Consider the following 72,089-nt stretch of genomic DNA (forward strand, 5'->3'; position numbering starts at 1 on the left):
AAAGCTAATTGTATCAAATGAAAGTCAAACACATTAAAATAAAGATATTTGAATCAAATAAAAGTTAAACGCATTGAAACAAAATTATTTAAATCAAATGAAAGTGAAATGCAGTCTACAAAGCTAATTGAATCAAATGAAAGTTAAACCCTTTCAAACAAAGCTATTTGAATCAAATGAGAGTCAAATACATTCTACAAAGCTAATTGAATCAAATGAAAGTCAAACACATTCAAACAAAGCTAATTGAATCAAATGAAAGTCAAATACATTCAATAAAGCTAATAGAATCAAATGAAAGTCAAACACATTCAAACACAGCAAATAGAATCAAATGAAAGTCAAACACATTCAAACAAAGCAAATTGAATCAAATGAATGTCAAATATGTTCAACAAATCTAATTGTATCAAATGAAAGTCAAACACATTAAAATAAAGCTATTTGAATCAAATGAAAGTCAAACGCATTGAAACAAAGTTATTTAAATCAAATTAAAGTGAAATGCATTCTACAAAGCTAATTGAATCAAATGAAAGTTAAACGCATTCAAACAAAGCTATTTGAATCAAATGAGAGTCAAATACATTCTACAAAGCTAATTGAATCAAATAAAAGTCAAACACATTCAAACAAAGCTATTTGAATCAAATGAGAGTCAAATAAATTTAAACAAAGCTAATTAAATCAAATAAAAGTAAAATACATTCTACAAAGCTAATTGAATCAAATGAAAGTCAAATACATTCAAACAAAGCCTTTTAAATCAAATGAAAGTCAAACACATTCAAAAAAAGCTTTTTAATTTAAATGAAAGTCAAACACATTCAAAAAAGCTATATAAATCTAATGAAAGTGAAATGCATTCTACAAAGCAAATTGAATTAAATGAAATTTAAACACATTCAAACAAAGCTATTTGAATCAAATTACAGTCAAACACATTCTACAAAGCTAATTGAATCAATTGAAAGTCAAACACATACAAACAAAGCTATTTGAATCAGATGAAAGTCAAATACATTCTACAAAGCTAACTAAATCAAATGAAAGTCAAACACATTCAAACAAAGCTTATTGAATCAAATGAAAGTCAAACACATTCAAACAAAGCTATTTTAATTAAATGAATGTCAAATACATTCTACAAAGCGAATTGAATCAGATGAAAGTCAAACACGTTCAAACAAAGCTATTTGAAGAAAATGAAAGTCAAATACATTCTACAAAGCAAATTGAATCAAATGAAAGTCAAACACAGTCAAACAAAGTTATTTGATTCAAATGAAAGTCAAATACATTCTACAAAGCTTATTGAATCAAATGAAAGTCAAACACATTCAAACAAAGCTAATTAAATCAAATAAAAGTCAAATACATTCTACAAAGCAAATTGAATCATATAAAAGTCAAACACATTCAAACAAAAGCTAATTGAATCAAATGGAAGTCAAATACATTCTATAAAGCTAATTGAATTAAATAAGCTAATTCAAAATAAGCTAATCGAATTAAATTAAAGTCAAACACATTCAAAATAGCTAATATAATTAAATTAAAGTCAATCACATTCAAACAAAGCTTTCGAACCAAGTGAAAGTCAAATACATTCTACAAAGCTAATTGAATCAAATGAAAGTCAAATACATTCAAACAAAGCTAATTGAATCAATTGAAAGTCAAACACATTCAAACAAAGCTAATTGAATAAAATGAAAGTCAAATACATTCAACAAAGCTAATTGAATCAAATGAAAGTCAAACACATTCAAACAAAGCTAATTGAATCAAATGAAAGTCAAATACATTCAATAAAGCTAATAGAATCAAATGAAAGTCAAACACATTCAAACAAAGCAAATAGAATCAAATGAATGTCAAACACATTCAAACAAAGGAAATTGAATCAAATGAATGTCAAATGTGTTCAACAAAGCTAATTGTATCAAATGAAAGTCAAACACATTAAAATAAAGCTATTTGAATCAAATGAAAGTCAAACGCATTGAAACAAAGTTATTTAAATCAAATGAAAGTGAAATGCATTCTACAAAGCTAATTGAATCAAATGAAAGTTAAACGCATTCAAACAAAGCTATTTGAATCAAATGAGAGTCAAATACATTCTACAAAGCTAATTGAATCAAATGAAAGTCAAACTCATTCAAACAAAGCTAACTGAATCAAATGAAAGTCAAATACATTCTACAAAGCTAATTGAATCAAATGAAAGTCAAACACATTCAAATAAAGCTATTTGAATCAAATGAATGTCAAACACATTCAAACAAAGCTATTTTAATTAAATGAATGTCAAATACATTCTACAAAGCTAATTGAATCAAATGAAAGTCAAACACATTCAAATAAAGCTATTTGAATCAAATGAAAGTCAAATAAATTCTACAAAGCTAATTGAATCAAATGAAAGTCAAACACATTCAAACAAAGCTATTTGAATCAAATGAAAGTCAAATAAATTCAAACAAAGCTAATTAAATCAAATAAAAGTAAAATACATTCTACAAAGCTAATTGAATCAAATGAAAGTCAAACACATTCAAACAAAGCCTTTTAAATAAAATAAAAGTCAAACACATTCAAAAAAAGCTTTTTAATTTAAATGAAAGTCAAACACATTCAAACAAAGCTATATAAATCAAATGAAAGTGAAATGCAATCTACAAAGCAAATTGAATCAAATGAAATTCAATCACATTCAAACAAAGCTATTTGAATCAAATGAAAGTCAAATACATTCTACGAAGCTAATTGAATCAAATGAAACTGAAACACATTCAAACAAAGCTATTTGAATAAAATGAGAGTCAAACATATTCAAACAAAGCTAATTAAATCAAATAAAAGTCAAATACATTCTACAAAGCTTATTGAATCAAATGAAAGTTAAAAACATTCAAACAAAGCTATTTGAATCAAATGAAAGTCAAATACATTCTACTAAGCTAATTGGATCAAATGAAAGTCAAACACATTCAAACAAAGCTATTTGAATCAAATGAAAGTAAAATACGTTCTACAGAGCTAATTGAATCAAATAAAAGTGAAACACATTCAAACTAAGCTATTTGAATTAAATGAGAGTAAAAAACATTCAAACAAAGCTAATCAAATCAAATAAAAGTCGAATACATTCTACAAAGCTAATTGAATCAAATGAAAGTCAAACACATTCAAACAAAGCTAATTGAATCAAATGAAAGTCAAATACATTCAATAAAGCTAATAGAATCAAATGAAAGTCAAACACATTCAAACAAAGAAAATAGAATCAAATGAATGTCAAACACATTCAAACAAAGGAAATTGAATCAAATGAATGTCAAATATGTTCAACAAAGCTAATTGTATCAAACGAAAGTCAAACACATTAAAATAAAGCTATTTGAATCAAATGAAAGTCAAACGCATTGAAACAAAGTTATTTAAATCAAATGAAAGTGAAATGCATTCTACAAAGCTAATTGAATCAAATGAAAGTTAAACGCATTCAAACAAAGCTATTTGAATCAAATGAGAGTCAAATACATTCTACAAAGCTAATTGAATCAAATGAAAGTCAAACTCATTCAAACAAAGCTAATTGAATCAAATGAAAGTCAAATACATTCTACAAAGCTAATTGAATCAAATGAAAGTCAAACACATTCAAATAAAGCTATTTGAATCAAATGAATGTCAAACACATTCAAACAAAGCTATTTTAATTAAATGAATGTCAAATACATTTTACAAAGCTAATTGAATCAAATGAAAGTCAAACACATTCAAATAAAGCTATTTGAATCAAATGAAAGTCAAATACATTCTACAAAGCTAATTGAATCAAATGAAAGTCAAACACATTCAAACAAAGCTATTTGAATCAAATGAAAGTCAAATAAATTCAAACAAAGCTAATTAAATCAAATAAAAGTAAAATACATTCTACAAAGCTAATTGCATCAAATGAAAGTCAAACACATTATAACAAAGCTTTTTAAATCAAATGAAAGTCAAACACATTAAAAAAAGCTTTTTAATTTAAATGATAGTCAAACACATTTAAACAAAGCTATATAAATCAAATGAAAGTGAAATGCATTCTACAAAGCAAATTGAATCAAATGAAATTCAATCACATTCAAACAAAGTTATTTGAATCAAATGAAAGTCAAATACATTCTACAAAGCTAATTGAATCAAATGAAACTCAAACACATTCAAACAAAGCTATTTGAATAAAATGAGAGTCAAACATGTTCAAACAAAGCTAATTAAATCAAATAAAAGTCAAATACATTCTACAAAGCTAATTGAATCAAATGAAATTCAAAAACATTCAAACAAAGCTATTTGAATCAAATGAAATTCAAATACATTCTACTAAGCTAATTGGATCAAATGAAAGTCAAACATATTCAAACAAAGCTATTTGAATCAAATGAAAGTCAAATACGTTCTACAAAGCTAATTGAATCAAATAAAAGTGAAACACATTCAAACAAAGCTATTTGAATTAAATGAGAGTAAAAAACATTCAAACAAAGCTAATTAAATCAAATAAAAGTCAAATACATTCTACAAAGCTAATTGAATCAAATGAAAGTCAAACACATTCAAACAAAGCTAATTGAATCAAATGAAAGTCAAATACATTCAATAAAGCTAATAGAATCAAATGAAAGTCAAACACATTCAAACAAAGCAAATAGAATCAAATGAATGTCAAACACATTCAAACAAAGCAAATTGAATCAAATGAATGTCAAATATGTTCAACAAAGCTAATTGTATCAAATGAAAGTCAAACACATTAAAATAAAGCTATTTGAATCAAATGAAAGTCAAACGCATTGAAACAAATTTATTTAAATCAAATGAAAGTGAAATGCATTCTACAAAGCTAATTGAATCAAATGAAAGTTAAACGCATTCAAACAAAGCTATTTGAATCAAATGAGAGTCAAATACATTCTACAAAGCTAATTGAATCAAATGAAAGTCAAACTCATTCAAACAAAGCTAATTGAATCAAATGAAAGTCAAATACATTCTACAAAGCTAATTGAATCAAATGAAAGTCAAACACATTCAAATAAAGCTATTTGAATCAAATGAATGTCAAACACATTCAAACAAAGCTATTTTAATTAAATGAATGTCAAATACATTTTACAAAGCGAATTGAATCAAATGAAAGTAAAACACATTCAAATAAAGCTATTTGAATCAAATGAAAGTCAAATACATTCTACAAAGCTAATTGAATCAAATGAAAGTCAAACACATTCAAACAAAGCTATTTGAATCAAATGAAAGTCAAATAAATTCAAACAAAGCTAATTAAATCAAATAAAAGTAAAATACATTCTACAAAGCTAATTGCATCAAATGAAAGTCAAACACATTCAAACAAAGCTTTTTAAATCAAATGAAAGTCAAACACATTAAAAAAAGCTTTTTAATTTAAATGATAGTCAAACACATTTAAACAAAGCTATATAAATCAAATGAAAGTGAAATGCATTCTACAAAGCAAATTGAATCAAATGAAATTCAATCACATTCAAACAAAGTTATTTGAATCAAATGAAAGTCAAATACATTCTACAAAGCTAATTGAATCAAATGAAACTCAAACACATTCAAACAAAGCTATTTGAATAAAATGAGAGTCAAACATGTTCAAACAAAGCTAATTAAATCAAATAAAAGTCAAATACATTCAACAAAGCTAATTGAATCAAATGAAATTCAAAAACATTCAAACAAAGCTATTTAAATCAAATGAAAGTCAAATACATTCTACAAAGCTAATTGATTCAAATGAAAGTCAAACACATTCAAACAAAGCTATTTGAATCAAATGAAAGTCAAATACGTTCTACAAAGCTAATTGAATCAAATAAAAGTGAAACACATTCAAACAAAGCTATTTGAATTAAATGAGAATCAAAAACATTCAAACAAAGCTAATTAAATCAAATAAAAGTCAAATACATTCTACAAAGCTAATTGAATCAAATGAAAGTCAAACACATTCAAACAAAGCTAACTGAATCAAATGAAAGTCATATACATTCAATAAAGCTAATAGAATCAAATGAAAGTCAAACACATTCAAACAAAGCAAATAGAATCAAATGAAAGTCAAACACATTCATACAAAGCAAATTGAATCAAATGAATGTCAAATATGTTCAACAAATCTAATTGTATCAAATGAAAGTCAAACACATTAAAATAAAGCTATTTGAATCAAATGAAAGTCAAACGCATTGAAACAAAGTTATTTAAATCAAATGAAAGTGAAATGCATTCTACAAAGCTAATTGAATCAAATGAAAGTTAAACGCATTCAAACAAAGCTATTTAACAAATGAGAGTCAAATACATTCTACAAAGCTAATTGAATCAAATGAAAGTCAAACTCATTTAAACAAAGCTAATTGAATCAAATGAAAGTCAAATACATTCTACAAAGCTAATTGAATCAAATGAAAGTCAAACACATTCAAACAAAGCTATTTGAATCAAATGAAAGTCAAATAAATTCAAACAAAGCTAATTAAATCAAATAAAAGTAAAATACATTCTACAAAGCTAATTGCATCAAATGAAAGTCAAACACATTCAAACAAAGCTTTTTAAATCAAATGAAAGTCAAACACATTAAAAAAAAGCTTTTTAATTTAAATGATAGTCAAACACATTTAAACAAAGCTATATAAATCAAATGAAAGTGAAATGCATTCTACAAAGCAAATTGAATTAAATGAAATTCAAACACATTCAAACAAAGCTATTTGAATCAAATGACAGTCAAATACATTCTACAAAGCTAATTGAATCAAATGAAAGTCAAACACATTCAAACAAAGCTATTTGAATCAAATGAAAGTTAAATACATTCTACAAAGCTAATTGAATCAAATGAAAGTCAAACACATTCAAACAAAGCTAATTGAATCAAATGAAAGTCAAACACATTCAAACAAAGCTATTTTAATTAAATGAATGTCAAATACATTCTACAAAGCTAATTGAATCAAATAAAAGTCAAACACATTCAAACAAAGCTATTTTAAGAAAATGAAAGTCAAATACATTCTACAAAGCTAATTGTATCAAATGAAAGTCAAACGCAATCAAATAAAGCTATTTGAGTCAAATGAAAGTCAAACACATTCAAACAAAGTTGTTTAAATTAAATAAAAGTGAAATGTATTCTACAAAGCTAATTGAATCAAATGAAAGTTAAACGCATTCAAACAAAGCTATTTGAATCAAATGAAAGTGAAATGCAATCTACAAAGCAAATTGAATCAAATGAAATTCAATCACATTCAAACAAAGCTATTTGAATTAAATGAAAGTCAAATACATTCTACAAAGCTAATTGAATCAAATGAAACTCAAACACATTCAATCAAAGCTATTTGAATCAAATGAGAGTCAAACATGTTCAAACAAAGCTAATTAAATCAAATAAAAGTCAAATACATTTTACAAAGCTAATTGAATCAAATGAAAGTAAAAAACATTCAAACAAAGCTATTTGAATCAAATGAAAGTCAAATACATTCTACTAAGCTAATTGGATCAAATGAAAGTCAAACACATTCAAACAAAGCTATTTGAATCAAATGAAAGTCAAATACGTTCTACAAAGCTAATTGAATCAAATAAAAGTCAAATACATTCTACTAAGCTAATTGAATCAAATAAAAGTGAAACACATTCAAACAAAGATATTTGAATTAAATGAGAGTAAAAAACATTCAAACTAAGTTGTTTAAATTAAATAAAAGTGAAATGTATTCTACAAAGCTAATTGAATCAAATGAAAGTTAAACGCATTTAAACAAAGCTATTTGAATCAAATGAGAGTCAAATACATTCTACAAAGCTAATTGAATCAAATGAAAGTCAAACACATTCAAACAAAGCTAATTGAATCAAATGAAAGTCAAATACATTCAACAAAGCTAATTGAATCAAATGAAAGTCAAATACATTCAACAAAGCTAATTGAATCAAATGAAAGTCAAACACATTCAAACAAAGATAATTGAATCAAATGAAAGTCAAGCACATTCAAACAAAGCTATTTTAATCGAATGAAATTCAATTACATTCTACAAAGCTAATTGAATCAAATTAAAGTCAAACACATTCAAACAAAGCTATTTGAATCAAATGAAAGTCAAACACATTCAAACAAAGCTATTTGAATCATATGAGAGTCAAATACATTAAAACAAAGCTAATTAAATCAAATAAAAGTCTAATATATTCTACAAAGCTAATTGAATTAAATTAAAGTCAAACACATTCAAACAAAGTTAATTGAATCAAATGAAAGTCAAACACATTCAAACAAAGATTTCGAAACAAATAAAAATACATTCTACAAAGCTAATTGAATCAAATGAAAGTCAAACACATTCAAATAAAGCTATTTCAATCAAATGAAAGTCAAATAAATTCTACCAAGCTAATTGAATCAAATGAAAGTCAAACATATTCAAACAAAGCTATTTGAATCAAATGAGAGTCAAATACATTCAAACAAAGCTAATTAAATCAAATAAAAGTCTAATACATTCTACAAAGCTAATTGAGTTAAATTAAAGTCAAACACATTCAAACAAAGCTAATTAAATCAAATGAAAGTCAAACACATTCAAACAAAGATTTCGAATCAAATGAAAGTCAAATACATTCTACAAAGCTAATTGAATCAAATGAAAGTCAAACACATTCAAATAAAGCTATTTGAATCAAATGAAAGTCAAATACATTCTACAAAGCTAATTGAATCAAATGAAAGTCAAACACATTCAAACAAAGGTGTTTGAATCAAATGAGAGTCAAACAAATTCAAACAAAGCTAATTAAATAAAATAAAAGTAAAATACATTCTACAAAGCTAATTGAATCAAATGAAAGTCAAACACATTCAAACAAAGTCTTTTATATCAAATGAAAGTCAAACACATTCAAAAAAAGCTTTTTAATTTAAATGATAGTCAAACACATTCAAACAAAGCTATATAAATCAAATGAAAGTAAAATGCATTCTACAAAGCAAATTGAATTAAATGAAATTCAAACACATTCAAACAAAGCTATTTGAATCAAATGACAGTCAAATACATTCTACAAAGCTATTTGAATCAAATGAAAGTCAAATACATTCAAACAAAGCTATTTGAATCAAATGAAAGTCAAATACATTCTACAAAGCTAATTGAACCAAATGAAAGTCAAACACATTCAAACAAAGCTATTTGAATCAAATGAAAGTCAAACACATTCAAACAAAGCTATTTTAATTAAATGAATGTCAAATACATTCTACAAAGCTAATTGAATCAAATGAAAGTGAAACACATATAAACAAAGCTATTTGAAGAAAATGAAAGTCAAATACATTCTACAAAGCAAATTGAAACAAATGAAAGTCAAACACAGTCAAACAAAGTTATTTGACTCAAATGAAAGTCAAATACATTCTACAAAGCTAATTGAATCAAATGAAAGTCAAACACATTCAACAAAAGCTTTTTAATTTAAATGAAAGTCAAACACATTCAAACAAAGCTATATAAATCAAATGAAAGTGAAATGCATTCTACAAAGCAAATTGAATTAAATGAAATTCAAACACATTCAAACAAAGCTATTTGAATCAAATGACAGTAAAATACATTCTACAAAGCTAATTAAATCAATTGAAAGTCAAACACATTCAAACAAAGCTATTTGAATCAAATGAAAGTCAAATACATTCTAAAAAGCTAATTGAATCAAATGAAAGTCAAACACATTCAAACAAAGCTAATTGAATCAAATGAAAGTCAAACACATTCAAACAAAGCTATTTTAATTAAATGAATGTCAAATACATTCTACAAAGCTAATTGAATCAAATGAAAGTGAAACACATTCAAACAAAGCTATTTGAAGAAAATGAAAGTCAAATACATTCTACAAAGCAAATTGAAATAAATGAAAGTCAAACACAGTCAAACAAAGTTATTTGACTCAAATGAAAGTCAAATACATTCTACAAAGCTAATTGAATCAAATGAAAGTCAAACACATTCAAACAAAGCTATTTGAATCAAATGAAAGTCAAACACATTCAAACAAAGATTTTGAATCAAATGAAAGTCAAATACAATCTACAAAGCTAATTGAATCAAATGAAAGTCAAACACATTCAAACAAAGCTAATTGAATCAAATGAAAATCAAATACATTCAATAAAGCTAATAGAATCAAATGAAAGTCAAACACATTCAAACAAAGCAAATTGAATCAAATGAAAGTCAAACGCATTAAAATAAAGCTATTTTAATCAAATGAATGTCAAACGCATTGAAACAAAGTTATTTAAATCAAATGAAAGTGAAATGCATTCTACAAAGCTAATTGAATCAAATGAAAGTTAAACACATTCAAACAAAGCTATTTGAATCAATGAGAGTCAAATACATTCTACAAAGCTAATTGAATCAAATGAAAGTCAAACTCATTCAAACAAAGCTAATTGAATCAAATGAAAGTCAAATACATTCTACAAAGCTAATTGAATCAAATGAAAGTCAAACACATTCAAATAAAGCTATTTGAATCACATGAAAGTCAAACACATTCAAACAAAGCTATTTGAATCAAATGAAAGTCAAATACATTCTACAAAGCTAATTGAATTAAATGAAAGTCAAACACATTCAAACAAAGCTATTTGAATCAAATGAGAGTCAAATAAATTCAAACAAAGCTAATTAAATCAAATAAAAGTAAAATACATTCTACAAAGCTAATTGCATCAAATGAAAGTCAAACACATTCAAACAAATCCTTTAAAATCAACTCAAAGTGAAACACATTCAAAAAAAGTTTTTTAATTTAAATGATAGTCAAACACATTCAAACAAAGCTATATAAATCAAATGAAAGTGAAATGCATTCTACAAAGCAAATTGAATTAAATGAAATTCAAACACATTCAAACAAAGCTATTTGAATCAAATGACAGTCAAATACATTCTACAAAGGTATTTGAATCAAATGAAAGTCAAACACATTAAAATAAAGCTATTTGAATCAAATGAAAGTCAAACGCATTGAAACAAAGTTATTTAAATCAAATGAAAGTGAAATGCATTCTACAAAGCTAATTGAATCAAATGAAAGTTAAACGCATTCAAACAAAGCTATTTAAATCAAATGAGAGTCAAATACATTCTACAAAGCTAATTGAATCAAATGAAAGTCAAACTCATTTAAACAAAGCTAATTGAATCAAATGAAAGTCAAATACATTCTACAAAGCTAATTGAATCAAATGAAAGTCAAACACATTCAAACAAAGCTATTTGAATCAAATGAAAGTCAAATAAATTCAAACAAAGCTTATTAAATCAAATAAAAGTAAAATACATTCTACAAAGCTAATTGGATCAAATGAAAGTCAAACACATTCAAACAAAGCCTCTTAAATCAAATAAAAGTCAAACACATTCAAAAAAAGCTTTTTAATTTAAATGAAAGACAAACTCATTCAAACAAAGCTATAAAAATCAAATGAAAGTGAAATGCAATCTACAAAGCAAATTGAATCAAATGAAATTCAATCACATTCAAACAAAGCTATTTGAATCAAATGAGAGTCAAACATGTTCAAACAAAGCTAATTAAATCAAATAAAAGGCAAATACATTCTACAAAGCTAATTGAATCAAATGAAAGTAAAAAACATTCAAACAACGCTATTTGAATCAAATGAAAGTCAAATACATTCTACTAAGCTAATTGGATCAAATGAAAGTCAAACACATTCAAACAAAGCTATTTGAATCAAATGAAAGTCAAATACGTTCTACAAAGCTAATTGAATCAAATAAAAGTGAAACACTTTCAAACAAAGCTATTTGAATTAAATGAGAGTAAAAAACATTCAAACAAAGCTAATTAAATCAAATAAAAGTCAAATACGTTCTACAAAGCTAATTGAATCAAATGAAAGTCAAACACATTCAAACAAAGCTAATTGAATCAAATGAAAGTCAAATACATTCAACAAAGCTAATAGAATCAAATGAAAGTCAAACACATTCAAACAAAGCAAATTGAATCAAATGACAGTCAAACACATTCAAACAAAGCTATTTTAATCAAATGAATGTCAAATACGTTCAACAAAGCTAATTATATCAAATGAAAGTCAAACACATTAAAATAAAGCTATTTGAATCAAATGAAAGTCAAACGCATTGAAACAAAGTTATTTAAATCAAATGAAAGTGAAATGCATTCTACAAAGCTAATTGAATCAAATGAAAGTTAAACGCATTCAAACAAAGCTATTTGAATCAAATGAGAGTCAAATACATTCTACAAAGCTAATTGAATCAAATGAAAGTCAAACTCATTCAAACAAAGCTAATTGAATCAAATGAAAGTCAAATACATTCTACAAAGCTAATTGAATCAAATGAAAGTCAAACACATTCAAATAAAGCTATTTGAATCAAATGAAAGTCAAACACATTCAAACAAAGCTATTTTAATTAAATGAATGTCAAATACATTCTACAAAGCTAATTGAATCAAATGAAAGTCAAACACATTCAAATAAAGATATTTGAATCAAATGAAAGTCAAATACATTCTACAAAGCTAATTGAATCAAATGAAAGTCAAACACATTTAAACAAAGCTATTTGAATCAAATGAGAGTCAAATAAATTCAAACAAAGCTAATTAAATCAAATAAAAGTAAAATACATTCTACAAAGCTAATTGCATCAAATGAAAGTCAAACACATTCAAACAAAGCCTTTTAAATCAAATGAAAGTCAAACACATTCAAAAAAAGCTTTTTAATTTAAATGATAGTCAAACACATTCAAACAAAGCTATATAAATCAAATGAAGGTGAAATGCATTCTACAAAGCAAATTGAATTAAAAGAAATTCAAACACATTCAAACAAAGCTATTTGAATCAAATGACAGTCAAATACATTCAACAAAGCTAATAGAATCAAATGAAAGTCAAACACATTCAAACAAAGCAAATTGAATCAAATGAAAGTCAAACACATTTAAACAAAGCTATTTTAATCAAATAAATGTCAAATATGTTCAACAAAGCTAATTGTATCAAATGAAAGTCAAACACATTAAAATAAAGCTATTTGAATCAAATGAAAGTCAAACGCATTGAAACAAAGTTATTTAAATCAAATGAAAGTCAAATACATTCTACAAAGCTAATTGAATCAAATGAAAGTCAAACTCATTCAAACAAAGCTAATTGAATCAAATGAAAGTCAAATACATTCTACAAAGCTAATTGAATCAAATGAAAGTCAAACACATTCAAATAAAGCTATTTGAATCAAATGAAAGTCAAACACATTCAAATAAAGCTATTTGAATCAAATGAAAGTCAAATACATTCTACAAAGCTAATTGAATCAAATGAAAGTCAAACACATTCAAACAAAGCTATTTGAATCAAATGAGAGTCAAATAAATTCAAACAAAGCTAATTAAATCAAATAAAAGTAAAATACATTCTACAAAGCTAATTGCATCAAATGAAAGTCAAACACATTCAAACAAATCCTTTTAAATCAAATGAAAGTCAAACACATGCAAAAAAAGCTTTTTAATTTAAATGATAGTCAAACACATTCAAACAAAGCTATATAAATCAAATGAAAGTGAAATGCATTCTACAAAGCAAATTGAATTAAATGAAATTCAAACACATTCAAACAAAGCTATTTGAATCAAATGACAGTCAAATACATTCTGCAAAGCTATTTGAATCAAATGAAAGTCAAACACATTCAAAAAAAGCTATTTGAATCAAATGAAAGTCAAATACATTCTACAAAGCTAATTGAATCAAATGAAAGTCAAACACATTCAAACAAAGCTATTTGAATCAAATGAAAGTCAAACACATTCAAACAAAGATTTTGAATCAAATGAAAGTCAAATACATTCTACAAAGCTAATTGAGTCAAATGAAAGTCAAACACATTCAAATAAAGCTATTTGAATCAAATGAAAGTCAAATACATTCTACAAAGCTAATTGAATCAAATGAAAGTCAAACACATTCAAACAAAGCTATTTGAATCAAAGTAGAGTCAAATAAATTCAAACAAAGCTAATTAAATCAAATAAAAGTAAAATACATTTTACAAAGCTAATTGGATCAAATGACAGTCAAACACATTCAAACAAAGCCTTTTAAATCAAATAAAAGTCAAACACATTCAAAACAAGCTTTTTAATTTAAATGAAAGTCCAACACATTCAAACAAAGCTATAAAAATCAAATGAAAGTGAAATGCAATCTACAAAGAAAATTGAATCAAATGAAATTCAATCACATTCAAACAAAGCTATTTGAATCAAATGAGAGTCAAACATGTTCAAACAAAGCTAATTAAATCAAATAAAAGTCAAATACATTCTACAAAGCTAATTGAATCAAATGAAAGTCAAAAACATTCAAACAAAGCTATTTGAATCAAATGAAAGTCAAATACATTCTACTAAGCTAATTGGATCAAATGAAAGTCAAACACATTCAAACAAAGCTATTTGAATCAAATGAAAGTCAAATACGTTCTACAAAGCTAATTAAATCAAATAAAAGTGAAACACATTCAAACAAACCTATTTGAATTAAATGAGAGTAAAAAACATTCAAACAAAGCTAATTAAATCAAATAAAAGTCAAATACGTTCTACAAAGCTAATTGAATCAAATGAAAGTCAAACACATTCAAACAAAGCTAATTGAATCAAATGAAAGTCAAATACATTCAACAAAGCTAATAGAATCAAATGAAAGTCAAACACATTCAAACAAAGCAAATTGAATCAAATGACAGTCAAACACATTCAAACAAAGCTATTTTAATCAAATGAATGTCAAATACGTTCAACAAAGCTAATTATATCAAATGAAAGTCAAACACATTAAAATAAAGCTATTTGAATCAAATGAAAGTCAAACGCATTGAAACAAAGTTATTTAAATCAAATGAAAGTGAAATACATTCTACAAAGCTAATTGAATCAAATGAAAGTTAAACGCATTCAAACAAAGCTATTTGAATCAAATGAGAGTCAAATACATTCTACAAAGCTAATTGAATCAAATGAAAGTCAAACTCATTCAAACAAAGCTAATTGAATCAAATGAAAGTTGATTAGGGGATTTTCATCCACCAATCACCGTCTGACAAGTGGACCAACCAGGTTCCGCCACGTGTCCATCACGAAGGCCAACAGGAGCCTGCCACGTGTCAATCACAGATACGTCCTCTACGGACCAATTTAGACACGCCACGTGTCCACCCATGGCAAATGGGAAAACCGGCCATCAAGGCCCAATCCAGTCTAGAGGCCCGATCAGCCCTAGGTTTACCTTAAACCTAGAGAGTGGCACGCTTCTCAAGGCTATAAATACTTAATTAATCCTCATTAGTTAGGAGATCAGAGAATCAAGAGATCAAGCAGAGAAGAACAGAAATATTACGGAACACCAACAACCGGCTAATCTCGCTAACGACGCAGATTACCAACACTAAGCACTCTCACCTAGAGAGATCTTATTACTTTAATTTCCGTATTAATTACTCCTTAATCAGGTACTAACTTGACCGTTGGAGGCGGAGCTCTCAGGAGTCTCCGTTATTTTGCAGGTACAGGCGTCCGGTTCCAGTCTCAGAATTGTAACTCTCCCGCAGGACATTAGAAAACCCCGAAACATTTGGCGCCGTCTGTGGGGAGAGTACTTCAGAGATGGCATCCAAGTCTGTACCGACTCCAGAAGAGAGGCGTCCCCTAGACGACCCTCAAGTTCAGTCGGACCATGATACCGAAAGTGAATTTGAAGTTGAAACTCATACAGCTCCAGACGGGACCCTAAGGGGCCGACGTACCCGTCATACCGAAAGGAGGGAACGGGAGCATCTTCAAACAGGAAGCGAGCCAGCAGGCGCACCGCTTGCTCGGCAACAGCCGACTGATGGGTCTGCTCCCATCACAAGGAACGAACTCATGACCTTCATGAGGGACTTCAAGGGAGAGATTCAGGAGTTGATCAACAAAAAACCGCCTGCTTCAGTCAAAGAGCAGTCGGCCAAGAAACCTTCCACTTCACTGAAGAGGAAGCCAGTTCAAGGGCGAGAGGCGACTCCCCATCCAAAATCCAAGAAGCGGGAGCCACCTGCTCTTGATTTCACAAAACTCCGTTATCCTACGGGAAATAGGAAACCGGTTCGTCATATTCAGGCGGACGGGTCAAAGCAAACGTTCACAGATGCTCGGCACCTGCTAGAGCAGAAGAAGAGTGACCGATTATCAGAGTCGGCTTCTACTTCAAATTTTCAGGACAGTTTGCGAAATGCCTCGATGAGGCATACTCAGTCGTACCATGAGAGTCAGTCAGGCGGCACCTCCCGTCAGTCCGGCTTTCATAGTACCCAGGCGGTACCAAACTTACCATTTGTGCCGCAACAACAGTATTTTATGCAGCCACCTCCATTTGGTGGACCTGCAGCAAAAAACGTCCAACCTATGGACTGGCAGCTACGGCTGCTTAGACTTGGTGAACAGCCGTCGGCCTTCTCCAAGGAAATTACTGAAGCCGCTCAGCCGGCCAAAGTAAAAAATGTTCTAGTAGGCGCCTATGACGGCACTACTAACCCAGAAGACCATCTGATGGCATTCAACAACCTGATGTACCTTCAAGGGTTGGATGATCCCACTTGGTGCAAGTGTTTCCCAGCGACTCTCAAGGGAATTGCACAGCAATGGTTCGGCAACCTGCCGACTGGTTGTGTAAACAGCTTCAGGACGCTTGCTTACTTATTTGCCTCCAACTTCGCTATGAACATCCCTGCGAAGAAAACGACCCTTGATTTGGGAACAATTCAGCAGGGCGAGAAGGAGGGGCTTCGTTCTTACATCAGGCGGTTCAACCTGATGAGAATACAGATTCAAGGGTTACCGGATGAGGTAGCTTATACTGACTTTTTTAGAGGTCTCAAAGACGGGTCTACCTTCAAATTTGATTTAGTTCGAAAAAGGGTGGTGACTCTTCAAGAGGCCTTGATTGAAGCAGAAGCCTATATACAGGCGACTGATCTGTGTACGATAAAACAGTCGGACGGGAAGAGGTTCGACAAAAGAGAGGGACGACAGAAACAGTCGTCCAACAAAGATGAGAAAAGAAAAGAAGTCTGGGCGGCTGATTCCTCTAAACAGCCGGCTCAGAAAAAGAAAAAAGAATTCAAACCATACTCCCCAAAGTATGTGTTTAACAAGGATAACCAGTTTATCCTAAAAGAAATAAGGGGACGGTTCTCAATTGAGAAGCCGCTCCCCATGAAGGGTTCCGCAAGCAACCGGAACCAAGACAAAATCTGTGCTTATCATGATGACGTTGGTCATCACACCAATGACTGCATCAGTCTCATGCGGTACCTAGACCACTTGGCTGAGCAAGGTGATCTTGACACTTATGTCAAGAAATCTTCGGGGAACACTTCCTCAAAAAAGCAGTCGGCCAAAAAGAATCAGCAGGCCGACAGTTCTGATACAGATGATGCAGTCGTCTACACCATTGCAGGCGGCTTCTCAGGAGGCGGCCCCACTATTAGGGGCAACAAAGATAATATAAGGCGGTTAGATGTAAATTCCGTTCACCAAGAACGACCGTCCAAATATACATTTCCTGAGATTGTCATCACTGAAGAGGATCTAGGAGGAATAAGGGGGCCGCATGACGACCCTCTCGTTATTGAATGTAAAGTGGCCAACCAGAGAGTTGGCCGAATCCTCATAGATACCGGGAGCTCCTCAGATCTCATCAGCAGCAAATGTCTGTCAAAACTGAAATATCAGACGGACTGCATACATCCGGCCTCCCACCCTTTAATAGGGTTTGGAGGAGGAGTCGTCCACCCACTGGGACGAGTAGATCTACCCATTCGCCTGGGCGAAAAAGGGGAAGGACGACACATGGTAGTCCGGTTCCTAGTAGTAGAGGAACTCTCGGCCTACAACATGATTCTGGGTCGACTAACCCTGAATAATTCCAAGGCTGTTATAATCCCGTCTCTTATGCTGCTTAAGTTTGAGAGGGATAATGGAACAGTCGGCTCCCTAAGGGGAGATCAGAGGATGGCCCGAGAGTGTTATCTCTCGGATGTCAAGCCCACTGTTATGGCCACTGGGTCAAGTGGGGAAAAAACAGACCTTGACAATGTCAAGGAGAGTGCGCCTGTTCAAGAAACAGGCGACAAAAAGAGAAAGGCGTCCCAGACAGAGTCCGCAAGAAAAGCAAGAAAATAGCAATCATTGGCAGAGGAGCGGCCGGATGAGTTCCGCCCTCAGCCGGCTGGTGAGCATGCGGACCTGATATTAGACGACTCACGTCCTGACCGAACAGTCAAAGTTGGGACGACTGCTCTGAGAAACCTTGGTGACGACTTCCACAATCTGTTAAAAGAATACAAGGACATTTTTGCATTTGAAGTCCATGAAATGCCAGGCATTAGTCCTGATCTGGCAGTACATAAACTCGCTGTGGATCCGAAAAAGAAGCCGGTACGGCAAAAGAAGCGGAACCATGGTGAAGAAAGAGGTCAGGCGGCAGCCGCCGAAGTCAAAAAATTACTTGATGCAGGGTTCATTCGGCAATGTTACTTCCCAGATTGGGTTGCAAATGTGGTGCTTGTTAAAAAGCCGAATGGCACCTGGCGAATGTGTGTAGACTACACAGACTTGAACAAGGCGTGCCCCAAAGACAGTTACCCTCTGCCTAAAATTGATAACCTGGTCGACTCAACAGCCGGCCATGCCTTGATGAGTTTTATGGACGCTTATTCTGGTTTCCATCAAATTCCTTTATGGAAGAAAGATCAGGAGAAGACGGCCTTCGTCACTGATCAGGGATTGTACTGTTACACGGTCATGCCGTTTGGTCTTAAGAATGCCCCGGCTACCTTCCAACGAATGATAAACACAGTGTTCTTTGATCAGATTGGGAGAAATGTCGAGGCATATATTGATGATATGATTGTCAAAGACTAAACTTCAGAAAGATCATCTGACGGACCTCCGAGAAACTTTCGCCACACTCAGGCGGCACCATGTCATGCTCAATCCCAAGAAATGTGTATTTGGAGTTGAGTCTGGGAAATTTCTCGGATTCCTTATCAATCAGAGAGGAATAGAGGCGAACCCGGAGAAGGTACAGGCGGTCATTGACATGCAGTCGCCTCGTACCGTCCGAGAGGTTCAGAAGTTAACAGGTTGTCTGGCGGCCTTGGGGAGATTCCTAAGCCGATCAGGCGACAAATGCCTATACTTTTTCCAGGCAATTAAGAAAAAGGCAAGGTTTGAATGGGGGCCGGATGCTGAGGCCGCCTTCCAGAAATTAAAAGTTCACTTGCATTCCTTGCCGAGGCTGGTCAGCCCTTTGCCCAAAGAAGATCTCTACATGTACCTGGCCGTCTCTGATCATGCGTTAAGCGCTGTGCTCCTTGCTGAAAGGGACGGCTGTCAGCTCCCGGTCTACTTTGTCAGTCACGTACTGAAAAATGCCGAGTTGAGGTATCCCTTAGTGGAGAAATTTGGTCTTGCACTCTTCATGGCTGTTAAAAAATTGAAGCCCTACTTTTTGGCACATGCAGTCGTCGTGTATACTGACCAACCAATCAAGCGGCCCCTTACCATCATGGAGTAGTCAGGACGAATGATCAAATGGGCCATAGAAATACAGAGCCTCGAAGTTACTTTCGAGCCTAGAAAAGCAGTGAAGGGGCAAGCCTTTGCTGACTTTATTGTAGAGATGACTCGTCCTCCCGACTCTCAAGTTCCAGACCAAGTCTGGAAGGTATATGTGGACGGAAGCTCTACTTCAAATGGTTGTGGAGCAGGCGTCGTATGTCAATCTCCAGAGGGCGACAGGTTCGAGTATGCTCTACGCTTCAGTTTTCAGGCTTCAAACAACGAGGCAGAATATGAAGCTTTACTAGCCGGGATCCGCATGTGCAAGGCGGCAGGGGCAAGAAAAATAGACGCCTGTTCTGATTCACAATTGATAGTGAGTCAGTACAATGGCGAATACGAAGCAACCCATCCGGCCATGATCAAGTATTTACAGGCGGTCCGACAAGCAGTCGGCTCCCTTGAGGATTTCCATCTGATCCAAGTGCCGAGATCAGAAAACAACCAGGCAGATGCACTTTCGAAATTAGCATCATCCGCCCCCTCCGATACTCCTCGAACTGTTTTTTGGGAAGTAATGGAGAAGAGAAGCATCGAGGAAAACCCTATTGGAATCCTAGACAGAAGCTCAACCTGGATGGATTCAATCAGGGCATATCTGACAAACGGTACACTGCCGGATGATCCTCAACAGGCGGCAGCACTGAAAAAACGAGCCTCCTGTTTTGAAATGATACAGGGAGAACTTCACAAGAGGGGGTACCTTCAACCCTTCTTAAAGTGTGTTACTCCTGAAAAGGGACGAGAGATACTAGATGATCTTCACTCTGGTTTCTGTGCTTCCCATATAGGTGGTAGGATGCTTGCTCAAAGGGCAAGGCGGCAGGGCTACTTTTGGCCTACTTTGGAAGCAGATGCAATGGAGATGGTGAAAAAATGTGACAAGTGCCAAAGGTTTGGCAAATTAATTCACCGTCTGGCTACTGACCTCACTGCTATTCACAGCCCACTACCGTTTGCTAAGTGGGGCATGGACATTCTGGGTCCATATACGCCTGCTACAGGCGGCAGAAGGTATATACTTGTTGCCGTTGACTACTTCACTAAATGGGTAGAGGCGGAGGCTGTAAAGGGAATCAAGACGAAAGATGTAATTTCATTCATTTGGAAAAACGTCATCACTCGGTTCGGGGTTCCCATGTCTATGGTTTTTGATAATGGTCCCCAATTTGAGACGCCTGTTCTCAAAAGCTGGTTGGGAGACCAAGGAATTGCACACTACTTTGCATCTGTCGGCCGTCCACAAGCAAACGGCCAGGTAGAAGCCTTTAATAAAATCATCTCAGACGGTCTCAAGAAAAAGATTGAACGAGCAGGCGGCCTATGGGCTGATGAACTACCACATGTTCTCTGGGCCATTAGGACGACTGAAAAAGGGGCGACTGGAGAAACTCCATTCCTCCTAACTTATGGTGCGGAAGCTGTTCTTCCAATAGAACACTACGAGCCGACTCTTCGAGTAATGCTATATGACGAAGAGGCAAACTGGGAAGCCATGCGCCTGGCATTAGACTCACTTCCTGAAAAGAGGGGCAATGCTGCCTTGCGCCATGAGATCTATCGCCTGAGAATGACTAGATCATACAACAAAAAAGTACACAGGCGTCCACTCAAGGTAGGGGACTTTGTATTTAGAAAAATGGAAGCAGTTGGTAGGGCTAATGAGTCTGGCAAACTAACTCCCAACTGGGAAGGACCCTACCGAATCTATGCGGAAGTCAGGGACGGCACCTACCGTCTGGAAACACCAGACGGACAACCGTTGCCTCGAACTTGGAATGTAGATAACCTTAAAAAATATTTCTTCTGAAAGATGTAAAGTAAAGAGCTACTTAATAAAGTTTGCACTTACTATTCAATTTTTGTATTACGAGGGGCATGCCGTCTGTACCTTTACAGTCGGCTACTCTCCATTGAGTTTTTTCACTCTATCTTCAGAAGGGCATGCCGTCTGTACCTTTACAGTCGGCTACTCTCCATTGAGTTTTTCACTCAATCTTCAGAGGGGCATGCCGTCTGTTCCTTTACAGTCGGCTACTCTCCATTGAGTATTTTACTCACAATACTTAGCTAAAAAGATTAGGGCCTGGCCGACCCTGTGCCTAACAGGCGGCTACCCTTCTTTTACTTAGCACCTACGTTCACCAAGAACTTACCAAGGCCACCGGCCGATTGATCAGACCAGGCGCCAAGCCACCTGATCAAATCTACAAAACTAATACGACCTGTCCCAACATCATAGCAGGCGTCCGACGGCATCCCTCCGGATGAAATTCGTCGCAGAGAGCAGCTCCCTTTTGGGTGGAACATTGTTCTATAAACTAATTACACGGCACCTATACGACTGTCCCCAAGGGCAACCACGTAGCCGTTTTTGAGACAAGGATAACTCTATCACTAACCAAACCAGTGGTAGCAGTTGACATCTGAGTCAGATGACCGCCTGTATTACTTGGGATAAATGCAGGGGGTACCCTTGAGTTAATAGCCAACAAACATTGGCAAATCAAGGGGTCTAGCCGGCCTACGCCGCCTGGTACCTCTACTTCTCAAACAAAAGTGACGGCGACTGAGTAACTCCAAAGTTAACTCATAGTCACTCCTTCAAATTTGGTATGGAATCTAAAAAGTTGAGTCGTCCGCCTGTTTTAAACAAACAAGGGCACTCGAACCCCTATTCCTACTAGATAACCTATTGAGTTAATAGCCAACAAACATTGGCGAATCAAGGGGTCTAGCCGGCCTACGCCGCCTGGTACCTCTACTACTCAATCTAGATTGTGACGAAGACTAAGTATCTCCTAAGTTAACAGTCACTCAAACTTAGTATGGAGCCTAAAAGGTATGAGTCGTCCACTTGTTTTTAATAAACCAGGGCTCTCAACCAATACTCTTGCTAGGTTAACAAATTACGAGTTAAAAGCCAACATTGGCAATAAAGGGAAACAGCCGGCACCCGCCGCTTGTTATCCTACTTAATTCCTTGGCAACTAGGAAATACTATTTACTTGGTCAGACAAATTGAATAAAGAGTTCGAATACCGATTGAATAAATGGCCGACTGATTATCTATCCTGGAAACAGACAACCAGTCGTCCAGGGGCATAGGCGGCATACTTACTATTTGTACCTGTCTTAACGTTCGGCCATACACAACAGTCGGTCTAGTGAACAAATTAAAAATACTTAGACAAATTTGAACCAAAACAAAAATTTGATTAAAAATGAGCCGGCCATTAAAGACCAGCAGAATATTCAAAACCCCGGCCCCCTGGCCGGGTAATTACAAAGCAAACGGCACGCAGGCCGTGAAAAGAAAAAAATACTTAAAGCTTAAGAAGGGGGCAGTTCAGTATCAGCAGCTGCCGCCTGGTCAGCACTCTTCTTGCTGGACTCGGCCTTAGCTGCACCCTCTTTTGATGCCTTACCCCCAAGTGGCACAAGCGCCACAACCGGCTCTTCCTCCTCCAACGCACCGTCCAACGCCTCTTCTTCAGCAGCCGCCAGGATCTGTTGATTATATATTTCCGAACACTGGCGGTACGTTCTTTCCCATGAGGCAAAGTCGGCACTGGGGAACAGTCGTTCCCAGGTCATGCGCTGGATTTGAGCGGAGTCTTCCACCATCTCCCGGACGAGCTCTTGTTTCTCTTGCTCGGCCTTATCCGAGAGCTCTTGGGTAAGACTCTTCTCTTGGTTCACCAGGCGTTCTTTTACGTTGGCCAAAGATTTCTCCATGGCTTCGTAAGAGTGCATTTTTTGGCGAAGAGGTTTCAGCTCGGCCTTAAGGTTGGTGACGGTCGCCTCCAGCTCGTCAACCTTCTTTTGGGCCGCCTCTAACTGAGCCCGAACAGCGGCGGTAGCCTGCGCCTGATAATAAAGAAGATCAATGGTCAGTACTTCATTTTGGGCAATTTGAAACATTGCCTTATCACAGCTGGAGGCGGCCATAGCTTTTGCGGCCTTTACCTCTTTGTTTTTCCGATCAATCGGCTTGCGAAGGCTGTTGACTCGGAGCAGGGCCTAAGTACAAAGAAAAACAGGCGTCAGTTTCCAAACAAAAAAGTTAACAGGCGTCCTGGAACTCAAAAGCTCAAAAATATGCTAAGTATACCTCAGCTAGGACCCCTGAAATCCCATCAAGGTCAAGGGTGCCGGCACCCCTGACCGCCTCCCTGTCAGATGGAGGAACTACTTTAACCATAGACTTGGCTACCTCAACCAAGTCAAGTCCCTGGGGGCCGGCTGCATTAAGTGAAAAAAAAAAAAAAAAAAAACAAGTTAGACCTAGTCAAGAAGGAAGCAAGGGTGAGTTTTTACAAGTGAGTGACCATACATCTAGGCGGCCCCGCCTGGGTTTTTGAAGAAGTGGCCGGCTGCTTCTCAGCCGCCACTGTTTTCCTGGAAGACCCAGGAGAGCTTGCAACAGTCGTCCTCCGGGCCTTGGGGTCCGGCTGTTGCGAGGAAGAAGCCCTTGGAGTGCCAGACTGAAAACAAAAAGAGTTAGTATATGCATAAGACAACGAAAAGAGGAAGAGTTTTCGAGGCTTACCAAGGGTGCCTCCTTGTTGGGGGAGTCGGCATACGACTGTTTCATGAGCGAGGCCCGCAACATGGCCGCCGCAGTCTTGGATGCTGTTATTTTACTCATAGCGTCAGCTGCAAGAAATAAACAGCAAAGTTAGTAAAAATCCCAAGTAAACAAGGCGTGAAAAAACAGAGTATTTGTCAGGCCGGCTACCTCTAGAGCACCGACTGCCGAGGCCACAGGCGGCCAAAAAGTACTCGTCATAGAGCCACTTGAAGCTCGGGACGCAGTTTAGGGGTACTTGTTCTCGTACCCCTGAAGTAGAGTTCACCCTAGTCTCTACTTTGAAGAGTCCTTTGTCTAGGATCTCTCTTTTAGCCTTTGGGGGAACAGGCGGCATGCTGCGGCCGCCTGCGAGAAGAGGCGGATCCCTATTCCACTTGTTAAAGCGTTTGTTCAGCTCCGTGTCTGAACCCTCGATAATAAGGAAGGTGTTCCGCCAATCCTTCCATTTGTTCGCCTTACCTCTCGTCATGAGGTAACCCCTATGGCTTGTTAATTGGTACCAGCCGGTACCTCCCGACTTAGGGGTCCGGCTGAGATAGTTCATGTGGGCGAAAGCCTCAAAGCTTGGCTCCACCCCGTACATTTCGCACCCGGCCACATAGCCGAGTACGTTTACCCAAGAGTTGGGGCTAACTGCCATAACCCCAAATCATACCCATCTAAAATCCGCTGAACAACCGGATGTAATGGGAAGCGCAGTCCAGCTTTGATGGCTGCCACATAGCAGCCAAAGCAGCCGTCACCATAGCTGGTACCAGCCGGCCAGACGACAGTGTCTTCTGGATCCGGCACGAACAGTAAAAATTCCGGGCCCATTTTGTGGTTAGCAATAAAGCTCGCCACGTTGTCTTGCATGGTTGCGATCCGGCCCCGGGGTACCATGCAGTAGTAGGGGGCGTTTTCCTCTCTGTAAGAGGCGGACGGCTCCGCCCAATTGTCCCCCTTCTCAACTGCATGAGAAAGTCTCGCCTCTTGTAGGCGGCTATGTTTTTCTTCTGAGCCAGGAGAACTGTGGCCAGAAGAGCTGGACTCTGACGAGTCCGAAGAGGACGACTCCTCCCCTCTCCCAGAGGGGCCCGCCTCCTCTCCCTTAGAAGGAGCAGGAGGAAAATTAGACATGTCAACGGTAAGATGGGAAGGGAACACCTTGGCCCCTCTCTCAGAACTGTCGGCTTGACAGTCGCCTCGTTCTACATCTGGCGCCTGGTCAGATGTTTCACTAAGGAGCACCCTTTGGGAGGAGCCGTCTGAGTTTGATATCATAGCAGTCTGCTTCGTTCTGGCCATCACGTTCTGCATAGACACAGATACAGTCGGACTTTGTATAAAGGGCAAAGATGGGTCCAGAAAAGGGCAGGCGGCACTCCTAGTCCTAGATTCAGCCGTCCCCGGTGACCGGCTGATCACTAACTTAGGTCGTGTCGTGTGCTTCCGTGGTGCCATTTCAAAAAATAAAAAGAAAATTAAGAGTAAGAGAACTGAGTTACCTGAACGAGTGACGGTTGATGAAGTCCTGGAAGTCCTGGTCAGTCAGCTTGTCAGAACAGGCGGTAGACAGAAAAGGTCCGAAATGTCAGAGCAAGTTCAGGGGTCCGAATGTTCTTGCAAAGTTCTCAAATGTGAAAATGACCGAAGTCAGCACTTCCTTATATAGGCAAGGTGAGAAGGCGAAAGGTCGCTTCCAAATTCAAAATTTGGGCGGGAAAATCTCTCGGCCGTTTGCAAGGTGACACCTGTAGCAGGTCGTCGCCTGTCACCGTGCGACACCTGTCACAGGCGACACGTGACCAGTCACGTGCCACCTGTGAGGGGCAAATGATTAGGGGATTTTCATCCACCAATCACCGTCTGACAAGTGGACCAACCAGGTTCCGCCACGTGTCCATCACGAAGGCCAACAGGAGCCTGCCACGTGTCAATCACATATACGTCCTCTACGGACCAATTTAGACACGCCACGTGTCCACCCATGCCAAATGGGAAAACCGGCCATCAAGGCCCAATCCAGTCTAGAGGCCCGATCAGCCCTAGGTTTACCTTAAACCTAGAGAGTGGCACGCTTCTCAAGGCTATAAATACTTAATTAATCCTCATTAGTTAGGAGATCAGAGAATCAAGAGATCAAGCAGAGAAGAACAGAAATATTACGGAACACCAACAACCGGCTAATCTCGCTAACGACGCAGATTACCAACACTAAGCACTCTCACCTAGAGAGATCTTATTACTTTAATTTCCGTATTAATTACTCCTTAATCAGGTACTAACTTGACCGTTGGAGGCGGAGCTCTCAGGAGTCTCCGTTATTTTGCAGGTACAGGCGTCCGGTTCCAGTCTCAGAATTGTAACTCTCCCGCAGGACATCAGAAAACCCCGAAACAAAAGTCAAATACATTCTACAAAGCTAATTGAATCAAATGAAAGTCAAACACATTCAAATAAAGCTATTTGAATCAAATGAAAGTCAAACACATTCAAACAAAGCTATTTTAATTAAATGAATGTCAAATACATTCTACAAAGCTAATTGAATCAAATGAAAGTCAAACACATTCAAATAAAGCTATTTGAATCAAATGAAAGTCAAATACATTCTACAAAGCTAATTGAATCAAATGAAAGTCAAACACATTCAAACAAAGCTATTTGAATCAAATGAGAGTCAAATAAATTCAAACAAAGCTAATTAAATCAAATAAAAGTAAAATACATTCTACAAAGCTAATTGCATCAAATGAAAGTCAAACACATTCAAGCAAAGCCTTTTAAATCAAATGAAAGTCAAACACATTCAAAAAAAGCTTTTTAATTTAAATGATAGTCAAACACATTCAAACAAAGCTATATAAATCAAATGAAGGTGAAATGCATTCTACAAAGCAAATTGAATTAAATGAAATTCAAACACATTCAAACAAAGCTATTTGAATCAAATGGCAGTCAAATACATTCAACAAAGCTAATAGAATCAAATGAAAGTCAAACACATTCAAACAAAGCAAATTGAATCAAATGAAAGTCAAACACATTCAAACAAAGCTATTTTAATCAAATGAATGTCAAATATGTTCAACAAAGCTAATTGTATCAAATGAAAGTTAAACACATTAAAATAAAGCTATTTGAATCAAATGAAAGTCAAACGCATTGAAACAAAGTTATTTAAATCAAATGAAAGTGAAATGCATTCTACAAGGCTAATTGAATCAAATTAAAGTTAAACGCATTCAAACAAAGCTATTTGAATCAAATGAGAGTCAAATACATTCTACAAAGCTAATTGAATCAAATGAAAGTCAAACTCATTCTAACAAAGCTAATTGAATCAAATGAAAGTCAAATACATTCTACAAAGCTAATTGAACCAAATGAAAGTCAAACACATTCAAATAAAACTATTTGAATCAAATGAAAGTCAAACACATTCAAACAAAGCTATTTTAATTAAATGAATGTCAAATACATTCTACAAAGCTAATTGAATCAAATGAAAGTAAAACACATCCAAATAAAGCTATTTTAATCAAATGAAAGTCAAATACATTCTACAAAGCTAATTGAATCAAATGAAAGTCAAACACATTCAAACAAAGCTATTTGAATCAAATGAGAGTCAAATAAATTCAAACAAAGCTAATTAAATCAAATAAAATTAAAATACATTCTACAAAGCTAATTGCATCAAATGAAAGTCAAACACATTCAAACAAAGCCTTTTAAATCAAATGAAAGTCAAACACATTCAAAAAAAGCTTTTTAATTTAAATGATAGTCAAACACATTCAAACAAAGCTATATAAATCAAATGAAGGTGAAATGCATTCTACAAAGCAAATTGAATTAAATGAAATTCAAACACATTCAAACAAAGCTATTTGAATCAAATGACAGTCAAATACATTCTACAAAGCTAATTGAATCAAATGAAAGTCAAACACATTCAAACAAAGCTATTTGAATCAAATGAAAGTCAAATACATTCTACAAAGCTAATTGAATCAAATGAAAGTCAAACACATTCAAACAAAGCTATTTGAATCTAATGAAAGTCAAACACATTCAAACAAAGATTTTGAATCAAATGAAAGTAAAATACATTCTACAAAGCTAATTGAATCATATGAAAGTCAAACACATTCAAATAAAGCTATTTGAATCAAATGAAAGTCAAATACATTCTACACAGCTAATTGAATCAAATGAAAGTCAAACACATTCAAACAAAGCTATTTCAATCAAAGGAGAATCAAATAAATCCAAACAAAGCTAATTAAATCAAATAAAAGTAAAATACATTCTACAAAGCTAATTGAATCAAATGAAAGTCAAACACATTCAAACAAAGCTTTTTAAATCAAATAAAAGTCAAACACATTCAAAAAAAAGCTTTTTAATTTAAATGAAAGTCAAACACATTCAAACAAAGCTATATAAATCAAATGAAAGTGAAATGCAATCTACAAAGCAAATTGAATCAAATGAAATTCAATCACATTCAAACAAAGCTATTTGAATCAAATGAAACTCAAACACATTCAAACAAAGCTATTTGAAAAAAATGAGAGTCAAACATGTTCAAACAAAGCTAATTAATTCAAATAAAAGTCAAATACGTTCTACAAAGCTAATTGAATCAAATGAAAGTAAAAAAGATTCAAACAAAGCTATTTGAATCAAATGAAAGTCAAATACATTCTACTAAGCCAATTGGATCAAATGAAAGTCAAACACATTCAAACAAAGCTATTTGAATCAAATGAAAGTCAAATACGTTCTACAAAGCTAATTGAATCAAATAAAAGTGAAACACATTCAAACAAAGCTATTTGAATTAAATGAGAGTCGAAAACGTTCAAACAAAGCTAATTAAATCAAATAAAAGTCAAATACATTCTACAAAGCTAATTGAATCAAATGAAAGTCAAACACATTCAAACAAAGCTAATTGAATCAAATGAAAGTCAAATACATTCAACAAAGCTAATAGAATCAAATGAAAGTCAAACACATTCAAACAAAGCAAATTGAATCAAATGAAAGTCAAACACATTCAAACAAAGCTATTTTAATCAAATGAATGTCAAATACGTTCAACAAAGCTAATTGTATCAAATGAAAGTCAAACACATTCAAATAAAGCAATTTGAATCAAATGAAAGTTAAACGCATTGAAACAAAGTTATTTAAATCAAATGAAAGTGAAATGCATTCTACAAAGCTAATTGAATCAAATGAAAGTTAAACGCATTCAAACAAAGCTATTTGAATCAAATGAGAGTCAAATACATTCTACAAAGCTAATTGAATCAAATGAAAGTCAAACTCATTCAAACAAAGCTAATTGAATCAAATGAAAGTCAAATACATTCTACAAAGCTAATTGAATCAAATGAAAGTCAAACACATTCAAATAAAGCTAGTTGAATCAAATGAAAGTCAAACACATTCAAACAAAGCTATTTTAATTAAATGAATGTCAAATACATTCTACAAAGCTAATTGAATCAAATGAAAGTTAAACACATTCAAATAAAGCTATTTGAATCAAATGAAAGTCAAATACATTCTACAAAGCTAATTGAATCAAATGAAAGTCAAACACATTTAAACAAAGCTATTTGAATCAAATGAGAGTCAAATAAATTCAAACAAAGCTAATTAAATCAAATAAAAGTAAAATACATTCTACAAAGCTAATTGAATTAAATTAAATTCAAACACATTCAAACAAAGCTAATTGAATCAAATGAAAGTCAAACACATTCAAACAAAGATTTCGAATCAAATGAAAGTCAAATACATTCTACAAAGCTAATTGAATCAAATGAAAGTCAAATACATTCAAACAAAGCTATTTGAATCAAATGAAAGTCAAATACGTTCTACAAAGCTAATTGAATCAAATAAAAGTGAAACATATTCAAACAAAGTTATTTGAATTAAATGAGAGTCAAAAACATTCAAACAAAGCCTTTTAAATCAAATAAAAGTCAAACACATTCAAAAAAAGCTTTTTAATTTAAATGAAAGTCAAACACATTCAAACAAAGCTATAAAAATCAAATGAAAGTGAAATGCAATCTACAAAGAAAATTAAATCAAATGAAATTCAATCACATTCAAACAAAGCTATTTGAATCAAATGAGAGTCAAACATGTTCAAACAAAGCTAATTAAATCAAATAAAAGTCAAATACATTCTACAAAGCTAATTGAATCAAATGAAAGTCAAAAACATTCAAACAAAGCTATTTGAATCAAATGAAAGTCAAATACATTCTACTAAGCTAATTGGATCAAATGAAAGTCAAACACATTCAAACAAAGCTATTTGAATCAAATGAAAGTCAAATACGTTCTACAAAGCTAATTGAATCAAATAAAAGTGAAACACATTTAAACAAAGCTATTTGAATTAAATGAGAGTAAAAAACATTCAAACAAAGCTAATTAAATCAAATAAAAGTCAAATACGTTCTACAAAGCTAATTGAATCAAATGAAAGTCAAACACATTCAAACAAAGCTAATTGAATCAAATGAAAGTCAAATACATTCAACAAAGCTAATAGAATCAAATGAAAGTCAAACTCATTCAAACAAAGCTAATTGAATCAAATGAAAGTCAAATACATTCTACAAAGCTAATTGAATCAAATGAAAGTCAAACACATTCAAATAAAGCTATTTGAATCAAATGAAAGTCAAACACATTCAAACAAAGCTATTTTAATTAAATGAATGTCAAATACATTCTACAAAGCTAATTGAATCAAATGAAAGTCAAACACATTCAAATAAAGCTATTTGAATCAAATGAAAGTCAAATACATTCTACAAAGCTAATTGAATCAAATGAAAGTCAAACACATTCAAACAAAGCTATTTGAATCAAATGAGAGTCAAATAAATTCAAACAAAGCTAATTAAATCAAATAAAAGTAAAATACATTCTACAAAGCTAATTGCATCAAATGAAAGTCAAACACATTCAAACAAAGCATTTTAAATCAAATGAAAGTCAAACACATTCAAAAAAAGCTTTTTAATTTAAATGATAGTCGAACACATTCAAACAAAGCTATATAAATCAAATGAAGGTGAAATGCATTCTACAAAGCAAATTGAATTAAATGAAATTAAAACACATTCAAACAAAGCTATTTGAATCAAATGACAGTCAAATACATTCAACAAAGCTAATAGAATCAAATGAAAGTCAAACACATTCAAACAAAGCAAATTGAATCAAATGAAAGTCAAACACATTCAAACAAAGCTATTTGAATCTAATGAAAGTCAAATACGTTCTACAAAGCTACTTGAATCAAATAAAAGTGAAACACATTCAAACAAAGCTATTTGAATTAAATGAGAGTAAAAAACATTCAAACAAAGCTAATTAAATCAAATAAAAGTCAAATACGTTCTACAAAGCTAATTGAATCAAATGAAAGTCAAACACATTCAAACAAAGCTAATTGAATCAAATGAAAGTCAAATACATTCAACAAAGCTAATAGAATCAAATGAAAGTCAAACACATTCAAACAAAGCAAATTGAATCAAATGACAGTCAAACACATTCAAACAAAGCTATTTTAATCAAATGAATGTCAAATACGTTCAACAAAGCTAATTATATCAAATGAAAGTCAAACACATTAAAATAAAGCTATTTGAATCAAATGAAAGTCAAACGCATTGAAACAAAGTTATTTAAATCAAATGAAAGTGAAATACATTCTACAAAGCTAATTGAATCAAATGAAAGTTAAACGCATTCAAACAAAGCTATTTGAATCAAATGAGAGTCAAATACATTCTACAAAGCTAATTGAATCAAATGAAAGTCAAACTCATTCAAACAAAGCTAATTGAATCAAATGAAAGTCAAATACATTCTACAAAGCTAATTGAATCAAATGAAAGTCAAACACATTCAAATAAAGCTATTTGAATCAAATGAAAGTCAAACACATTCAAACAAAGCTATTTTAATTAAATGAATGTCAAATACATTCTACAAAGCTAATTGAATCAAATGAAAGTCAAACACATTCAAATAAAGCTATTTGAATCAAATGAAAGTCAAATACATTCTACAAAGCTAATTGAATCAAATGAAAGTCAAACACATTCAAACAAAGCTATTTGAATCAAATGAGAGTCAAATAAATTCAAACAAAGCTAATTAAATCAAATAAAAGTAAAATACATTCTACAAAGCTAATTGCATCAAATGAAAGTCAAACACATTCAAGCAAAGCCTTTTAAATCAAATGAAAGTCAAACACATTCAAAAAAAAGCTTTTTAATTTAAATGATAGTCAAACACATTCAAACAAAGCTATATAAATCAAATGAAGGTGAAATGCATTCTACAAAGCAAATTGAATTAAATGAAATTCAAACACATTCAAACAAAGCTATTTGAATCAAATGACAGTCAAATACATTCAACAAAGCTAATAGAATCAAATGAAAGTCAAACACATTCAAACAAAGCAAATTGAATCAAATGAAAGTCAAACACATTCAAACAAAGCTATTTTAATCAAATAAATGTCAAATATGTTCAACAAAGCTAATTGTATCAAATGAAAGTCAAACACATTAAAGTAAAGCTATTTGAATCAAATGAAAGTCAAACACATTGAAACAAAGTTATTTAAATCAAATGAAAGTGAAATGCATTCTACAAAGCTAATTGAATCAAATGAAAGTTAAACGCATTCAAACAAAGCTATTTGAATCAATGAGAGTCAAATACATTCTACAAAGCTAATTGAATCAAATGAAAGTCAAACTCATTCAAACAAAGCTAATTGAATCAAATGAAAGTCAAATACATTCTACAAAGCTAATTGAATCAAATGAAAGTCAAACACATTCAAATAAAGCTATTTGAATCAAATGAAAGTCAAACACATTCAAATAAAGCTATTTGAATCAAATGAAAGTCAAATACATTCTACAAAGCTAATTGAATCAAATGAAAGTCAAACACATTCAAACAAAGCTATTTGAATTAAATGAGAGTCAAATAAATTCAAACAAAGCTAATTAAATCAAATAAAAGTAAAATACATTCTACAAAGCTAATTGCATCAAATGAAAGTCAAACACATTCAAACAAATCCTTTTAAATCAAATAAAAGTCAAACACATGCAAAAAAAGCTTTTTAATTTAAATGATAGTCAAACACATTCAAACAAAGCTATATAAATCAAATGAAAGTGAAATGCATTCTACAAAGCAAATTGAATTAAATGAAATTCAAACACATTCAAACAAAGCTATTTGAATCAAATGACAGTCAAATACATTCTACAAAGCTATTTGAATCAAATGAAGGTCAAACACATTCAAAAAAAGCTATTTGAATCAAATGAAAGTCAAATACATTCTACAAAGCTAATTGAATCAAATGAAAGTCAAACACATTCAAACAAATATTTGAATCAAATGAAAGTCAAACACATTCAAACAAAGATTTTGAATCAAATGAAAGTCAAATACATTCTACAAAGCTAATTGAGTCAAATGAAAGTCAAACACATTCAAATAAAGCTATTTGAAACAAATGAAAGTCAAATACATTCTACAAAGCTAATTGAATCAAATGAAAGTCAAACACATTCAAACAAAGCTATTTGAATCAAAGGAGAGTCAAATAAATTCAAACAAAGCTAATTAAATCAAATAAAAGTAAAATACATTTTACAAAGCTAATTGGATCAAATGAAAGTCAAACACATTCAAACAAAGCCTTTTAAATCAAATAAAAGTCAAACACATTCAAAAAAAGCTTTTTAATTTAAATGAAAGTCAAACTCATTAAAACAAAGCTATAAAAATCAAATGAAAGTGAAATGCAATCTACAAAGCAAATTGAATCAAATGAAATTCAATCACATTCAAACAAAGCTATTTGAATCAAATGAGAGTCAAACATGTTCAAACAAAGCTAATTAAATCAAATAAAAGTCAAATACATTCTACAAAGCTAATTGAATCAAATGAAAGTAAAAAACATTCAAACAAAGCTATTTGAATCAAATGAAAGTCAAATACATTCTACTAAGCTAATTGTATCAAATGAAAGTCAAACACATTCAAACAAAGCTATTTGAATCAAATGAAAGTCAAATACGTTCTACAAAGCTAATTGAATCAAATAAAAGTGAAACACATTCAAACAAAGCTATTTGAATTAAATGAGAGTAAAAAACATTCAAACAAAGCTAATTAAATCAAATAAAAGTCAAATACGTTCTACAAAGCTAATTGAATCAAATGAAAGTCAAACACATTCAAACAAAGCTAATTGAATAAAATGACAGTCAAATACATTCAACAAAGCTAATAGAATCAAATGAAAGTCAAACACATTCAAACAAAGCAAATTGAATCAAATGACAGTCAAACACATTCAAACAAAGCTATTTTAATCAAATGAATGTCAAATACGTTCAACAAAGCTAATTATATCAAATGAAAGTCAAACACATTAAAATAAAGCTATTTGAATCAAATGAAAGTCAAACGCATTGAAACAAAGTTATTTAAATCAAATGAGAGTGAAATGCATTCTACAAAGCTAATTGAATCAAATGAAAGTTAAACGCATTCAAACAAAGCTATTTGAATCAAATGAGAGTCAAATACATTCTACAAAGCTAATTGAATCAAATGAAAGTCAAACTCATTCAAACAAAGCTAATTGAATCAAATGAAAGTCAAATACATTCTACAAAGCTAATTGAATCAAATGAAAGTCAAACACATTCAAATAAAGCTATTTGAATCAAATGAAAGTCAAACACATTCAAACAAAGCTATTTTAATTAAATGAATGTCAAATACATTCTACAAAGCTAATTGAATCAAATGAAAGTCAAACACATTCAAATAAAGCTATTTGAATCAAATGAAAGTCAAATACATTCTACAAAGCTAATTGAATCAAATGAAAGTCAAACACATTCAAACAAAGCTATTTGAATCAAATGAGAGTCAAATAAATTCAAACAAAGCTAATTAAATCAAATAAAAGTAAAATACATTCTACAAAGCTAATTGCATCAAATGAAAGTCAAACACATTCAAACAAAGCATTTTAAATCAAATGAAAGTCAAACACATTCAAAAAAAGCTTTTTAATTTAAATGATAGTCAAACACATTCAAACAAAGCTATATAAATCAAATGAAGGTGAAATGCATTCTACAAAGCAAATTGAATTAAATGAAATTCAAACACATTCAAACAAAGCTATTTGAATCAAATGACAGTCAAATACATTCAACAAAGCTTATAGAATCAAATGAAAGTCAAACACATTCAAACAAAGCAAATTGAATCAAATGAAAGTCAAACACATTCAAACAAAGCTATTTTAATCAAATGAATGTCAAATATGTTCAACAAAGCTAATTGTATCAAATGAAAGTCAAACACATTAAAGTAAAGCTATTTGAGTCAAATGAAAGTCAAACGCATTGAAACAAAGTTATTTAAATCAAATGAAAGTGAAATGCATTCTACAAAGCTAATTGAATCAAATGAAAGTTAAACGCATTCAAACAAAGCTATTTGAATCAATGAGAGTCAAATACATTCTACAAAGCTAATTGAATCAAATGAAAGTCAAACTCATTCAAACAAAGCTAATTGAAGCAAATGAAAGTCAAATACATTCTACAAAGCTAATTGAATCAAATGAAAGTCAAACACATTCAAATAAAGCTATTTGAATCAAATGAAAGTCAAACACATTCAAATAAAGCTATTTGAATCAAATGAAAGTCAAATACATTCTACAAAGCTAATTGAATCAAATGAAAGTCAAACACATTCAAACAAAGCTATTTGAATTAAATGAGAGTCAAATAAATTCAAACAAAGCTAATTAAATCAAATAAAAGTAAAATACATTCTACAAAGCTAATTGCATCAAATGAAAGTCAAACACATTCAAACAAATCCTTTTAAATCAAATAAAAGTCAAACACATGCAAAAAAAGCTTTTTAATTTAAATGATAGTCAAACACATTCAAACAAAGCTATATAAATCAAATGAAAGTGAAATGCATTCTACAAAGCAAATTGAATTAAATGAAATTCAAACACATTCAAACAAAGCTATTTGAATCAAATGACAGTCAAATACATTCTACAAAGCTATTTGAATCAAATGAAGGTCAAACACATTCAAAAAAAGCTATTTGAATCAAATGAAAGTCAAATACATTCTACAAAGCTAATTGAATCAAATGAAAGTCAAACACATTCAAACAAATATTTGAATCAAATGAAAGTCAAACACATTCAAACAAAGATTTTGAATCAAATGAAAGTCAAATACATTCTACAAAGCTAATTGAGTCAAATGAAAGTCAAACACATTCAAATAAAGCTATTTGAAACAAATGAAAGTCAAATACATTCTACAAAGCTAATTGAATCAAATGAAAGTCAAACACATTCAAACAAAGCTATTTGAATCAAAGGAGAGTCAAATAAATTCAAACAAAGCTAATTAAATCAAATAAAAGTAAAATACATTTACAAAGCTAATTGGATCAAATGAAAGTCAAACACATTCAAACAAAGCCTTTTAAATCAAATAAAAGTCAAACACATTCAAAAAAAGCTTTTTAATTTAAATGAAAGTCAAACTCATTCAAACAAAGCTATAAAAATCAAATGAAAGTGAAATGCAATCTACAAAGCAAATTGAATCAAATGAAATTCAATCACATTCAAACAAAGCTATTTGAATCAAATGAGAGTCAAACATGTTCAAACAAAGCTAATTAAATCAAATAAAAGTCAAATACATTCTACAAAGCTAATTGAATCAAATGAAAGTAAAAAACATTCAAACAAAGCTATTTGAATCAAATGAAAGTCAAATACATTCTACTAAGCTAATTGTATCAAATGAAAGTCAAACACATTCAAACAAAGCTATTTGAATCAAATGAAAGTCAAATACGTTCTACAAAGCTAATTGAATCAAATAAAAGTGAAACACATTCAAACAAAGCTATTTGAATTAAATGAGAGTAAAAAACATTCAAACAAAGCTAATTAAATCAAATAAAAGTCAAATACGTTCTACAAAGCTAATTGAATCAAATGAAAGTCAAACACATTCAAACAAAGCTAATTGAATAAAATGACAGTCAAATACATTCAACAAAGCTAATAGAATCAAATGAAAGTCAAACACATTCAAACAAAGCAAATTGAATCAAATGACAGTCAAACACATTCAAACAAAGCTATTTTAATCAAATGAATGTCAAATACGTTCAACAAAGCTAATTATATCAAATGAAAGTCAAACACATTAAAATAAAGCTATTTGAATCAAATGAAAGTCAAACGCATTGAAACAAAGTTATTTAAATCAAATGAGAGTGAAATACATTCTACAAAGCTAATTGAATCAAATGAAAGTTAAACGCATTCAAACAAAGCTATTTGAATCAAATGAGAGTCAAATACATTCTACAAAGCTAATTGAATCAAATGAAAGTCAAACTCATTCAAACAAAGCTAAATGAATCAAATGAAAGTCAAATACATTCTACAAAGCTAATTGAATCAAATGAAAGTCAAACACATTCAAATAAAGCTATTTGAATCAAATGAAAGTCAAACACATTCAAACAAAGCTATTTTAATTAAATGAATGTCAAATACATTCTACAAAGCTAATTGAATCAAATGAAAGTCAAACACATTCAAATAAAGCTATTTGAATCAAATGAAAGTCAAATACATTCTACAAAGCTAATTGAATCAAATGAAAGTCAAACACATTCAAACAAAGCTATTTGAATCAAATGAGAGTCAAATAAATTCAAACAAAGCTAATTAAATCAAATAAAATTAAAATACATTCTACAAAGCTAATTGCATCAAATGAAAGTCAAACACATTCAAACAAAGCATTTTAAATCAAATGAAAGTCAAACACATTCAAAAAAAGCTTTTTAATTTAAATGATAGTCAAACACATTCAAACAAAGCTATATAAATCAAATGAAGGTGAAATGCATTCTACAAAGAAAATTGAATTAAATGAAATTCAAACACATTCAAACAAAGCTATTTGAATCAAATGACAGTCAAATACATTCAACAAAGCTTATAGAATCAAATGAAAGTCAAACACATTCAAACAAAGCAAATTGAATCAAATGAAAGTCAAACACATTCAAACAAAGCTATTTTAATCAAATGAATGTCAAATATGTTCAACAAAGCTAATTGTATCAAATGAAAGTCAAACACATTAAAGTAAAGCTATTTGAGTCAAATGAAAGTCAAACGCATTGAAACAAAGTTATTTAAATCAAATGAAAGTGAAATGCATTCTACAAAGCTAATTGAATCAAATGAAAGTTAAACGCATTCAAACAAAGCTATTTGAATCAATGAGAGTCAAATACATTCTACAAAGCTAATTGAATCAAATGAAAGTCAAACTCATTCAAACAAAGCTAATTGAATCAAATGAAAGTCAAATACATTCTACAAAGCTAATTGAATCAAATGAAAGTCAAACACATTCAAATAAAGCTATTTGAATCAAATGAAAGTCAAACACATTCAAATAAAGCTATTTGAATCAAATGAAAGTCAAATACATTCTACAAAGCTAATTGAATCAAATGAAAGTCAAACACATTCAAACAAAGCTATTTGAATTAAATGAGAGTCAAATAAATTCAAACAAAGCTAATTAAATCAAATAAAAGTAAAATACATTCTACAAAGCTAATTGCATCAAATGAAAGTCAAACACATTCAAACAAATCCTTTTAAATCAAATAAAAGTCAAACACATGCAAAAAAAGCTTTTTAATTTAAATGATAGTCAAACACATTCAAACAAAGCTATATAAATCAAATGAAAGTGAAATGCATTCTACAAAGCAAATTGAATTAAATGAAATTCAAACACATTCAAACAAAGCTATTTGAATCAAATGACAGTCAAATACATTCTACAAAGCTATTTGAATCAAATGAAGGTCAAACACATTCAAAAAAAGCTATTTGAATCAAATGAAAGTCAAATACATTCTACAAAGCTAATTGAATCAAATGAAAGTCAAACACATTCAAACAAATATTTGAATCAAATGAAAGTCAAACACATTCAAACAAAGATTTTGAATCAAATGAAAGTCAAATACATTCTACAAAGCTAATTGAGTCAAATGAAAGTCAAACACATTCAAATAAAGCTATTTGAAACAAATGAAAGTCAAATACATTCTACAAAGCTAATTGAATCAAATGAAAGTCAAACACATTCAAACAAAGCTATTTGAATCAAAGGAGAGTCAAATAAATTCAAACAAAGCTAATTAAATCAAATAAAAGTAAAATACATTTTACAAAGCTAATTGGATCAAATGAAAGTCAAACACATTCAAACAAAGCCTTTTAAATCAAATAAAAGTCAAACACATTCAAAAAAAGCTTTTTAATTTAAATGAAAGTCAAACTCATTCAAACAAAGCTATAAAAATCAAATGAAAGTGAAATGCAATCTACAAAGCAAATTGAATCAAATGAAATTCAATCACATTCAAACAAAGCTATTTGAATCAAATGAGAGTCAAACATGTTCAAACAAAGCTAATTAAATCAAATAAAAGTCAAATACATTCTACAAAGCTAATTGAATCAAATGAAAGTAAAAAACATTCAAACAAAGCTATTTGAATCAAATGAAAGTCAAATACATTCTACTAAGCTAATTGTATCAAATGAAAGTCAAACACATTCAAACAAAGCTATTTGAATCAAATGAAAGTCAAATACGTTCTACAAAGCTAATTGAATCAAATAAAAGTGAAACACATTCAAACAAAGCTATTTGAATTAAATGAGAGTAAAAAACATTCAAACAAAGCTAATTAAATCAAATAAAAGTCAAATACGTTCTACAAAGCTAATTGAATCAAATGAAAGTCAAACACATTCAAACAAAGCTAATTGAATAAAATGACAGTCAAATACATTCAACAAAGCTAATAGAATCAAATGAAAGTCAAACACATTCAAACAAAGCAAATTGAATCAAATGACAGTCAAACACATTCAAACAAAGCTATTTTAATCAAATGAATGTCAAATACGTTCAACAAAGCTAATTATATCAAATGAAAGTCAAACACATTAAAATAAAGCTATTTGAATCAAATGAAAGTCAAACGCATTGAAACAAAGTTATTTAAATCAAATGAGAGTGAAATGCATTCTACAAAGCTAATTGAATCAAATGAAAGTTAAACGCATTCAAACAAAGCTATTTGAATCAAATGAGAGTCAAATACATTCTACAAAGCTAATTGAATCAAATGAAAGTCAAACTCATTCAAACAAAGCTAATTGAATCAAATGAAAGTCAAATACATTCTACAAAGCTAATTGAATCAAATGAAAGTCAAACACATTCAAATAAAGCTATTTGAATCAAATGAAAGTCAAACACATTCAAACAAAGCTATTTTAATTAAATGAATGTCAAATACATTCTACAAAGCTAATTGAATCAAATGAAAGTCAAACACATTCAAATAAAGCTATTTGAATCAAATGAAAGTCAAATACATTCTACAAAGCTAATTGAATCAAATGAAAGTCAAACACATTCAAACAAAGCTATTTGAATCAAATGAGAGTCAAATAAATTCAAACAAAGCTAATTAAATCAAATAAAAGTAAAATACATTCTACAAAGCTAATTGCATCAAATGAAAGTCAAACACATTCAAACAAAGCATTTTAAATCAAATGAAAGTCAAACACATTCAAAAAAAGCTTTTTAATTTAAATGATAGTCAAACACATTCAAACAAAGCTATATAAATCAAATGAAGGTGAAATGCATTCTACAAAGCAAATTGAATTAAATGAAATTCAAACACATTCAAACAAAGCTATTTGAATCAAATGACAGTCAAATACATTCAACAAAGCTTATAGAATCAAATGAAAGTCAAACACATTCAAACAAAGCAAATTGAATCAAATGAAAGTCAAACACATTCAAACAAAGCTATTTTAATCAAATGAATGTCAAATATGTTCAACAAAGCTAATTGTATCAAATGAAAGTCAAACACATTAAAGTAAAGCTATTTGAGTCAAATGAAAGTCAAACGCATTGAAACAAAGTTATTTAAATCAAATGAAAGTGAAATGCATTCTACAAAGCTAATTGAATCAAATGAAAGTTAAACGCATTCAAACAAAGCTATTTGAATCAATGAGAGTCAAATACATTCTACAAAGCTAATTGAATCAAATGAAAGTCAAACTCATTCAAACAAAGCTAATTGAATCAAATGAAAGTCAAATACATTCTACAAAGCTAATTGAATCAAATGAAAGTCAAACACATTCAAATAAAGCTATTTGAATCAAATGAAAGTCAAACACATTCAAATAAAGCTATTTGAATCAAATGAAAGTCAAATACATTCTACAAAGCTAATTGAATCAAATGAAAGTCAAACACATTCAAACAAAGCTATTTGAATTAAATGAGAGTCAAATAAATTCAAACAAAGCTAATTAAATCAAATAAAAGTAAAATACATTCTACAAAGCTAATTGCATCAAATGAAAGTCAAACACATTCAAACAAATCCTTTTAAATCAAATAAAAGTCAAACACATGCAAAAAAAGCTTTTTAATTTAAATGATAGTCAAACACATTCAAACAAAGCTATATAAATCAAATGAAAGTGAAATGCATTCTACAAAGCAAATTGAATTAAATGAAATTCAAACACATTCAAACAAAGCTATTTGAATCAAATGACAGTCAAATACATTCTACAAAGCTATTTGAATCAAATGAAGGTCAAACACATTCAAAAAAAGCTATTTGAATCAAATGAAAGTCAAATACATTCTACAAAGCTAATTGAATCAAATGAAAGTCAAACACATTCAAACAAATATTTGAATCAAATGAAAGTCAAACACATTCAAACAAAGATTTTGAATCAAATGAAAGTCAAATACATTCTACAAAGCTAATTGAGTCAAATGAAAGTCAAACACATTCAAATAAAGCTATTTGAAACAAATGAAAGTCAAATACATTCTACAAAGCTAATTGAATCAAATGAAAGTCAAACACATTCAAACAAAGCTATTTGAATCAAAGGAGAGTCAAATAAATTCAAACAAAGCTAATTAAATCAAATAAAAGTAAAATACATTTTACAAAGCTAATTGGATCAAATGAAAGTCAAACACATTCAAACAAAGCCTTTTAAATCAAATAAAAGTCAAACACATTCAAAAAAAGCTTTTTAATTTAAATGAAAGTCAAACTCATTCAAACAAAGCTATAAAAATCAAATGAAAGTGAAATGCAATCTACAAAGCAAATTGAATCAAATGAAATTCAATCACATTCAAACAAAGCTATTTGAATCAAATGAGAGTCAAACATGTTCAAACAAAGCTAATTAAATCAAATAAAAGTCAAATACATTCTACAAAGCTAATTGAATCAAATGAAAGTAAAAAACATTCAAACAAAGCTATTTGAATCAAATGAAAGTCAAATACATTCTACTAAGCTAATTGTATCAAATGAAAGTCAAACACATTCAAACAAAGCTATTTGAATCAAATGAAAGTCAAATACGTTCTACAAAGCTAATTGAATCAAATAAAAGTGAAACACATTCAAACAAAGCTATTTGAATTAAATGAGAGTAAAAAACATTCAAACAAAGCTAATTAAATCAAATAAAAGTCAAATACGTTCTACAAAGCTAATTGAATCAAATGAAAGTCAAACACATTCAAACAAAGCTAATTGAATAAAATGACAGTCAAATACATTCAACAAAGCTAATAGAATCAAATGAAAGTCAAACACATTCAAACCAAGCAAATTGAATCAAATGACAGTCAAACACATTCAAACAAAGCTATTTTAATCAAATGAATGTCAAATACGTTCAACAAAGCTAATTATATCAAATGAAAGTCAAACACATTAAAATAAAGCTATTTGAATCAAATGAAAGTCAAACGCATTGAAACAAAGTTATTTAAATCAAATGAGAGTGAAATGCATTCTACAAAGCTAATTGAATCAAATGAAAGTTAAACGCATTCAAACAAAGCTATTTGAATCAAATGAGAGTCAAATACATTCTACAAAGCTAATTGAATCAAATGAAAGTCAAACTCATTCAAACAAAGCTAATTGAATCAAATGAAAGTCAAATACATTCTACAAAGCTAATTGAATCAAATGAAAGTCAAACACATTCAAATAAAGCTATTTGAATCAAATGAAAGTCAAACACATTCAAACAAAGCTATTTTAATTAAATGAATGTCAAATACATTCTACAAAGCTAATTGAATCAAATGAAAGTCAAACACATTCAAATAAAGCTATTTGAATCAAATGAAAGTCAAATACATTCTACAAAGCTAATTGAATCAAATGAAAGTCAAACACATTCAAACAAAGCTATTTGAATCAAATGAGAGTCAAATAAATTCAAACAAAGCTAATTAAATCAAATAAAAGTAAAATACATTCTACAAAGCTAATTGCATCAAATGAAAGTCAAACACATTCAAACAAAGCATTTTAAATCAAATGAAAGTCAAACACATTCAAAAAAAGCTTTTTAATTTAAATGATAGTCAAACACATTCAAACAAAGCTATATAAATCAAATGAAGGTGAAATGCATTCTACAAAGCAAATTGAATTAAATGAAATTCAAACACATTCAAACAAAGCTATTTGAATCAAATGACAGTCAAATACATTCAACAAAGCTTATAGAATCAAATGAAAGTCAAACACATTCAAACAAAGCAAATTGAATCAAATGAAAGTCAAACACATTCAAACAAAGCTATTTTAATCAAATGAATGTCAAATATGTTCAACAAAGCTAATTGTATCAAATGAAAGTCAAACACATTAAAGTAAAGCTATTTGAGTCAAATGAAAGTCAAACGCATTGAAACAAAGTTATTTAAATCAAATGAAAGTGAAATGCATTCTACAAAGCTAATTGAATCAAATGAAAGTTAAACGCATTCAAATAAAGCTATTTGAATCAAATGAGAGTCAAATACATTCTACAAAGCTAATTGAATCAAATGAAAGTCAAACACATTCAAACAAAGCTAATTGAATCAAATGAAAGTCAAATACATTCTACAAAGCTAATTGAATCAAATGAAAGTCAAAAACATTCAAATAAAGCTATTTGAATCAAATGAAAGTCAAACACATTCAAATAAAGCTATTTGAATCAAATGAAAGTCAAATACATTCTACAAAGCTAATTGAATCAAATGAAAGTCAAACACATTCAAACAAAGCTATTTGAATCAAATGAGAGTCAAATAAATTCAAACAAAGCTAATTAAATCAAATAAAAGTAAAATACATTCTACAAAGCTAATTGCATCAAATGAAAGTCAAACACATTCAAACAAATCCTTTTAAATCAAATGAAAGTCAAACACATTCAAAAAAAAACTTTTTAATTTAAATGATAGTCAAACACATTCAAACAAAGCTATATAAATCAAATGAAAGTGAAATGCATTCTACAAAGCAAATTGAATTAAATGAAATTCAAACACATTCAAACAAAGCTATTTGAATCAAATGACAGTCAAATACATTCTACAAAGCTATTTGAATCAAATGAAAGTCAAACACATTCAAAAAAAGCTATTTGAATCAAATGAATGTCAAATACATTCTACAAAGCTAATTGAATCAAATGAAAGTCAAACACATTCAAACAAAGCTATTTGAATCAAATGAAAGTCAAACACATTCAAACAAAGATTTTGAATCAAATGAAAGTCAAATACATTCTACAAAGCTAATTGAATCAAATGAAAGTCAAACACATTCAAATAAAGCTATTTGAATCAAATGAAAGTCAAATACATTCTACAAAGCTAATTGAATCAAATGAAAGTCAAACACATTCAAACAAAGCTATTTGAATCAAAGGAGAGTCAAATAAATTCAGACAAAGCTAATTAAATCAAATAAAAGTAAAATACATTTTACAAAGCTAATTGAATCAAATGAAAGTCAAACACATTCAAACAAAGCCTTTTAAATCAAATAAAAGTCAAACACATTCAAAAAAAGCTTTTTAATTTAAATGAAAGTCAAACACATTCAAACAAAGCTATAAAAATCAAATGAAAGTGAAATGCAATCTACAAAGAAAATTGAATCAAATGAAATTCAATCACATTCAAACAAAGCTATTTGAATCAAATGAGAGTCAAACATGTTCAAACAAAGCTAATTAAATCAAATAAAAGTCAAATACATTCTACAAAGCTAATTGAATCAAATGAAAGTCAAAAACATTCAAACAAAGCTATTTGAATCAAATGAAAGTCAAATACATTCTACTAAGCTAATTGGATCAAATGAAAGTCAAACACATTCAAACAAAGCTATTTGAATCAAATGAAAGTCAAATACGTTCTACAAAGCTAATTGAATCAAATAAAAGTGAAACACATTCAAACAAAGCTATTTGAATTAAATGAGAGTAAAAAACATTCAAACAAAGCTAATTAAATCAAATAAAAGTCAAATACGTTCTACAAAGCTAATTGAATCAAATGAAAGTCAAACACATTCAAACAAAGCTAATTGAATCAAATGAAAGTCAAATACATTCAACAAAGCTAATAGAATCAAATGAAAGTCAAACACATTCAAACAAAGCAAATTGAATCAAATGACAGTCAAACACATTCAAACAAAGCTATTTTAATCAAATGAATGTCAAATACGTTCAACAAAGCTAATTATATCAAATGAAAGTCAAACACATTAAAATAAAGCTATTTGAATCAAATGAAAGTCAAACGCATTGAAACAAAGTTATTTAAATCAAATGAAAGTGAAATACATTCTACAAAGCTAATTGAATCAAATGAAAGTTAAACGCATTCAAACAAAGCTATTTGAATCAAATGAGAGTCAAATACATTCTACAAAGCTAATTGAATCAAATGAAAGTCAAACTCATTCAAACAAAGCTAATTGAATCAAATGAAAGTCAAATACATTCTACATAGCTAATTGAATCAAATGAAAGTCAAACACATTCAAATAAAGCTATTTGAATCAAATGAAAGTCAAACACATTCAAACAAAGCTATTTTAATTAAATGAATGTCAAATACATTCTACAAAGCTAATTGAATCAAATGAAAGTCAAACACATTCAAATAAAGCTATTTGAATCAAATGAAAGTCAAATACATTCTACAAAGCTAATTGAATCAAATGAAAGTCAAACACATTCAAACAAAGCTATTTGAATCAAATGAGAGTCAAATAAATTCAAACAAAGCTAATTAAATCAAATAAAAGTAAAATACATTCTACAAAGCTAATTGCATCAAATGAAAGTCAAACACATTCAAGCAAAGCCTTTTAAATCAAATGAAAGTCAAACACATTCAAAAAAAGCTTTTTAATTTAAATGATAGTCAAACACATTCAAACAAAGCTATATAAATCAAATGAAGGTGAAATGCATTCTACAAAGAAAATTAAATTAAATGAAATTCAAACACATTCAAACAAAGCTATTTGAATCAAATGGCAGTCAAATACATTCAACAAAGCTAATAGAATCAAATGAAAGTCAAACACATTCAAACAAAGCAAATTGAATCAAATGAAAGTCAAACACATTCAAACAAAGCTATTTTAATCAAATGAATGTCAAATATGTTCAACAAAGCTAATTGAATCAAATGAAAGTCAAACACATTCAAATAAAGCTATTTGAATCAAATGAAAGTCAAATACATTCAACAAAGCTAATTGAATCAAATGAAAGTCAAACACATTCAAACAAAGCTATTTGAATCAAATGAGAGTCAAATAAATTCAAACAAAGCTAATTAAATCAAATAAAAGTAAAATACATTCTACAAAGCTAATTGCATCAAATGAAAGTCAAACACATTCAAGCAAAGCCTTTTAAATCAAATGAAAGTCAAACACATTCAAAAAAAGCTTTTTAATTTAAATGATAGTCAAACACATTCAAACAAAGCTATATAAATCAAATGAAGGTGAAATGCATTCTACAAAGCAAATTGAATTAAATGAAATTCAAACACATTCAAACAAAGCTATTTGAATCAAATGGCAGTCAAATACATTCAACAAAGCTAATAGAATCAAATGAAAGTCAAACACATTCAAACAAAGCAAATTGAATCAAATGAAAGTCAAACACATTCAAACAAAGCTATTTTAATCAAATGAATGTCAAATATGTTCAACAAAGCTAATTGTATCAAATGAAAGTCAAACACATTAAAATAAAGCTATTTGAATCAAATGAAAGTCAAACGCATTGAAACAAAGTTATTTAAATCAAATGAAAGTGAAATGCATTCTACAAGGCTAATTGAATCAAATTAAAGTTAAACGCATTCAAACAAAGCTATTTGAATCAAATGAGAGTGAAATACATTCTACAAAGCTAATTGAATCAAATGAAAGTCAAACTCATTCTAACAATGCTAATTGAATCAAATGAAAGTTAAATACATTCTACAAAGCTAATTAAACCAAATGAAAGTCAAACACATTCAAATAAAGCTATTTGAATCAAATGAAAGTCAAACACATTCAAACAAAGCTATTTTAATTAAATGAATGTCAAATACATTCTACAAAGCTAATTGAATCAAATGAAAGTCAAACACATCCAAATAAAGCTATTTTAATCAAATGAAAGTCAAATACATTCTACAAAGCTAATTGAATCAAATGAAAGTCAAACACATTCAAACAAAGCTATTTGAATCAAATGAGAGTCAAATAAATTCAAACAAAGCTAATTAAATCAAATAAAAGTAAAATACATTCTACAAAGCTAATTGCATCAAATGAAAGTCAAACACATTCAAACAAAGCCTTTTAAATCAAATGAAAGTCAAACACATTCAAGAAAAGCTTTTTAATTTAAATGATAGTCAAACACATTCAAACAAAGATATATAAATCAAATGAAGGTGAAATGCATTCTACAAAGCAAATTGAATTAAATGAAATTCAATCACATTCAAACAAAGCTATTTGAATCAAATGACAGTCAAATACATTCTACAAAGCTAATTGAATCAAATGAAAGTGAAACACATTCAAACAAAGCTATTTGAATCAAATGAAAGTCAAATACATTCTACAAAGCTAATTGAATCAAATGAAAGTCAAACACATTCAACAAAGCTATTTGAATCAAATGAAAGTCAAACACATTCAAACAAAGATTTTGAATCAAATGAAAGTCAAATACATTCTACAAAGCTAATTGAATCATATGAAAGTCAAACACATTCAAATAAAGCTATTTGAATCAAATGAAAGTCAAATACATTCTACACAGCTAATTGAATCAAATGAAAGTCAAACACATTCAAACAAAGCTATTTCAATCAAAGGAGAGTTAAATAAATCCAAACAAAGCTAATTAAATCAAATAAAAGTAAAATACATTCTACAAAGCTAATTGAATCAAATGAAAGTCAAACACATTCAAACAAAGCCTTTTAAATCAAATAAAAGTCAAACACATTCAAAAAAAGCTTTTTAATTTAAATGAAAGTCAAACACATTCAAACAAAGCTATATAAATCAAATGAAAGTGAAATGCAATCTACAAAGCAAATTGAATCAAATGAAATTCAATCACATTCAAACAAAGCTATTTGAATCAAATGAAACTCAAACACATTCAAACAAAGCTATTTGAAAAAAATGAGAGTCAAACATGTTCAAACAAAGCTAATTAATTCAAATAAAAGTCTAATACGTTCTACAAAGCTAATTGAATCAAATGAAAGTAAAAAAGATTCAAACAAAGCTATTTGAATCAAATGAAAGTCAAATACATTCTACTAAGCCAATTGGATCAAATGAAAGTCAAACACATTCAAATAAAGCTATTTGAATCAAATGAAAGTCAAATACGTTCTATAAAGCTAATTGAATCAAATAAAAGTGAAACACATTCAAACAAAGCTATTTGAATTAAATGAGAGTCAAAACGTTCAAACAAAGCTAATTAAATCAAAAAAAGTCAAATACATTCTACAAAGCTAATTGAATCAAATGAAAGTCAAACACATTCAAACAAAGCTAATTGAATCAAATGAAAGTCAAATACATTCAACAAAGCTAATAGAATCAAATGAAAGTCAAACACATTCAAACAAAGCAAATTGAATCAAATGAAAGTCAAACACATTCAAACAAAGCTATTTTAATCAAATGAATGTCAAATACGTTCAACAAAGCTAATTGTATCAAATGAAAGTCAAACACATTCAAATAAAGCAATTTGAATCAAATGAAAGTTAAACGCATTGAAACAAAGTTATTTAAATCAAATGAAAGTGAAATGCATTCTACAAAGCTAATTGAATCAAATGAAAGTTAAACGCATTCAAACAAAGCTATTTGAATCAAATGAGAGTCAAATACATTCTACAAAGCTAATTGAATCAAATGAAAGTCAAACTCATTCAAACAAAGCTAATTGAATCAAATGAAAGTCAAATACATTCTACAAAGCTAATTGAATCAAATGAAAGTCAAACACATTCAAATAAAGCTATTTGAATCAAATGAAAGTCAAACACATTCAAACAAAGCTATTTTAATTAAATGTATGTCAAATACATTCTACAAAGCTAATTGAATCAAATGAAAGTCAAACACATTCAAATAAAGCTATTTGAATCAAATGAAAGTCAAATACATTCTACAAAGCTAATTGAATCAAATGAAAGTCAAAAACATTTAAACAAAGCTATTTGAATCAAATGAGAGTCAAATAAATTCAAACAAAGCTAATTAAATCAAATAAAAGTAAAATACATTCTACAAAGCTAATTGAATTAAATTAAATTCAAACACATTCAAACAAAGCTAATTGAATCAAATGAAAGTCAAACACATTCAAACAAAGATTTCGAATCAAATGAAAGTCAAATACATTCTACAAAGCTAATTGAATCAAATGAAAGTCAAATACATTCAAACAAAGCTATTTGAATCAAATGAAAGTCAAATACATTCAACAAAGCTAATAGAATCAAATGAAAGTCAAACACATTCAAACAAAGCAAATTGAATCAAATGAAAGTCAAACACATTCAAACAAAGCTATTTTAATCAAATGAATGTCAAATACGTTCAACAAAGCTAATTGTATCAAATGAAAGTCAAACACATTAAAATAAAGCTATATGAATCAAATGAAAGTCAAAAGCATTCAAACAAAGCTATTTGAATCAAATGAGAGTCAAATACATTCTACAAAGCTAATTGAATCAAATGAAAGTCAAACTCATTCAATTAAAGCTAATTGAATCAAATGAAAGTCAAATACATTCAACAAAGCTAATAGAATCAAATGAAAGTCAAACACATTCAAACAAAGCAAATTGAATCAAATGAAAGTCAAACACATTCAAACAAAGCTATTTGAATTAAATGAGAGTCAAAAACATCAAACAAAGCCTTTTAAATCAAATAAAAGTCAAACACATTCAAAAAAAGCTTTTTAATTTAAATGAAAGTCAAACACATTCAAACAAAGCTATAAAAATCAAATGAAAGTGGAATGCAATCTACAAAGAAAATTGAATCAAATGAAATTCAATCACATTCAAACAAAGCTATTTGAATCAAATGAGAGTCAAACATGTTCAAACAAAGCTAATTAAATCAAATAAAAGTCAAATACATTCTACAAAGCTAATTGAATAAAATGAAAGTCAAAAACATTCAAACAAAGCTATTTGAATCAAATGAAAGTCAAATACATTCTACTAAGCTAATTGGATCAAATGAAAGTTAAACACATTCAAACAAAGCTATTTGAATCAAATGAAAGTCAAATACGTTCTACAAAGCTAATTGAATCAAATAAAAGTAAAACACATTCAAACAAAGCTATTTGAATTAAATGAGAGTAAAAAACATTCAAACAAAGCTAATTAAATCAAATAAAAGTCAAATACGTTCTACAAAGCTAATTGAATCAAATGAAAGTCAAACACATTCAAACAAAGCTAATTGAATCAAATGAAAGTCAAATACATTCAACAAAGCTAATAGAATCAAATGAAAGTCAAACACATTCAAACAAAGCAAATTGAATCAAATGACAGTCAAACACATTCAAACAAAGCTATTTTAATCAAATGAATGTCAAATACGTTCAACAAAGCTAATTATATCAAATGAAAGTCAAACACATTAAAATAAAGCTATTTGAATCAAATGAAAGTCAAACGCATTGAAACAAAGTTATTTAAATCAAATGAAAGTGAAATACATTCTACAAAGCTAATTGAATCAAATGAAAGTTAAACGCATTCAAACAAAGCTATTTGAATCAAATGAGAGTCAAATACATTCTACAAAGCTAATTGAATCAAATGAAAGTCAAACTCATTCAAACAAAGCTAATTGAATCAAATGAAAGTCAAATACATTCTACAAAGCTAATTGAATCAAATGAAAGTCAAACACATTCAAATAAAGCTATTTGAATCAAATGAAAGTCAAACACATTCAAACAAAGCTATTTTAATTAAATGAATGTCAAATACATTCTACAAAGCTAATTGAATCAAATGAAAGTCAAACACATTCAAATAAAGCTATTTGAATCAAATGAAAGTCAAATACATTCTACAAAGCTAATTGAATCAAATGAAAGTCAAACACATTCAAACAAAGCTATTTGAATCAAATAAAAGTGAAACACATTCAAACAAAGCTATTTGAATTAAATGAGAGTCAAAAAACATTCAAACAAAGCTAATTAAATCAAATAAAAGTCAAATACATTCTACAAAGCTCATTGAATCAAATGAAAGTCAAACACATTCAAACAAAGCTAATTGAATCAAATGAAAGTCAAATACATTCAACAAAGCTAATAGAATCAAATGAAAGTCAAACACATTCAAACAAAGCAAATTGAATCAAATGAAAGTCAAACACATTCAAACAAAGCTATTTTAATCAAATGAATGTCAAATACGTTCAACAAAGCTAATTGTATCAAATGAAAGTCAAACACATTAAAATAAAGCTATATGAATCAAATGAAAGTCAAAAGCATTCAAACAAAGCTATTTGAATCAAATGAGAGTCAAATACATTCTACAAAGCTAATTGAATCAAATGAAAGTCAAACTCATTCAAACAAAGCTAATTGAATCAAATGAAAGTCAAATACATTCAACAAAGCTAATAGAATCAAATGAAAGTCAAACACATTCAAACAAAGCAAATTGAATCAAATGAAAGTCAAACACATTCAAACAAAGCTATTTTAATCAACTGAATGTCAAATACGTTCAACAAAGCTAATTGTATCAAATGAAAGTCAAACACATTAAAATAAAGCTATTTGAATCTAATGAAAGTCAAACGCATTGAAACAAAGTTATTTAAAATAAATGAAGGTGAAATGCATTCTACAAAGCTAATTGAATCAAATGAAAGTTAAACGCATTCAAACAAAGCTATTTGAATCAAATGAGAGTCAAATACATTCTACAAAGCTAATTGAATCAAATGAAAGTCAAATACATTCAAATAAAGCTATTTGAATCAAATGACAGTCAAACACATTCAAACAAAGCTATTTTAATTAAATGAATGTCAAATACATTCTACAAAGCTAATTGAATCAAATGAAAGTCAAACACATTCAAATAAAGCTATTTGAATCAAATGAAATTCAAATACATTCTACAAAGCTAATTGAATCAAATGAAAGTCAAACACATTCAAACAAAGCTATTTGAATCAAATGACAGTCAAATAAATTCAAACAAAGCTAATTAAATCAAATAAAAGTAAAATACATTTTACAAAGCTAATTGAATCAAATGAAAGTCAAACACATTCAAAAAAAAGCTTTTTAATTTAAATGATAGTCAAACACATTCAAACAAAGCTATATAAATCAAATGAAAGTGAAATGCAATCTATAAAGCAAATTGAATCAAATGAAATTCAATCACATTCAAACAAAGCTATTTGAATAAAGTGAAAGTCAAATACATTCTACAAAGCTAATTGAATCAAATGAAACTCAAACACATTCAAACAAAGCTATTTGAATCAAATGAGAGTCAAACATGTTCAAACAAAGCTAATTAAATCAAATAAAAGTGAAATACATTCTACAAAGCTAATTGCATCAAATGAAAGTCAAACACATTCAAGCAAAGCCTTTTAAATCAAATGAAAGTCAAACACATTCAAAAAAAGCTTTTTAATTTAAATGATAGTCAAACACATTCAAACAAAGCTATATAAATCAAATGAAGGTGAAATGCATTCTACAAAGCTAATTGAATTAAATGAAATTCAAACACATTCTACAAAGCTATTTGAATCAAATGGCAGTCAAATACATTCAACAAAGCTAATAGAATCAAATGAAAGTCAAACACATTCAAACAAAGCAAATTGAATCAAATGAAAGTCAAACACATTCAAACAAAGCTATTTTAATCAAATGAATGTCAAATATGTTCAACAAAGCTAATTGTATCAAATGAAAGTCAAACACATTAAAATAAAGCTATTTGAATCAAATGAAAGTCAAACGCATTGAAACAAAGTTATTTAAATCAAATGAAAGTGAAATGCATTCTACAAGGCTAATTGAATCAAATTAAAGTTAAACGCATTCAAACAAAGCTATTTGAATCAAATGAGAGTCAAATACATTCTACAAAGCTAATTGAATCAAATGAAAGTCAAACTCATTCTAACAAAGCTAATTGAATCAAATGAAAGTCAAATACATTCTACAAAGCTAATTGAACCAAATGAAAGTCAAACACATTCAAATAAAGCTATTTGAATCAAATGAAAGTCAAACACATTCAAACAAAGCTATTTTAATTAAATGAATGTCAAATACATTCTACAAAGCTAATTGAATCAAATGAAAGTCAAACACATCCAAATAAAGCTATTTTAATCAAATGAAAGTCAAATACATTCTACAAAGCTAATTGAATCAAATGAAAGTCAAACACATTCAAACAAAGCTATTTGAATCAAATGAGAGTCAAATAAATTCAAACAAAGCTAAATAAATCAAATAAAAGTAAAATACATTCTACAAAGCTAATTGCATCAAATGAAAGTCAAACACATTCAAACAAAGCCTTTTAAATCAAATTAAAGTCAAACACATTCAAAAAAAGCTTTTTAATTTAAATGATAGTCAAACACATTCAAACAAAGCTATATAAATCAAATGAAGGTGAAATGCATTCTACAAAGCAAATTGAATTAAATGAAATTCAAACACATTCAAACAAAGCTATTTGAATCAAATGACAGTCAAATACATTCTACAAAGCTAATTGAATCAAATGAAAGTCAAACACATTCAAACAAAGCTATTTGAATCAAATGAAAGTCAAATACATTCTACAAAGCTAATTGAATCAAATGAAAGTCAAACACATTCAAACAAAGCTATTTGAATCAAATGAAAGTCAAACACATTCAAACAAAGATTTTGAATCAAATGAAAGTCAAATACATTCTACAAAGCTAATTGAATCATATGAAAGTCAAACACATTCAAATAAAGCTATTTGAATCAAATGAAAGTCAAATACATTCTACACAGCTAATTGAATCAAATGAAAGTCAAACACATTCAAACAAAGCTATTTCAATCAAAGGAGAGTCAAATAAATCCAAACAAAGCTAATTAAATCAAATAAAAGTCTAATACATTCTACAAAGCTAATTGAATTAAATTAAAGTCAAACACATATAAACAAAGCTAATTGAATCAAATGAAAGTCAAACACATTCAAACAAAGATTTCGAATCAAATGAAAGTCAAATACATTCTACAAAGCTAATTGAATCAAATGAAAGTCAAACACATTCAAATAAATCTATTTGAATCAAATGAAAGTCAGATACATTCTATAAAGCTAATTGAATCAAATGAAAGTCAAACACATTCAAATAAAGCTATTTGAATCAAATGAATGTCAAATACATTCTACAAAGCTAATTGAATCAAATGAAAGTCAAACACATTCAAACAAAGCTATTTGAATCAAAGGAGAGTCAAATAATTTCAAACAAAGCTAATTAAATCAAATAAAAGTAAAATACATTCTACAAAGCTAATTGAATCAAATGAAAGTCAAACACATTTAAACAAAGCTATTTGAATCAAATGAGAGTCAAATAAATTCCAACAAAGCTAATTAAATCAAATAAAAGTAAAATACATTCTACAAAGCTAATCGAATTAAATGAAAGTCAAACACATTCAAACAAAGATTTCGAATCAAATGAAAGTCAAATACATTCTACAAAGCTAATTGAATCAAATGAAAGTCAAATACATTCAAACAAAGCTATTTGAATCAAATGAAAGTCAAATACGTTCTACAAAGCTAATTGAATCAAATAAAAGTGAAACACATTCAAACAAAGTTATTTGAATTAAATGAGAGTCAAAAACATTCAAACAAAGCTAATTAAATCAAATAAAAGTCAAATACATTCTACAAAGCTAATTGAATCAAATGAAAGTCAAACACATTCAAACAAAGCTAATTGAATCAAATGAAAGTCAAATACATTCAACAAAGCTAATAGAATCAAATGAAAGTCAAACACATTCAAACAAAGCAAATTGAATCAAATGAAAGCAAACACATTCAAACAAAGCTATTTTAATCAAATGAATGTCAAATACGTTCAACAAAGCTAATTGTATCAAATGAAAGTCAAACGCATTAAAATAAAGCTATTTGAATCAAATGAAAGTCAAACGCATTGAAACAAAGTTATTTAAATCAAATGAAAGTGAAATGCATTCTACAAAGCTAATTGAATCAAATGAAAGTTAAACGCATTCAAACAAAGCTATTTGAATCAAACGAGAGTCAAATACATTCTACAAAGCTAATTGAATCAAATGAAAGTCAAAAACATTCAAACAAAGATATTTGAATCAAATGAAAGTCAAATACATTCTACTAAGCTAATTGGATCAAATGAAAGTCAAACACATTCAAACAAAGTTATTTGAATCAAATGAAAGTCAAACACATTCAAATAAAGCTATTTCAATCAAATAAAAGTCAAATACATTCTACAAAGCTAATTGAATCAAATGAAAGTCAAACACATTCAAACAAAGCTATTTAATTCAAATGAGAGTCAAATACATTCAAACAAAGCTAATTAAATCAAATAAAAGTCTAATACATTCTACAAAGCTAATTGAATTAAATTAAAGTCAAACACATATAAACAAAGCTAATTGAATCAAATGAAAGTCAAACACATTCAAACAAAGATTTCGAATCAAATGAAAGTCAAATACATTCTACAAAGCTAATTGAATCAAATGAAAGTCAAACACATTCAAATAAATCTAATTGAATCAAATGAAAGTCAAACACATTCAAATAAATCTATTTGAATCAAATGAAAGTCAGATACATTCTATAAAGCTAATTGAATCAAATGAAAGTCAAACACATTCAAATAAAGCTATTTGAATCAAATGAAAGTCAAATACATTCTACAAAGCTAATTGAATCAAATGAAAGTCAAACACATTCAAACAAAGCTATTTGAATCAAAGGAGAGTCAAATAATTTCAAACAAAGCTAATTAAATCAAATAAAAGTAAAATACATTCTACAAAGCTAATTGAATCAAATGAAAGTCAAACACATTCAAACAAAGCCTTTTAAATCAAATAAAAGTCAAACACATTCAAAGAAAGCTTTTTAATTTAAATGAAAGTCAAACACATTCAAACAAAGCTATATAAATCAAATGAAAGTGAAATGCAATCTACAAAGCAAATTGAATCAAATGAAATTCAATCACATTCAAACAAAGCTATTTGAATAAAATGAAAGTCAAATACATTCTATAAAGCTAATTGAATCAAATGAAACTCAAACTCATTCAAACAAAGCTATTTGAATCAAATGAGAGTCAAACATGTTCAAACAAAGCTAATTAAATCAAATAAAAGTCAAATACATTCTACAAAGCTAATTGAATCAAATGAAAGTCAAAAACATTCAAACAAAGCTATTTGAATCAAATGAAAGTCAAATACATTCTACTAAGCTAATTGGATCAAATGAAAGTCAAACACATTCAAACAAAGCTATTTGAATCAAATGAAAGTCAAATACGTTCTACAAAGCTAATTGAATCAAATAAAAGTGAAACACATTCAAACAAAGCTATTTGAATTAAATGAGAGTAAAAAACATTCAAACAAAGCTAATTAAATCAAATAAAAGTCAAATACATTCTACAATGTTAATTGAATCAAATGAAAGTCAAACACATTCAAACAAAGCTATTTGAATCAAATTAAAGTCAAATACGTTCTACAAAGCTAATTGAATCAAATAAAAGTGAAACACATTCAAACAAAGCTATTTGAATTAAATGAGAGTCAAAAACATTCAAACAAAGCTAATTAAATCAAATAAAAGTCAAATACATTCTACAAAGCTAATTGAATCAAATGAAAGTCAAACACATTCAAACAAAGCTAATTGAATCAAATGAAAGTCAAAGACATTCAACAAAGCTAATAAAATCAAATGAAAGTCAAACACATTCAAACAAAGCAAATTGAATCAAATGAAAGTCAAACACATTCAAACAAAGCTATTTTGATCAAATGAATGTCAAATACGTTCAACAAAGCTAATTGTATCAAATGAAAGTCAAACACATTAAAATAAAGCTATTTGAATCAAATGAAAGTCAAACGCATTGAAACAAAGTTATTTAAATCAAATGAAAGTGAAATGCATTCTACAAAGCTAATTGAATCAAATGAAAGTTAAACGCATTCAAACAAAGCTATTTGAATCAAATGAGAGTCAAATACATTCTACAAAGCTAATTGAATCAAATGAAAGTCAAACTCATTCAAACAAAGCTAATTGAATCAAATGAAAGTCAAATACATTCTACAAAGCTAATTGAATCAAATGAAAGTCAAACACATTCAAATAAAGCTATTTGAATCAAATGAAAGTCAAACACATTCAAACAAAGCTATTTTAATTAAATGAATGTCAAATACATTCTACAAAGCTAATTGAATCAAATGAAAGTCAAACACATTCACATAAAGCTATTTGAATCAAATGAAAGTCAAATACATTCTACAAAGCTAATTGAATCAAATGAAAGTCAAACGCATTGAAACAAAGTTATTTAAATCAAATGAAAGTGAAATGCATTCTACAAAGCTAATTGAATCAAATGAAAGTTAAACTTATTCAAACAAAGCTATTTGAATAAAATGAGAGTCAAATACATTCTACAAAGCTAATTGAATCAAATGAATGTCAAACACATTCAAATAAAGCTATTTGAATCAAATGAGAGTCAAACATGTTCAAACAAAGCTAATTAAATCAAATAAAAGTCAATACATTCTACAAAGCTAATTGAATCAAATGAAAGTCAAAAACATTCAAACAAAGCTATTTGAATCAAATGAAAGTCAAATACATTCTACTAAGCTAATTGAATCAAATGAAAGTCAAACACATTCAAACAAAGCTATTTGAATCAAATTAAAGTCAAATACGTTCTACAAAGCTAATTGAATCAAATAAAAGTGAAACATATTCAAACAAAGCTATTTGAATTAAATTAGAGTCAAAAACATTCAAACAAAGCTAATTAAATCAAATAAAAGTCAAATACATTCTACAAAGCTAATTGAATCAAATGAAAGTCAAACACGTTCAAACAAAGCTAATTGAATCAAATGAAAGTCAAAGACATTCAACAAAGCTAATAAAATCAAATGAAAGTCAAACACATTCAAACAAAGCAAATTGAATCAAATGAAAGTCAAACACATTCAAACAAAGCTATTTTAATCAAATGAATGTCAAATACGTTCAACAAAGCTAATTGTATCAAATGAAAGTCAAACACATTAAAATAAAGCTATTTGAATCAAATGAAAGTCAAACGCATTGAAACAAAGTTATTTAAATCAAATGAAAGTGAAATGCATTCTACAAAGCTAATTGAATCAAATGAAAGTTAAACACATTCAAACAAAGCTATTTGTATCAAATGAGAGTCAAATACATTCTACAAAGATAATTGAATAAAATGAAAGTTAAACTCATTCAAACAAAGCTAATTGAATCAAATGAAAGTCAAATACATTCTACAAAGCTAATTGAATCAAATGAGAGTCAAACACATTCAAATAAAGCTATTTGAATCAAATGAAAGTCAAACACATTCAAACAAAGCTATTTTAATTAAATGAATGTCAAATACATTCTACAAAGCTAATTGAATCAAATGAAAGTCAAACACATTCAAATAAAGCTATTTGAATCAAATGAAAGTCAAATACATTCTACAAAACTAATTGAATCAAATAAAAGTCAAACGCATTGAAACAAAGTTATTTAAATCAAATGAAAGTGAAATGCATTCTACAAAGCTAATTGAATCAAATGAAATTCAATCACATTCAAACAAAGCTATTTTAATAAAATGAAAGTCAAATACATTCTACAAAGCTAATTGAATCAAATGAAACTCAAACACATTCAAACAAAGCTATTTGAATCAAATGAGAGTCAAACATGTTCAAACAAAGCTAATTAAATCAAATGAAAGTCAAATACATTCTACAAAGCTAATTGAATCAAATGAAAGTCAAAAACATTCAAACAAAGCTATTTGAATCAAATGAAAGTCAAATACATTCTACTAAGCTAATTGAATCAAATGAAAGTCAAACACATTCAAACAAAGCTATTTGAATCAAATTAAAGTCAAATACGTTCTACAAAGCTAATTGAATCAAATAAAAGTGAAACACATTCAAACAAAGCTATTTGAATTAAATTAGAGTCAAAAACATTCAAACAAAGCTAATTAAATCAAATAAAAGTCAAATACATTCTACAAAGCTAATTGAATCAAATGAAAGTCAAACACGTTCAAACAAAGCTAATTGAATCAAATGAAAGTCAAAGACATTCAACAAAGCTAATAAAATCAAATGAAAGTCAAACACATTCAAACAAAGCAAATTGAATCAAATGAAAGTCAAACACATTCAAACAAAGCTATTTTAATCAAATGAATGTCAAATACGTTCAACAAAGCTAATTGTATTAAATGAAAGTCAAACACATTAAAATAAAGCTATTTGAATCAAATGAAAGTCAAACGCATTGAAACAAAGTTATTTAAATCAAATAAAAGTCAAATACATTCTACAAAGCTAATTGAATAAAATGAAAGTCAAACTCATTCAAACAAAGCTAATTGAATCAAATGAAAGTCAAATACATTCTACAAAGCTAATTGAATAAAATGAAAGTCAAACACATTCAAATAAAGCTATTTGAATCAAATGAAAGTCAAACACATTCAAACAAAGCTATTTTAATTAAATGAATGTAAAAATACATTCTACAAAGCTAATTGAATCAAATGAAAGTCAAACACATTCACATAAAGCTATTTGAATCAAATGAAAGTCAAATACATTCTACAAAGCTAATTGAATCAAATGAAAGTCAAACGCATTGAAACAAAGTTATTTAAATCAAATGAAAGTGAAATGCATTCTACAAAGCTAATTGAATCAAATGAAAGTTAAACTTATTCAAACAAAGCTATTTGAATAAAATGAGAGTCAAATACATTCTACAAAGCTAATTGAATCAAATAAATGTCAAACACATTCAAATAAAGCTATTTGAATCAAATGAAAGTCAAACACATTCAAACAAAGCTATTTTAAGTAAATGAATGTCAAATACATTCTACAAAGCTAATTGAATCAAATGAAAGTCAAACACATTCAAATAAAGCTATTTGAATCAAATGAAAGTCAAATACATTCTACAAAGCTAATTGAATCAAATGAAAGTCAAACACATTCAAACAAAGCTATTTGAATCAAAGGAGAGTCAAATAAATTCAAACAAAGCTAATTAAATCAAATAAAAGTAAAATACATTCTACAAAGCTAATTGAATCAAATGAAAGTCAAACACATTCAAACAAAGCCTTTTAAATCAAATAAAAGTCAAACACATTCAAAAAAACCTTTTTAATTTAAATGAAAGTCAAACACATTCAAACAAAGCTATATAAATCAAATGAAAGTGAAATGCAATCTACAAAGCAAATTGAATCAAATGAAATTCAATCACATTCAAACAAAGCTATTTGAATAAAGTGAAAGTCAAATACATTCTACAAAGCTAATTGAATCAAATGAATGTCAAATACGTTCAACAAAGCTAATTGAATCAAATGAGAGTCAAACATGTTCAAACAAAGCTAATTAAATCAAATAAAAGTGAAATACATTCTACAAAGCTAATTGAATCAAATGAAAGTAAAAAACATTCAAACAAAGCTATTTGAATCAAATGAAAGTCAAATACATTCTACTAAGCTAATTGGATCAAATGAAAGTCAAACACATTCAAACAAAGCTATTTGAATCAAATAAAAGTCAAATACGTTCTACAAAGCTAATTGAATCAAATAAAAGTGAAACACATTCAAACAAAGCTATTTGAATTAAATGAGAGTCAAAAACATTCAAACAAAGCTAATTAAATCAAATGAAAGTCAAATACATTCAACAAAGCTAATAGAATCAAATGAAAGTCAAACACATTCAAACAAAGCAAATTGAATCAAATGAAAGTCAAACACATTCAAACAAAGCTATTTTAATCAAATGAATGTCAAATACGTTCAACAAAGCTAATTGTATCAAATGAAAGTCAAACACATTAAAATAAAGCTATATGAATCAAATGAAAGTCAAAAGCATTCAAACAAAGCTATTTGAATCAAATGAGAGTCAAATACATTCTACAAAGCTAATTGAATCAAATGAAAGTCAAACTCATTCAAACAAAGCTAATTGAATCAAATGAAAGTCAAATACATTCAACAAAGCTAATAGAATCAAATGAAAGTCAAACACATTCAAACAAAGCAAATTGAATCAAATGAAAGTCAAACACATTCAAACAAAGCTATTTTAATCAACTGAATGTCAAATACGTTCTACAAAGCTAATTGTATCAAATGAAAGTCAAACACATTAAAATAAAGCTATTTGAATCTAATGAAAGTCAAACGCATTGAAACAAAGTTATTTAAAATAAATGAAGGTGAAATGCATTCTACAAAGCTAATTGAATCAAATGAAAGTTAAACGCATTCAAACAAAGCTATTTGAATCAAATGAGAGTCAAATACATTCTACAAAGCTAATTGAATCAAATGAAAGTCAAACACATTCAAATAAAGCTATTTGAATCAAATGACAGTCAAACACATTCAAACAAAGCTATTTTAATTAAATGAATGTCAAATACATTCTACAAAGCTAATTGAATCAAATGAAAGTCAAACACATTCAAATAAAGCTATTTGAATCAAATGAAATTCAAATACATTCTACAAAGCTAATTGAATCAAATGAAAGTCAAACACATTCAAACAAAGCTATTTGAATCAAATGAGAGTCAAATAAATTCAAACAAAGCTAATTAAATCAAATAAAAGTAAAATACATTTTACAAAGCTAATTGAATCAAATGAAAGTCAAACACATTCAAAAAAAGCTTTTTAATTTAAATGATAGTCAAACACATTCAAACAAAGCTATATAAATCAAATGAAAGTGAAATGCAATCTATAAAGCAAATTGAATCAAATGAAATTCAATCACATTCAAACAAAGCTATTTGAATAAAGTGAAAGTCAAATACATTCTACAAAGCTAATTGAATCAAATGAAACTCAAACACATTCAAACAAAGCTATTTGAATCAAATGAGAGTCAAACATGTTCAAACAAAGCTAATTAAATCAAATAAAAGTGAAATACATTCTACAAAGCTAATTGAATCAAATGAAAGTAAAAAACATTCAAACAAAGCTATTTGAATCAAATGAAAGTCAAATACATTCTACTAAGCTAATTGGATCAAATGAAAGTCAAACACATTCAAACAAAGCTATTTGAATCAAATAAAAGTCAAATACGTTCTACAAAGCTAATTGAATCAAATAAAAGTGAAACACATTCAAACAAAGCTATTTGAATTAAATGAGAGTCAAAAACATTCAAACAAAGCTAATTAAATCAAATAAAAGTCAAATACATTCTACAAAGCTCATTGAATCAAATGAAAGTCAAACACATTCAAACAAAGCTAATTGAATCAAATGAAAGTCAAATACATTCAACAAAGCTAATAGAATCAAATGAAAGTCAAACACATTCAAACAAAGCAAATTGAATCAAATGAAAGTCAAACACATTCAAACAAAGCTATTTTAATCAACTGAATGTCAAATACGTTCAACAAAGCTAATTGTATCAAATGAAAGTCAAACACATTAAAACAAAGCTATTTGAATCAAATGAAAGTCAAACGCATTGAAACAAAGTTATTTAAAATAAATGAAGGTGAAATGCATTCTACAAAGCTAATTGAATCAAATGAAAGTTAAACGCATTCAAACAAAGCTATTTGAATCAAATGAGAGTCAAATACATTCTACAAAGCTAATTGAATCAAATGAAAGTCAAACACATTCAAATAAAGCTATTTGAATCAAATGACAGTCAAACACATTCAAACAAAGCTATTTTAATTAAATGAATGTCAAATACATTCTACAAAGCTAATTGAATCAAATGAAAGTCAAACACATTCAAATAAAGCTATTTGAATCAAATGAAAGTCAAATACATTCTACAAAGCTAATTGAATCAAATGAAAGTCAAACACATTCAAATAAAGCTATTTGAATCAAATGACAGTCAAACACATTCAAACAAAGCTATTTTAATTAAATGAATGTCAAATACATTGTACAAAGCTAATTGAATCAAATGAAAGTCAAACACATTCAAATAAAGCTATTTGAATCAAATGAAAGTCAAATACATTCTACAAAGGTAATTGAATCAAATGAAAGTCAAACACATTCAAACAAAGCTATTTGATTCAAATGAGAGTCAAATAAATTCAAACAAAGCTAATTAAATCAAATAAAAGTAAAATACATTCTACAAAGCTAATTGCATCAAATGAAAGTCAAACACATTCAAACAAAGCCTTTTAAATCAAATGAAAGTCAAACACATTCAAAAAAAGCTTTTTAATTTAAATGATAGTCAAACACATTCAAACAAAGCAATATAAATCAAATGAAAGTGAAATGCATTCTACAAAGCAAATTGAATTAAATGAAATTCAAACACATTCAAACAAAGCTATTTGAATCAAATGACAGTCAAATACATTCTACAAAGCTAATTGAATCAAATGAAAGTCAAACACATTCAAACAAAGCTATTTGAACCAAATGAAAGTCAAATACATTCTACAAAGCTAATTGAAATGAAAGTCAAACACATTCAAACAAATCTATTTGAATCAAATGAAAGTCAAACACATTCAAACAAAGATTTTGAATCAAATGAAAGTCAAATACATTCTACAAAGCTAATTGAATCAAATGAAAGTCAAACACATTCAAATAAAGCTATTTGAATCAAATGAAAGTCAAATACATTCTACAAAGCTAATTGAATCAAATGAAAGTCAAACACATTCAAACAAAGCTATTTGAATCAAAGGAGAGTCAAATAAATTCAAACAAAGCTATCTAAATCAAATAAAAGTAAAATACATTCTACAAAGCTAATTGAATCAAATGAAAGTCAAACACATTCAAACAAAGCCTTTTAAATCAAATAAAAGTCAAACACATTCAAAAAAAGCTTTTTAATTTAAATGAAAGTCAAACACATTCAAACAAAGCTATATAAATCAAATGAAAGTGAAATGCAATCTACAAAGCAAATTGAATCAAATGAAATTTAATCACATTCAAACAAAGCTATTTGAATAAAATGAAAGTCAAATACATTCTACAAAGCTAATTGAATCAAACGAAACTCAAACACATTCAAACAAAGCTATTTGAATCAAATGAGAGTCAAACATGTTCAAAGAAAGCTAATTAAATCAAATAAAAGTCAAATACATTCTACAAAGCTAATTGAATCAAATGAAAGTCAAAAACATTCAAACAAAGCTATTTGAATCAAATGAAAGTCAAATACATTCTACTAAGCTAATTGGATCAAATGAAAGTCAAACACATTCAAACAAAGCTATTTGAATCAAATGAAAGTCAAATACGTTCTACAAAGCTAATTGAATCAAATAAAAGTGAAACACATTCAAACAAAGCTATTTGAATTAAATGAGAGTTAAAAACATTCAAACAAAGCTAATTAAATCGAATAAAAGTCAAATACATTCTACAAAGCTCATTGAATCAAATGAAAGTCAAACACATTCAAACAAAGCTAATTGAATCAAATGAAAGTCAAATACATTCAACAAAGCTAATAGAATCAAATGAAAGTCAAACACATTCAAACAAAGCAAATTGAATCAAATGAAAGTCAAACACATTCAAACAAAGCTATTTTAATCAAATGAATGTCAAATACGTTCAACAAAGCTAATTGTATCAAATGAAAGTCAAACCCATTAAAATAAAGCTATTTGAATCAAATAAAAGTCAAACGCATTGAAACAAAGTTATTTAAATCAAATGAAATTGAAATGCATTCTACAAAGCTAATTGAATCAAATGAAAGTTAAACGCATTCAAACAAAGCTATTTGAATCAAATGAGAGTCAAATACATTCTACAAAGCTAATTGAATCAAATGAAAGTCAAACACATTCAAATAAAGCTATTTGAATCAAATGAAAGTCAAACACATTCAAACAAAGCTATTTTAATTAAATGAATGTCAAATACATTCTACAAAGCTAATTGAATCAAATGAAAGTCAAACACATTCAAATAAAGCTATTTGAATCAAATGAAAGTCAAATACATTCTCCAAAGCTAATTGAATAAAATGAAAGTCAAACACATTCAAACAAAGCTATTTGAAACAAATGAGAGTCAAATAAATTCAAACAAAGCTAATTAAATCAAATAAAAGTAAAATACATTCTATAAAGCTAATTGCATCAAATGAAAGTCAAACACATTAAAACAAAGCCTTTTAAATCAAATGAAAGTCAAACACATTCAAAAAAAGCTTTTTAATTTAAATGATAGTCAAACACATTCAAACAAAGCTATATAAATCAAATGAAAGTGAAATGCAATCTACAAAGCAAATTGAATTAAATGAAATTCAAACACATTCAAACAAAGCTATTTGAATCAAATGACAGTCAAATACATTCTACAAAGCTAATTGAATCAAATGAAAGTCAAACACATTCAAACAAAGCTATTTGAACCAAATGAAAGTCAAATATATTCTACAAAGCTAATTGAATCAAATGAAAGTCAAACACATTCAAACAAATCTATTTGAATCAAATGAAAGTCAAACACATTCAAACAAAGATTTTGAATCAAATGAAAGTCAAATACATTCTACAAAGCTAATTGAATCAAATGAAAGTCAAACACATTCAAATAAAGCTATTTGAATCAAATGAAAGTCAAATACATTCTACAAAGCTAATTGAATCAAATGAAAGTCAAACACATTCAAACAAAGCTATTTGAATCAAAGGAGAGTCAAATAAATTCAAACAAAGCTAATTAAATCAAATAAAAGTAAAATACATTCTACAAAGCTAATTGAATCAAATGAAAGTCAAACACATTCAAACAAAGCCTTTTAAATCAAATGAAAGTCAAACACATTCAAAAAAAGCTTTTTAATTTAAATGAAAGTCAAACACATTCAAACAAAGCTATATAAATCAAATGAAAGTGAAATGCAATCTACAAAGCAAATTGAATCAAATGAAATTCAATCACATTCAAACAAAGCTATTTGAATAAAATGAAAGTCAAATACATTCTACAAAGCTAATTGAATCAAATGAAACTCAAACACATTCAAACAAAGCTATTTGAATCAAATGAGAGTCAAACATGTTCAAACAAAGCTAATTAAATCAAATAAAAGTCAAATACATTCTACAAAGCTAATTGAATCAAATGAAAGTAAAAAACATTCAAACAAAGCTATTTGAATCAAATGAAAGTCAAATACATTCTACTAAGCTAATTGGATCAAATGAAAGTCAAACACATTCAAACAAAGCTATTTGAATCAAATGAAAGTCAAATACGTTCTACAAAGCTAATTGAATCAAATGAAAGTCAAACACATTCAAACAAAGCTATTTGAATCAAAGGAGAGTCAAATAAATTCAAACAATGCTAATTAAATCAAATAAAAGTAAAATACATTCTACAAAGCTAATTAAATCAAATGAAAGTCAAAAACATTCAAACAAAGCCTTTTAAATCAAATAAAAGTCAAACACATTCAAACAAAGCTATTTGAATCAAATGAGAGTCAAACATGTTCAAACAAAGCTAATTAAATCAAATAAAATTCAAATACATTCTACAAAGCTAATTGAATCAAATGAAAGTCAAAAACATTCAAACAAAGCTATTTGAATCAAATGAAAGTCAAATACATTCTACTAAGCTAATTGGATCAAATGAAAGTCAAACACATTCAAACAAAGCTATTTGAATCAAATGAAAGTCAAATACGTTCTACAAACCTAATTGAATCAAATACAAGTGAAACACATTCAAACAAAGCTATTTGAATTAAAGGAGAGTCAAAAACATTCAAACAAAGCTAATTAAATCAAATAAAAGTCAAATACATTCTACAAAGCTCATTGAATCAAATGAAAGACAAACACATTCAAACAAAGCTATATAAATCAAATGAAAGTGAAATGCATTCTACAAAGCAAATTGAATTAAATGAAATTCAAACACATTCAAACAAAGCTATTTGAATCAAATGACAGTCAAATACATTCTACAAAGCTAATTGAATCAAATGAAAGTCAAACACATTCAAACAAAGCTATTTGAACCAAATGAAAGTCAAATACATTCTACAAAGCTAATTAAATCAAATGAAAGTCAAACACATTCAAACAAATCTATTTGAATCAAATGAAAGTCAAACACATTCAAACAAAGATTTTGAATCAAATGAAAGTCAAATACATTCTACAAAGCTAATTGAATCAAATGAAAGTCAAACACATTCAAATAAAGCTATTTGAATCAAATGAAAGTCAAATACATTCTACAAAGCTAATTGAATCAAATGAAAGTCAAACACATTCAAACAAAGCTATTTGAATCAAAGGAGAGTCAAATAAATTCAAACAAAGCTAATTAAATCAAATAAAAGTAAAATACATTCTACAAAGCTAATTGAATCAAATGAAAGTCAAACACATTCAAACAAAGCCTTTTAAATCAAATAAAAGTCAAACACGTTCAAAAAAAGCTTTTTAATTTAAATGAAAGTCAAACACATTCAAACAAAGCTATATAAATCAAATGAAAGTGAAATGCAATCTACAAAGCAAATTGAATCAAATGAAATTCAATCACATTCAAACAAAGCTATTTGAATAAAATGAAAGTCAAATACATTCTACAAAGCTAATTGAATCAAATGAAACTCAAACACATTCAAACAAAGCTATTTGAATCAAATGAGAGTCAAACATTTTCAAACAAAGCTAATTAAATCAAATAAAAGTCAAATACATTCTACTAAGCTAATTGGATCAAATGAAAGTCAAACACATTCAAACAAAGCTATTTGAATCAAATGAAAGTCAAATACGTTCTACAAAGCTAATTGAATCAAATGAAAGTCAAACACATTCAAACAAAGCTATTTGAATCAAAGGAGAGTCAAATAAATTCAAACAATGCTAATTAAATCAAATAAAAGTAAAATACATTCTACAAAGCTAATTGAATCAAATGAAAGTCAAAAACATTCAAACAAAGCCTTTTAAATCAAATAAAAGTCAAACACATTCAAACAAAGCTATTTGAATCAAATGAGAGTCAAACATGTTCAAACAAAGCTAATTAAATCAAATAAAATTCAAATACATTCTACAAAGCTAATTGAATCAAATGAAAGTCAAAAACATTCAAACAAAGCTATTTGAATCAAATGAAAGTCAAATACATTCTACTAAGCTAATTGGATCAAATGAAAGTCAAACACATTCAAACAAAGCTATTTGAATCAAATGAAAGTCAAATACGTTCTACAAACCTAATTGAATCAAATACAAGTGAAACACATTCAAACAAAGCTATTTGAATTAAAGGAGAGTCAAAAACATTCAAACAAAGCTAATTAAATCAAATAAAAGTCAAATACATTCTACAAAGCTCATTGAATCAAATGAAAGACAAACACATTCAAACAAAGCTATATAAATCAAATGAAAGTGAAATGCATTCTACAAAGCAAATTGAATTAAATGAAATTCAAACACATTCAAACAAAGCTATTTGAATCAAATGACAGTCAAATACATTCTACAAAGCTAATTGAATCAAATGAAAGTCAAACACATTCAAACAAAGCTATTTGAACCAAATGAAAGTCAAATACATTCTACAAAGCTAATTGAATCAAATGAAAGTCAAACACATTCAAACAAATCTATTTGAATCAAATGAAAGTCAAACACATTCAAACAAAGATTTTGAATCAAATGAAAGTCAAATACATTCTACAAAGCTAATTGAATCAAATGAAAGTCAAACACATTCAAATAAAGCTATTTGAATCAAATGAAAGTCAAATACATTCTACAAAGCTAATTGAATCAAATGAAAGTCAAACACATTCAAACAAAGCTATTTGAATCAAAGGAGAGTCAAATAAATTCAAACAAAGCTAATTAAATCAAATAAAAGTAAAATACATTCTACAAAGCTAATTGAATCAAATGAAAGTCAAACACATTCAAACAAAGCCTTTTAAATCAAATAAAAGTCAAACACGTTCAAAAAAAGCTTTTTAATTTAAATGAAAGTCAAACACATTCAAACAAAGCTATATAAATCAAATGAAAGTGAAATGCAATCTACAAAGCAAATTGAATCAAATGAAATTCAATCACATTCAAACAAAGCTATTTGAATAAAATGAAAGTCAAATACATTCTACAAAGCTAATTGAATCAAATGAAACTCAAACACATTCAAACAAAGCTATTTGAATCAAATGAGAGTCAAACATTTTCAAACAAAGCTAATTAAATCAAATAAAAGTCAAATACATTCTACTAAGCTAATTGGATCAAATGAAAGTCAAACACATTCAAACAAAGCTATTTGAATCAAATGAAAGTCAAATACGTTCTACAAAGCTAATTGAATCAAATAAAAGTGAAACACATTCAAACAAAGCTATTTGAATTAAATGAGAGTCAAAAACATTCAAACAAAGCTAATTAAATCAAATAAAAGTCAAATACATTCTACAAAGCTCATTGAATCAAATGAAAGTCAAACACATTCAAACAAAGCTAATTGAATCAAATGAAAGTCAAATACATTCAACAAAGCTAATAGAATCAAATGAAAGTCAAACACATTCAAACAAAGCAAATTGAATCAAATGAAAGTCAAACACATTCAAACAAAGCTATTTTAATCAAATGAATGTCAAATACGTTCAACAAAGCTAATTGTATCAAATGAAAGTCAAACACATTAAAATAAAGCTATTTGAATCAAATGAAAGTCAAACGCATTGAAACAAAGTTATTTAAATCAAATAAAAGTGAAATGCATTCTGCAAAGCTAATTAAATCAAATGAAAGTTAAACGCATTCAAACAAAGCTATTCGAATCAAATGAGAGTCAAATACATTCTACAAAGCTAATTGAATCAAATGAATGTCAAACACATTCAAATAAAGCTATTTGAATCAAATGAAAGTCAAACACATTCAAATAAAGCTATTTGAATCAAATGAAAGTCAAACACATTCAAACAAAGCTATTTTAATTAAATGAATGTCTAATACATTCTACAAAGCTAATTGAATCAAATGAAAGTCAAACACATTCAAATAAAGCTATTTGAATCAAATGAAAGTCAAATACATTCTACAAAGCTAATTGAATCAAATGAAAGTCAAACACATTCAAACAAAGCTATTTGAATCAAATGAGAGTCAAATAAATTCAAACAAAGCTAATTAAATCAAATAAAAGTAAAATACATTCTACAAAGCTAATTGCATCAAATGAAAGTCAAACACATTCAAACAAAGCCTTTTAAATCAAATGAAAGTCAAACACATTCAAAAAAAGCTTTTTAATTTAAATGATAGTCAAACACATTCAAACAAAGCAATATAAATCAAATGAAAGTGAAATGCATTCTACAAAGCAAATTGAATTAAATGAAAGTCAAACACATTCAAACAAAGCTATTTGAAGAAAATGAAAATCAAATACATTCTACAATGCAAATTGAAACAAATGAAAGTCAAACACAGTCA

This window comes from Chenopodium quinoa, unplaced genomic scaffold (assembly GCF_001683475.1).
Source record: "Chenopodium quinoa cultivar QQ74 unplaced genomic scaffold, ASM168347v1, whole genome shotgun sequence".
NCBI lineage: Eukaryota > Viridiplantae > Streptophyta > Magnoliopsida > Caryophyllales > Amaranthaceae > Chenopodium > Chenopodium quinoa.